This window comes from Dasypus novemcinctus, chromosome 30, assembly GCF_030445035.2.
Source record: "Dasypus novemcinctus isolate mDasNov1 chromosome 30, mDasNov1.1.hap2, whole genome shotgun sequence".
Taxonomy (NCBI): Eukaryota; Metazoa; Chordata; class Mammalia; order Cingulata; family Dasypodidae; genus Dasypus; species Dasypus novemcinctus.
In genome coordinates, this window is record NC_080702.1 from 43452932 (window position 1) to 43515905 (window position 62974).

At 59.1% G+C, this 62974-nt stretch overlaps 1 protein-coding gene across 1 annotated transcript; it reads right to left on the reverse strand.

Annotated features, from left to right (window-relative positions):
• Window positions 1-11780: 11780 nt before the first annotated feature.
• Window positions 11781-58923, reverse strand: NOTCH3 (notch receptor 3). The gene is given in 34 exon segments (XM_058290283.2): window positions 11781-13752; window positions 14515-14612; window positions 16679-16826; window positions 17229-17533; window positions 22126-22288; window positions 22666-22750; window positions 23529-23751; window positions 23859-24013; window positions 26273-26605; window positions 29677-30230; window positions 30600-30718; window positions 30811-31068; window positions 31157-31289; window positions 32011-32195; window positions 32315-32468; window positions 33888-34089; window positions 34322-34547; window positions 36831-36986; window positions 37293-37406; window positions 41358-41509; window positions 41588-41780; window positions 44281-44391; window positions 44499-44732; window positions 46466-46579; window positions 46808-46921; window positions 48954-49139; window positions 49225-49380; window positions 51299-51532; window positions 51627-51749; window positions 51831-51864; window positions 51866-52179; window positions 52258-52400; window positions 56064-56142; window positions 58825-58923. Coding segments are annotated over 34 exon segments (6912 nt in total). The 5' UTR covers window positions 58895-58923; the 3' UTR covers window positions 11781-12708.
• Window positions 58924-62974: the final 4051 nt, after the last annotated feature.

A 62974-nucleotide genomic window follows, 5' to 3' on the forward strand; every position in this document is an offset into this window, starting at 1 on the left:
CTATAACGTAAACTAAAAGCCACACTTAGTGTGCTTAAATATGTGATCAATTGTAACAAATGTACCACACTAAGGAAGGATATTGTTAATGTGGGAATTTTGTGGGAGGAGTAGGGAGTGGGGCATATGGGAATCCCCCACATTTTTTATGTAACATTTATGTAACCTAAGTATCTTTAAAAAAAAAAAAAAAGAATAAAAAAGAAAGCAATTTGGCAGAATATATCCAATGCTCCACTTTGATTCCAAAATTCCACTTCTGGGTTTCTCCTAAAGAAATCATTACATGTCTGGTTTACATGTAACGATGTTCATAGCAGAATTATTTAGAGCTTTTTAAAAAGTAGATTTTTGAGGTTGAAATAAAGTTATTTTTAAGAGCGGAAACAACCTAAATACAAAAAAGGAGTATGCCCTGATGAACCATTACGAAAAAATAAAAACCCTAACATAGGAGATGAAGAGGCGAAGGATCAAAATCATTACGGAGCCATCATTAAAATCACTTCTTTGAGGAAACTTACAGATATTTTTCTTCTTTATTGTATTTTAAATGTTAAATTAAAAAAATATGAGGTCCCCACATACCCCCCCGCCCGAGCCCACTCCTCCCACATCAACAGCCTCTTCCATCATCGTGGCACATTCATTGCATTTTGGAGATTACATTTTGGAGCACTGCTGCACCTCATGGATAATAGTTTACATTGTGGTTTACACTCTCCCGCAGTCCACCCAGTGGGCCATGGCAGGACACACAGTGTCCAGCATCTGTCCCTGCAGCACCACCCAGGACTACTCCAAATCCTGAAAATGCCCCCACATCGTATCTCTCCTTCCCTCTCCCTGCCCTCAGCAGCTACCGTGGCCACTCTCTCCACATCAATGCTGCAATTTCTTCCATTACTAATCCCAAGAGAAGATAAGCGCTATAAGAAAAAGAAAAAGCCGAGTCCTTAAAGGATGTGCGACAGGAGTTGCAATTTTAAATAGCCAAGGCCTTGGTAAGGTTTAACCCTCAGTCCATCTGGAATTTTTCATTTCCCTGCTCGTTTTCAGATCCCTGGGGCCACAGATGGGCCAGGGTGGCTTCTGCGCATGTCAAAGGTCCCAAATTCGCGACTAAAGGAGATGAGGAAACTAAGCAAGCAGACATATGCGGGAAGAGCATTCGAGGCAGAGGGAATAGCCAGTGCAAACGCCGTGAGGCTGGACAGGTGCTTGGGCTGTTCGATTATTATGTTGAAGGCCAGGGGGCTGGAGGAGAGCGAGTGAGGGGGAGATTTGGGGGAAGGGAGGGCAAAAGGAAGTGATGGGACAGGACCTGCAGGGCCTCGTGGGCTGCAGGGAGGAATTTGGCTTTTCCACCTTCCAGGGAGGTGGGAGCTACGGAGGGTTGTAAGCAGAGGAGGGACAGGACCTGGCTCCGTGCTCGCAGGCGCCCTCTGGAGGCTGCTGGAAAACTGCAGGGAGGGGACCAGGAGGCCAGGTGAGGAGGCCAGGTGAGGAGGCCAGGGCGCTCGCCTAGGTGGGAGTTGGGGGCGCGGAGCAGGTGGGCGTGGGAAAGGGTCCGTTCTAAGCGAAATCGCAAGGTGGAGCCCACGGCGTTTGCTGATGGTCAGACCTGGGCGCGAGACAAAGAGTGGAGGGGGCAGGAGGCCTCAGGAGTGCGTGGTGGGTTAGAGGAGGATGCGCCCCCTCAGGGGGTCCGGGGGGCCGAGGGGGGAGCCCCAAGCTTCGCTCTGGCCAGCCCAGGCCCTCTCCACCACCACCGCGGAAGCGGCATTCACTCCAGGTCTCTGGATCCAGCATCCAACCCAAAGAGAAGGAAGGAGAAAGGCAGTTTTATGAATCGAGACCCCCTCCAAAAAAAAAAAATATATATATATATATGGATATGGATATGGATATATATGTTGAGTATCTAACTACCCCGTACCTCGGAATGGGCGCTCGTTTGGAAAGAGTTAGGTTAAGATGAGATTATCCTGGGGAAAGTTTCTTTTTTTTTTTTTTCTTTTCTTTTATGTATTTTTTTTAATGGGTTTTTTTTCCTTCTTTACTTTTTTTTTAATGTTACATTCAAAAAATATGAGGTCCCCGTAGACCCCCCACCCCCCTCACCCCACTCCTCCCGCATCAACAACCTCTCTCATCATCGTGGCACTTTCGTTGCAAGGAGGTTTCTGGTCTAATATGCCTGGGTGACCTCAGAGAGCAGGACCAGCAGCTCTGCAGGGGAGAAGGACCAGGGATGTCCCCAGCCGAGCAGCCAGCAAGGAAGGCCAGTCCCCTCCAGGTGTGAGAGCCGGGGGAGTCCTGCCCTCGCCTCAAGGTCACATTTCTGGCACCCAGAACCGCCATCCGACACATTACTATGTTAATAAACAATAAATTGGGTTCTTTTTTTTATTTATTTATTTTAAAGAAATGAGATTTATTTTTAGTTCTTTCTCTCCCCTTCCCTTACCTCCCCCCCTGCCAGTTGTCTGCTCTCCCTGTCCATTCGCTGTGTGTCCTTCTGTGTCCGTGGCACCAGGAATCGGTGTCTCTTTTTGTCGTGTCATCTTGCTGCGTCAGCTCTCCGTGTGTGTGTGTGTGGCGCCACTCCTGGCCAGGCTGCGCTTTTTTCTCCTTACGGGGCGCACTCCTTGCTCATGGGGCTCCCCTACATGGGGGGACACCCCTGCGTGGCACGGCACTCCTTGCGCGCATCAGCACTGCGCATGGGCCAGCTCCACACGGGTCAAGGAGGCCCTGGGTTTGAACCCTGGACCTCCCATGTGGTAGGCAGACACCCTATCCATTGGACCAAATCTGCTTCCCTTAAAGTCACTTTCGATTTTGGCAATGCTATATAAAAAATATAGGGGACCCCGATATGCCCCACTCCCCACCCCGCCACACTGTCTCACATTAACATCCTCATCGGCGTGATACATTTGTTACGATGGACCAACACAGATTGAAGCATTGCCACTAAGCATGGGTTACAGTTGCCATTCCGTCCCACACAATTGCCTAGGTTATGACAAAATATATAATGGTCCATCATCACAACATCATGCAGGACAATTCCAGTGTCCACAAAATACCCCTGTATTTACACCCGTTTTCCCCTCTCCCTGCCCTCAAGACCTCCAGTGGCCACTGCCTCCACATGGATTACAAGTCCTTCCGTTGCTAGAATCCCAATAAGTCTATAGTAGAATAACATGGTATTTTGTGTCGGCAACTCTAGGGAGCTCAGACAGGGGGGGACCCCAAAGTTGGCTGAGAATTAACCCTGAGAATCCATGACTTCCTGTTTGCCTCCAAATGCCCAGATTCAGTTTTCTGGCTCCCACAGCTGAGCTGCAAGGTCAAAAGGCGGTCCAGGCATAGCACAAAAATGTTCTGGCTTTGCTTAGCCCGAACCGGTGAAAACTGTTCCCAATGGGGGGCCGAGTTCCGTGACCCATGGCCCCTCTCGAGACCTCTGGCCCGCCTGGGAGCAGCCGGGATCCCGGAGCGGGAGGAATTCGTGGGATTGGGGGGGGGGTCTAGAGTCAATGGTCCCACTTTCTCTTTCTTCTCACTGGGAAGCCCCCACCCCCCAAAAAAAGGAACCCCTTTCCTCTTCGGCTCTCAACGACTTTGTATGTGTGCCCCCTTGTCCCCAGAAAGCTCCAGGGTCCACGTGGGGGCGTACGGGTGCCTGTTGCTTGCAGGACACACGTGTGTGCAATTCGCACCCCCCCCAAAAAAAAAAATTTCTCAGGCTACAGATGAACATCTCACGCCACCGCCTCGTCTGCCCACGCACCCGTGCAGGCCGGGTTCAGTGTGTGGGTGAGGGGGGAGGGTGGCATCGGAGGGGGTCTTTTTGAGCTGCCCCCACAGCCCCCTCCCCCCTTTCCTGACCAATTCGCCTCTCCGCCTGCACCCCGTGTTCCACCATCTGCAAAACTAAAAGCAGAAATAAAAACCTTCCAGCGAAACTCAGAAGGCTCAGTCTGTCTGGAATTTCTCGCTTCCCACCTCATTTCCAGACCTCGCCCCCAGGGGTGGGGAGGGGCCAGGGTGGGCTCTCCAGAAGGGCCAAGGTTTCAAATTCAGGTTCACCATGGCAGAGGGAGGCTCCAGGGACCCTGAGACAGGTGAGGACGAGTCTGCTTGTCCCGGGGGGTCCCAGGGGCTCCTTAGCCCCCCAGGGTTCAGGCCGACAGTGTCGTGTGAGGGTTTTGCCCCTCTGGGGAGCACGAGACCCCCCGCCGGCTGCCCCAGCCCTCGAGCCACGGAGGCAAAGAGTGAGGGAAGGACCAATGATGAAGTTCTCTTTGTGGGTGGCAGTCACCAAGCAATGGTCCCCCCATCGGGCACCCCAGGGTCCATCCAGGACCACCCCTGCCGGGCAAGGCCACTGTCCCAAGGAGAATGCAGTGCCCCCTCCCCATCATCCTCCAGGGGCCTCCACTTGATGCTCTGCAAAGGTTGCTCAGGCTTGCCGCCTCTTGGCGACAACCACTTCCTCTCTCCCCACCCTCCCAGGTTTTTGGGTTATTTTAAAGATTTATTTGATTCGTTTATTTCTCTCCCCCCACCCCGCTGTCTGCTCTCTGTGTCCATTTGCTGTGTGTTCTTCTGTGTCTGTTTGCATTATCAGGTGGCACCGGGAAACCGCGTCTCTTTTGTGCTGCACCGTCTTGCTGCGTCAGCTCTCCTTGGGTGCGGCACCGCTCCTGCATGGGCTGCGCTTTTTTCACGTAGAGCGGCTCTCCTTGCAGGGTGCACTCCTTGCATGTGGGGCTCCCCTATGCAGGGGACACCCCTGCGTGGCACGGCACTCCTTGCACGCATCAGCACTGCGCATGGGCCAGCTCCACACGGGTCAGGAGGCCCTGGGTTTGAACCCTGGACCTCCCATGTGGTAGGCGGATGCTCTATCAGTTGAGCCACGCCCCTGGGTTTAATTAGTTGCCAAATCCTCTCCGCTCTTCTCTCCAGCTTCTTCCCGCCCCCTCAGCGCCACCCAACCTCCAGTCTCCTTGGGTCTCACCTGGTGTCCCTCCCTCCAGTCCATCCTCTACCACGGCTGCTCAAACAGCTTCCTGACCCTTCCTCAGGGACATTCTGTGGCTCCCCATTGCCCTCAGAGTCAAGTTTTAAAGCCCCTGTCTTCCCATTCAAGACCGTAACAATCTGGCCCCTGCCACCTTCCTAGTTTCAAGTCTGGCCACGGCCCACACACAGCTGACACCATTTGTTAAGCCAACGAGAAGAAAAGGAGGGGCAGAGCCAGTGGTCCCAGTGGCCCAATGACCGAAATGTCCAAGGTGTTTCACACCATTTTGCCTCTCCCCATGCTCTTTCCTAGGGTAGAAATTCCTTTTCCCCTCCTCCCATCCTCCTGGCGAACTCCTCTCTTTCTGAAAAGTACACCTCTAGCATCACCTCCTCCTGGAAGCCTTCCTGATTGCCCCCCAGGCTAGTCGCATGCCTCATCTGTGATCCCAGGGCTCCCTGGGTTTTACCTTCAATAGTCCTCATCCTAGTCCACCTTCCAGTATTAAACCCAGATGAAGATTTCCCTCCACGCAATGTTCTCCTCTCCTGTCTTCCATTGTACCTGGTTGTCCTCCTGTCTCTTTCTCCACTCTTTTTCAGTCTCCTTTTGCACCCCTAAAATTAGAAGACTTCAAGGCTCCCTCACTGAAGAGAACAGTCTCACAATGTTTCGTATCTACTCTACAAGCTGATGACGCCAGCCATAGCTTGGTTGCCACAGAAACAGACCCTGGGACAAGTATTTGAGTGCAAGTAAGTTTCTTTTGCAGGTGATCCCAGAAAACGCCAATACAGGGGTGGAGAAATGCAAAAGGAAGGGATATTTATCACCACGATAGTCAAAGACTCAGAAATGTAAAATGATGAGAGATAAATCCCTTTCCGCACCACAGGAATCAAAGATCATAAAGGGAAAAAACAATAGCAAGAAAGCAAAGCTAAAAAAATGTAACATGGGACTGTATAGCATAGCGAAACCTCTTGTGAAATGTGAGTATGGGTAATAATGCATATAAAAGGCTGTTTTTCTTTGAAATTGAGCAAGTGTATGTCAATGTTAGAAGATATTAATATCAGCCAAAAATACAATCAAAGCAAACTACAGACAGTAGTGTATAGCAATATATTAAAAATCTTTCATTAAGGGTGAAAAAGATACACCAAATGTGAAATACAGACTAGAGCTGGTAGTAGAGTACTTTGATGATGCTCTCTCATAGTCTCATAGTTTGTTACAAAAGTTTCACAACAATGCGACGTATTCGTGGTGGAGTGATGGATGGGAGCCCTGTACGATGATATGCATGTTTGTTTTGCAAGTTCACAACTTTCACTATAGACTTATTGCTTATATACGTTCATGCATGAATGAAAAACTTCAAGAAGTCATTTTAAAAATGAAGGGCGAAACAAGGCAAAACTCTAGTGACAGCCAACTAGCAGTTCCAAAGGAGGAAGTTGACTGTGGTGGGAGTTACATGACTATGCATTTGTCAAAACTCACCAAGCTGTGGCCTTTAAATTGATTTTATCATATGTTACTTATATCTCATAAAGCTGAATTTTAAAGTGCATGAAAGAATGGAAGCAGATTTGGCTCAATGGATAGAGCATTCACCCACCATATGGGAGGTCCAGGGTTCAAACCCAGGACCTCCTGACCCGTGTGATGAGCTGGCCCACGCGCAGTGCTGATGCGCGCAATGATGACACGCAGGGGTGTCCCCCGCGTAGGGGAGCCCGATGTGCAAGGAGCGTGCCCCTGCAAGGAGAGCCGCCATGCTTGAAAAAAGTGCAGCCCGCCCAGGAGTGGCACCGCACACACAGAGAGCTGATGCAGCAAGATGACGCAACAAAAAGAGACACAGATTCCCAGTGCCGCTGACAAGAATGCAAGTGGACACAGAAGAACACACAGCGAATGGACACAGAGAGCAGACAATGTGGGGGGAGAAAGGGAGAGAAATAAATAAAATAATTATAATAAATCTTTAAAAAATAATAAAATAAAGTGAATGAAAGAATGAATGGCTTAAGGAAGATAGATGATAGATATGGAAAGATAATTGGTAGATGGGGATAGATGATAGAGATAGATGTAGATGATGAATGATAGATGATGGATAGATAGGTGGATAGATTGATAGAAAGACAAATAAATGATAGATGTAGATAGGTAGAGATAAATAGATGATAGATGGGGAAGTGGGTGTGGCTCAACTGATAGAGCATCCGTCTACCATATAGGAGGTCCAGGGTTCAAACCCAGGGCCTCCTGGCCCACGTGGTGAGCTGGCCATGCGCAGTGCTGCTGTGCACAAGGAGTGCCGTGCCACCTAGGGGTGTCCCCCGCATAGGGGAGCCCCATGCGCAAGGAGTGTGCCCGCAAGGAGAGTCGCCCTGCGTGAAAAAAAGCACAGCCTGCCCAGGAGTGGCGCCGCACACACGGAGAGCTGACGCAGCAAGATGACGCAACGAAAAAGAAACACAGTTTCCCGGTGCCGCCTGATAATGCAAGCGGACACAGAAGAACACACAGCGAATGGACACAGAGAGCAGACAACGAGGGGGAAGGGGAAAGAAATAAATAAATCTTTAAAAAAAAATTACCATATAGAGTGCCACAGCTACCCTGCAGGCAGAGAGCCAGGAAAATAAAGCCATTCATGTCTCCAATCTCCCACCCGTGCCTCCGACGGGTCAAGCTCACGGAGAAGCCGAAGGGCCGGGAAGCCACTGATGCCATGTGCCTGCGTCACCCTACTAGAGCACAGAGCCTGGCGAAGTGGCGTGCGGGTGGGTCTGGAGGTGCAAGCAACAGATACGCCGCCGTTCCGTTCCTGTCGTCTCGAGCAAGAAGCTTGATGTCTGATACAACACAATGTCCCCAAACCTTCCCAATGTGAGGGGACTAGTGAAACCACCTTCCCACGAATCCTTGAGTTCCACCAGCTCATTTGCCCCAACTGCTGATGCACGCTTCCCGGCCCCCCACCTGCTACCCTCCCCCAGCCGTCCCAGGGAGCCCCCAGCAGTGCAAGGTCTCCCGTGTACTTAAATAAGTCGGTGCCACCAGCTACAAAAGGAATTTCCCACGATGGGGCAACCACTTCCGATACCCAGTTTCACAAAGCTGGCCTTTAATGAGAAAGCGGGCAATGCAGGCAGGGAGAATGGCCTTCTCCTCCTTCATGTAACACTCAGGAAGAAGCTTTCTTGAGCCCCATGTTTCAGAGTTCAGTGAAACATATTTTAGTTTATCCTCCTGTAGCAGTTTGATATGGCTATGAATTCCGAAAACAGTTATTGGATTATGTTTGTACTCTGGTCTGTGCTTGGGCGTGATTAAGTTATGGTTAGGGCTTTGACTGGGCCACGTCGTTAGGGCGTGGGGTGGGGACTCACAGATAAAAGGCGAAGGACAGAGTTGAGGGTTTTTGAGGTTGGAGTTTGATGCTGAAGCCTTAAGCTGGAGCCCCAGGAAGTAAGCTCACAGAGCAAACAGAAGCAAGACCCTAGAAGAGAGGAACCCAGGAAACCTGAACTCTTGCAGACATCGGCAGGCATCTTGCTCCAAGATGTGAAAATAGACTTTGGGAAGGGAGGTAACTTACGCTTTCAGGCTGGGTATCTGTAAGCTCCTACCCCAAATAAATAGCCTTTATGAAAACCAACTCATTTCTGGTATTTTGCATCAGTGCCCCTTTGGATGACCAATAAACTCCTAAGAGGCTACTCTTGCACCCGGTAGAGATGGATTTCTCTTGGACCGAGGATTCAAGCACAAGAGATTTATTTGGGAGATCATTCCAGAAAGTTCCAGCAGGACACCTTATCAAGCAGGTTGCTGCCCTGGAGAACTGGGGTTCACCCTGCTGGGCATCCTCTCAGAAACTGTGTGCAACACACCTCAGAACTGCCCCCCAGAGGGAGCTGGGGTCTTTATCTACCAACTCCCGTCCCTCATTTATTGAGGGTTGTTCTTGCCCCACACAAGGGGAGTTACAGATGGTTTTGGTCAGACACTGCTGGCACATACGGTTATGGTGAGTTCCAAGGGAATGTGGGGTATACCCCCTCAATAACCCTTAACTAGTAAGAAATTCCATAAAGGCACAGACTAGGCATTTATAATTCACCACTCTACTCCCAAGAATTTTCCCAAGACTTGACACACACGAGGTGCCCAATAAATGTGTGAGGGATAGATGAAGGGACATGTGCCAGCTGGGCCCTGGGCCTCAGCAGAGTTGCAGCTCCTACTCTCCGGTTTGTTGGGCTTACACAGGTCAGCTAACAAGGAGGTGAAGATGGTCAACCACCACACCAGGGAGCCAAGAGTGCCTACAACAGCAGGCAGGAGAATCCCATCCATCAACCATGTGGGATTTAAGTCCCCTCTCAATATAGAGGTGGGGTGGGCATCACCGTCCCAGGGTCCATAGGATGGAGGAATAAAATACGGATTAGAGTGGACTTACTGGTATTCTACTACAGAACTATTATGACTAGTAATGGAAGAAACTGCAGCATTGATCTGGAGAAATCACTTTCCCACGAATCCTTGAATTCCACCAGCTCATTTGCTGAGGGCAGGGACAGGGAAGAAGAGGTGTGATGTGGGGGCATTTTCGAGACTTGAAATTGTCCTAAATGATATTGCAGGGACAGATGCTGAACATTATATATCCTGCCATAACCCACTGAATGGACTGAGGGAGAGTGTCAACTACAATGTAAACTTTAATCCATGTGGTGCAGCAGTGCTCCAAAATGTATTCACTAAATGCAATGAATGTGCCACAATGATGAAAGAGGTTGTTGATGTGGGAGGAGTTGGGGGGGTATGGGGGAATATCTTATATTTTTTTAATATAACACTTTTTTGTGATCTACGTATCTTTTTTTAAAAAAGACAATAAAGAAAAAAAATTTTAATAAACTTGAAACAAACCTCAGAAACGTCAGGCTGAATGAAAGAAACCAAACACAAAAGGCCACATATTGTAGGACTCCACTTATAAGAAATGCCCCAAGTAGGCAAATCCATGGAGACAGAAAGATTAGTGGTTGCCCTGGGGTTTCAAGGAAGGGAGGATGGAAGCAACTGTTTAATGGGGATGGGGCTTTATTTTGGAACTAGACAAAGGTGATGGTTGCACAACATTGTGCCACTGAATTGTTTACCTTAAAAGGGTTCATTTCATGTTATGTGAATTTCACCTCAAGAAAATCCATACATAAACTTGGAACGAACAAGAATAACTGCCCCATCTCCCAAGACTTAGCTAAAGGAGAAGTGGGTGTAGTAAATATTCAGTAGTTGCTTCTGCAGCTTTCAGGCTTCTGCCAACCTGGTTGCCTTAAAATCTATCCCCCCAGTTCCAGAACAGATGGATTGGTTTAAGAAATCAGCACATCCCATATCTCATGACCAGAGGGATTGGTTGGCAGGGAACCTCGACTGTTTTGTCTCCCAGGGGATACTTAGTGGTATTTGGAGACATTTTTTGATTGTCAAAACTGGGGGAGAGTCCTGCTGGTGCCTAGTGGGTAAAGGCAAAGGATGCTGCACCACACCCTACAATGCACAGGATGGCCCCACACTGCAGAGAATGCTTTGGTCCCAAATGTTAATAGAGCTGAGATGGAGAAACTCTGGGTTAGAGGATGGATGCATGGCCCAATTCAAATCAATAGAAAGTCATCTCCCAGACTCATGCAAGAGCTGCTGGAAGCTTCCTATTCCCTAGGAGGTGCAGTGTGATCTTGTACGGTCTACAACCTTTGCACAAGTTTTCTAACACAGAGTGAGAGCTGGGATGTATGGGTGGAAAAGAAGTTGGATTGGGTTCCACATGGAGCTTGACAATGAAAACAATGCCCAGAAATAAATCTATAGAGATAAAGAGAAATTTGGTCCTTGCTGACCTAATTTGAACCACTACATCAAATCTCCCCTAAAGCTGGTCATCTTTCGCCATGTGCACTAACCCACAAATTCCTTTTCTGTTTAAGCCAGTTCTGTAGATGTTTTTGTCACTTGTGAGCAAGAGCACCCCAGCTGCTAGGGGGAAACAGTGGACATTAATTAAATCCTACCTTCCTTTTCTGGAAGGCTGCAGTGTAAAGACAACCTTGTCTTAGGGCAGAATTGGTTGCAAGAAATCAATAATGAAAAGGAGTATTTATTGGGTGCCAGGTTATCTCCAGAACCCAAGGGACGTGAATTAAAGGTGAAATTCATACATAACTAGCATCAGGCATTTAGAAGGCAACCAATAAATACCTGTTGATATCACTGGAATGAATGTTCAATGAACTGGAAATGATACTTCACCACAAACTGACAAACTCCATCCACCTCTCATTTCTGATTCTCCATCCGTATTACCTCCACTCTCCTGCTTTCTGTTTGTGAATCAGGACCCACAACCCCAAAATGGCCAAACCCGTGTTAATCTGCCCGTGGCCTTAAAAGCTCCACTAACAGTGACCATTCTTAAGGCTCTTGATTAAAGAAAAGTTCTCTAGTGAGGGAATCTGATTGACTCACCTTAAATCAGGGGACCACCCCTAATCCAATGCTACCAAAAGAGGAAGCATGAGGGGGCGGGCAAGCCAAATGGGTTTCTTCCAAGATGGGAGCTCAAGTCAGTCCTGATGGTTGGGAAAGGCAGAAGAGACCATGCCACCACCACTCCCCAACTTACCTAGACACAGACCAATGACACTCCGTGTTAACTATTCCTTTATTAGGCCATGAGGGGAGTGGGGCTGTACAGTGCAAGGGCTGAGATTCAGCTACATGGGGGCTGTGACCAGAAGAAGCCATATTATAAAAATAGCCTAAAAATACTTCTATTCTGTCATGGGCTTGGGCCAGGGGAATAGTTCAATATTTACAGGGAAGCAAAGTGGAATGCACAAACTCCCCTGGCCTCCACGTCCCCTCCAGTCACTCCCACCAAAGGGAGGTAGCCTAGGGGGCAACAAGGCTTGGGGGCATCTTGGGATGGGCACTCTGGGCCAGAAGAGGCCTTCCCCCAACAAGGCTACAAAGCATATCAACATCTGGAATGCAGTGAAGTGAGGGAAGCAGGGTGGGGGAGGAGGCCCCCAAGTCTTGCCCAACCCCCGACCCCAGGGGGTGTACCCAAGGGTTTCTACTAGGTACACACACAGGGCTGCGTACTCAGTACACAGGATCCAGCTTGGCCAAATGGGCCCACAGACTCAGCCCCACGGGGGCACTCGGGGGGTTTGCAGCAAGGAGGGAGCAGTCTCCATATATATATTTTGTAAAAAATAATAATAATAATAAGTTTGTTTAAATGAATTTGTTTCTATACAAAATGTAAAAAAAGAAAAAAGAATCCACTCATGTCAGAGGATGGGGGGGTGAGAGGGCAGAGGAGACAAAAGGAAGGAGATGGGAAAGAATGGGGGAGCAGGGAGGGGGGTACAGGAGGTCCCAGACTTAGAATGAGTCGGCCCCCACCTGATATAAATAAAGGGAGACTGAGGCCCTGGGCTTGGCGACCTGCCTCGGTCCCACTGCAAGGCAAAGAGAGAAGGAAAGACTAAAAAGAAAAGAGGGAGAGGAAGATAAGAGTGGGGGGACTCTCAGCCCCCACCGAAGTCCAGGCACTGAGGAGCATCTCAGGCCAACACCTGCCTCTTGGGGGCAACGTCGGGATGGGGTCCCAGCTGAGACTGGGTCTGAGTGAGGGGGCCAGGGACGGACAGGGGACGCGGCTGGGCAGGCAGTGCCCCAGCGGCCGTGGCGCCGACACCGGTGATGGTGGCCGGGCTGGGCGTGGAGTCGGACCAGTCTGAGAGCGAGGGAGGCGACGGGCTGGCCCACTGTTCGGGGGACTCGGGGGATGGGGTCAGGTAAGGGTGCTCACTGGGGACCCGCAGGAAGCGGGCTTTAGGGGGGCTGCTGTGGGCCCCAGCTGCCGGGTACTCCTCGCCACGTCCCGTGGCCGCCAGGTAGGTGGGGGGTCGCTCCTGGGGGGACACGGGGGTCCCGGCGCTCAGCAACTGGGGGCCAGGGGCCAGCGGCAGCAGGAAAGAGGGGCCCGGCGGGGCAGGCGGGGGCAGCCGGGCCCAGTCAAGGGGCACGGCCACCGGATTCAACAGACCCAGGCTCAGCACGCAGCCCCCCGGGGGCTGGCGCCCGAGACCCGCCCGCCCCGCCCCGGCAAGCTGCGCGAAAGACACCGCAGCGGCCGTGTAGGGCCCCTCGAGCGGGAAGCCCCCGGGGGAAGCGGGGTTCCCACCAAAGGGTCTCGGGGAGTCCAGCGAGTCCACGGGCGAGAGAGTGACCGAGCTCTCCGCCAAAGGGCCCGGGCAGGCCAGCGTCAGCCTCTTGCCCCGACCCCGGGAGCCCTGCGGCCCCGGCCCCACCTTCCCAGCGGGCCTCCGGCTCTTCTTGCCCCCCGCCTGGGCCGCCTTGAGGCCGGGCAGGAACGCGCCGGGGGCGCAGAGCAGGGGCCCGAGGCCGTGGGGGCCGGGGGAGCCGCGGGGCCCACTGGGCTGGTCCAGCAGCCGCACGATGTCCTGGTGCAGCCGCTCGTGGGCCACGTCCCGGGGCAGCCTGTCCAGGTGGTCCGTGATCTCGCGGTTGGCGAAGTGGTCCAGCAGCAGCTTGGCGGCCTCGTAGCTGCCCTCACGGGCAGCCAGGAACAGCGGGGTCTCCTCCTGGGGAGCGGGGAGGCCAGAACCCACCGCGTCAGGTCACGGGGGCCGCGACCGAACCCCCACCGGAGCTCGGCTTCTTGGACCCTGAGGGACCTGGGAGGGATTCCCAGCCCTTGTGGGAGACCCCGGGCGAGTTTGCACCTTTATACCACATTCGTGGAACACCTGCTAAGCAGTGGGCCCCTGGGCCCAGGACGAGGGTGAGGCAAGCGAGGCACTCGCCTTGTGTCCAAAATTCAAGGGGGTGCCCCAAACCTTTTTTTTTTTCTCTATTTTTTATTTAAATACAGTTTTAATTCAGTGTTTAAAAAACGGAAGACTAATGAAAAAAACGATCCAAAATTTCAAATAAGGACAGGCTCCAGCCCTGCAGTCCTCTGAGCCTCCCCTTCCCACCTGTAAAATACAGAGTGCAGTACCACCTGACGGGTCCTTAAATAAGGGGCATAAGGGTGGACTATTTTTAAGGCACATTGCGAATGCCTAAGCACGCTGAATTCTCCCCAAGATGCAATGAGATGGGTATTTTTGCTCGCCCACGGCACAGAAGAGGAGACAGAGGTTCCGAGTGGTGAGTCACCTTGCCCAAGGTCACCCAGCCACTGCGACGTACTTCCCTCCCTGCTCCACTGTCGTACCCTCTCGGTCCCCGAGGGCTGGCGGAGGCCGTTGAATGCCCCTGCTCCCTGCCGCGCCCTGCCCCCTGCCCCCTGGAGGGGCCGTGCGGGGACCGGCGGCCGGGCGGGCGCGGGCTGGACTCACCTTGCTGTCCTGCATGTCCTTGTTGGCTCCGTTCTTGAGCAGGGCCAAGGTGGCCTCCACGTTGTTGACGGCCGCCGCCCAGTGCAAGGCGGATTTCCCTGGGGGTGGAGAGGTCAGGGGTCAGACCCGGCTCGGGGCAGTGGACCTAGGGCAGGGGGACAGGAGAGGCCCAGGATGGGCCCAGGGGGAGTCTGGGGGGGCCTGACTCTGAGTCCACGTGGGCGTGTGCATCCTCATGTGAGGGACTCTGCTACATGGTTTCCGTGTGTGCATTTGTGCCCCCGTGCAAGGGAGACTGGGTACACGGGGTCTGTGTGTGCATTTGTGCCCCCATGCAAGGGACTCTGTACACGGCACCCGTGTGTGCATTTATGCCCCTGTGTGAGGGACTCTGTACACGGGGTCCGTGTGCGCATTTGTGTCCCCGTGCAAGGGACTCTGGGTACAAGGGGTCCGTGTGCGCATTTGTGCCCCCGTGCGAGGGACTCTACACATGGGGTCCATGTGTGCATTTGTGCCCCTGTGTGAGGGACTCTGAGTACACGAGGTCCATGTGTGCACGTGCACCCCCGTGCGAGGGAGTCTGTACGTGGGGTCCGTGCGTGCACTTGTGCCCCCGTGTGAGGGACTCTGCACATGGGGTCCATGTGTGCACTTGTGCCCCCATGTGAGAGACTCTGCACACAGGGTCCGTGTGTGCACTTGTGCCCCCGTGTGAGGGACTCTGTACACGGGGTCCATGCGTGCACTTGTGCCCCCATGTGAGGGAGTCTGTACGTGGGGTCCGTGCGTGCACTTGTGCCCCCATGTGAGGGACTCTGTACACGGGGTCCGTGTGTGCACTTGTGCCCCCGTGCGAGGGACTCTGTACACGGGGTCCGTGTGTGCACTTGTGCCCCCATGTGAGGGACTCTGTACACGGGGTCCGTGTGTGCATGTACACCTTGTGCAAAGGACGTTGTGTACGGGCCTGCGTGGGTCCCTCTTGGGTGCTCCGATAGTATGCCCCCCAACCCAGTGCCAGCAATTGTGTGCACTCCTTTACATGCAGATTAAATAAAATGAAATAAAATAGAAAATTTTGTTCTTCAGTCCCCCTTGCCACATTTCCAGGGCCTAACAGGCTCCACCTGTGGCCAGGGGCCGGCACAGTGGATGGACTGGGCAGAGAACACCCTGTTCATGGAAGCGTCCACTGGGCAGACCTGCTCTGGACCCTGGGTCCCCCCTGGGAAAGAAATGGCCCTTGGGAGCACTTGGTGATGTCTGGGGACATTTTCGATCATCACAACTTGGAACGGGTGCTTCTGGCATCCAATGGGCGGAGGTCAGGCACTGCTCAACATTCTGCAATGCCCGGGGTAGCCCCCACCCCAGAGAACTCCCAGCCTCAAATACCAATAGAGGGTTGGGAAATCCTGCTTGAGGGAAAGTGTGTGTTAACATGTGAGCATGCCTACGGCCATGCATTACTCTCTGGACATACGGGCAGGTGGCAGCCGGGCTGCAAAAGGCAGGCTCTGTGCCAGCAAGCTGCCCGCAGGGCGCTGCCAGTCCCCTCTGCAAATCTGGCAGCCCCAATACAACAGCTGTCCAGCAGGGGGCAGGCAGTAGAGTGCATTCTAACAAAACAGATGTTAACAAAATATCTTGGGGAAGGTGGCCCTTTTCCAAATTAGAGAGGGAAGTAGAGATGTGATGTGGGGGCATTTTCAGGACTTGGAGTTGTCCTGAATGATATTGCAGGGAGAAATGCTGGACATTATATATCCTGCCATAACCCACTGAATGGAGTAGGGGAGAGTGTCAACTACATTGAAAACTATAATCCACGTGGTGCAGCAGTGCTCCAAAATGTAGCCACCAAATGCAATGAATGTGCCTCAATGATAAAAGAGGTTGTTGATGTGGGAGGAGTGGGGGGGGTTATATGGGAACCTCATGTTTTTAAATGTAACATTTTTTGTGATCTATGTATCTTCCAAAAAATATAATAAAAAAAAAAAAAATTGGGGAAGCACCCTACCAGAGCGGGGACCACGTTGTAGGCAGGTTGCACATGCAAGGGCTCCAGTACACGTGGGTGTGAGTTTACACTCCCAGGACAGGCGGGTCCCAGGTGGCACCCTCTCTGCCTCCACCCCTGCTACCCCCACCAGCCTACCAAGCTCATCCACAGCGTTGACATCGGCGTGGCTGGCAATGAGCTCTTCCACCATGCCCTCCACCGCCAGGCGGGCCGCCAGGATGAGTGCCGTTGAGCCATCCGCCATGCGGGCATCCAGGTCTGTGGAGCGGCTCCGGATCAGGATCTGGGTGGTGGGGACAGCAGGGGGAGTCAGGGCAGGAACAGGCAGGAAGCTTGGGGGCACCCCGAAATTTCTGAGGTCCCCAACACCCACACACCCCGGATCAAAGATGCCCGGGAAGCCACCACTCACACGCCACTGTATTCCCATATATCCCCATTTAACAAATGAGCACTTCCCATATATTCCCATTTCACAAATGAGCACTTCCCGTATATCCCCGTTTCACAAATGAGCACTTCCCGTATATCCCCGTTTCACAAACGAGCGCTTCCCGTATATCCCCATTTCACAAATGAGCGCTTCCCGTATATCCCCGTTTCACAAACGAGCGCTTCCCGTATATCCCCGTTTCACAAATGAGCGCTTCCCGTATATCCCCGTTTTGCGAACGAGTGTGAGCACCTGGAAGACGCCCTGTGCGTCGGCAGTGACGGCCGTGTGCAGCGGCGTGCGGCCCGAGTGGTCCTGGGCGTTGGTGTCGGCCCCGGCATCCAGCAGCCGCTTGGCGGCGTCGGCCCGGGCATAGCGGGCGGCCAGGTGTAGGGCCGTCTCGCCGGTGCGGTCGGTCCGCGCCCCGAGCTGGGCCCCCTGGCAGATGAGGTCGGAGATGATGCTCGCTGACGTGTCGTCGGCCTCATCCTCCTCGGTCGGCATCGGCTCCAGGGCTCCCCCGCAGAAGGAGGCCAGCATCAGTGGGGTGAAGCCATCTGTGGGGACCCAGGGTGCGTCACGAGGGAGGCGGGAGTGGGGGTCTTCCCGGGGGGACAAGGCTGGGGACTGCACATCCGTGGGGGCATGCGAGAGGTAGGACGGGGATGGGAGGGCATCCTAGAGGCCACGTGGGCATTGCAATTTGTTAAAGAAGGACTCGTATATGGGATCAAAGACCCCTCTCAATTAGAGGTGGAGTGGGCACCATCATCCCAGAATCCTCAGGACTGGGGAATAAAATAAGAACTACAGTAGACTGATGGGTATTCTTTTATAGACTTATCATGATTCTAGTGATGGAAGAAATTATATCATTGATGTGGAGACAGTGGCCACTGGAAGTGCTGAGAGCAGGGAGAGGGAAAAAGAGGTGTAATATGGGGCATTTTCAGGACTTGGAATTGACCTGAATATCATTGCAAGAACAGATACAGGCCATTATACATCCTGCTGTAACCTACAGAACTGAGTGGGAGAGAGTGTAAACTACAATGTAAACTGTAATCCATGCTTAGTGGCAATGCTCCAAAATGTGTTCATCAATTGCAATGAATATACCACACTAATGAAAGAAGTTGTCAATGTGGGAAAAGTTGGAGGTGTGGGGAGTGGGGCATATGGCAGTCCCTTATAATTTTTTCTATAACATTTTATGTACTCTAAGTATCTTTAAGAATAAATCAGAAGGGAAGCAGATTTGGCTCAATGGATAGGGTGTCTGCCTACCACATGGGAGGTCCAGGGTTCAAACCTAGGGCCTCCTTGACCCATGTGGTGAGCTGGCCCACGCACAGTGCTGATGCATGCAAGGAGTGCCATGCCACACAGGGGTGTCCCCCGCATAGGGGAGCTCCATACTCAAGGATTGCGCCCTGTAAGGAGAGCTGCCCAGCGCGAAAAAAGTGCAGACTGCCCAGGGTGGCACCGCACACACGGAGAGCTGACGCAGCAAGATGACGCAGCAAAAAGAGATGCAGGTTCCGGGTGCCGCTGACAAGAATATAAGTGGACACAGAATAACACACAGCAAATGGACACAGAGAGCAGACAACTGGGGTGGGGGGAGATGGCGTGGGGAAGGGGAGAAAAATTAATAAAAAATAAATCTTTAAAAAAATATATTTTTTTAAAAAGAAAGTAACCAAAAAAAGAAAAAAAAGAAGAAGAAGGGTTGCTAGGGAGGGGTACACAGGACAAGGGAGGGAGAAAGCAAGTGCTCCAGGTTGAAAAGCCTCTGCCCAAAACTCACATCCACCCACGACCTTATTTGGAAATAGGGTCTTTGCAGACGGACTCAACTGAAGATGGGTTCCCACTGGATGTAGCAGTTTGATATTATTTGTGAATTCCAGGAACAGATATCTGATTATGTTTGCAACCTGGTCTGTTCCTCTGGGCATATTCGATTCTATTGGATTCAGAGGTTTCACTTTTACTTGGCTAAATTATGATTAAAGCTTTGATTTGACCACGTCACTAGGACAGCAAGTTCCCACCCCTTGGTGGGTGGGGGCTCACAGAGAATACCACACGGCAGAGGAGAGAGTCGGAGTTTTGATGCTGGAGCCCCGGGAAGTAAACACGTACGGGAAGAACACAGAGGAACAGAGATGGCTCCATAGACACAACAGAGACCCCGGGAAGAGAGAGAGCCTGAGAGTTTACAGCTGACCTTGTGGAGAGAGCAGAGCAGCTGAGTCCAAAGAGAAACAAGCCCCGGGAGAGAGATGAGACTTATCCCAGCCTACAGCTGAGATTGGAAGAAACTGGGACCACCGAGCCTTAAGAGGAAGAGGAAGGCTGGATGTCGGCAGCCATCTTGCTCCAACACATGGCAACAGACTTCGGTGAGGGAAGTAACTTACACCTTATGGCCTGGAAACTGTGACCTTCTACCCCAATAAATACCTTTTATAAAGACCAAGGGAGTTCTGGTCCTTTGCATCAGCACCCCCTCTGGCTGACTAGTACACTGGATTAGGTGGATCCTGATCCAATATCCTTAAAAGAGGGTCTAGCAGTTTGATATGGTTATGAATTCCAAAAATAGATATTGGATTATGTTTGTAATCTGGTCTGTACCTGGGCATGATTGAGTTATGATGAGAGTTTTGATTGGGCCATGTCATTAGGGTGTGGGGGTAGGGTGGAGACTCTCAGACAAAAGGCAAAGGACAGGGTTGAGGGCTTTCAATGTTGGAGTTTTGATGTTGGAGTTTGACACTTGTCTTAAGCTGGAGCCTCAGGGAAAGAGGCAGAGCCGTTCACCTGATAGTCTACAGCTGACCTTGTGGAGAGAGGCAAAGCCTAGAGAGCCTCATAGTCTACAGCTGACCTTGTGGAGAAAACAGAGGAGCTGAGCCCAGAGGAACCCAGGAAGCCTGAACCTTCACAGACATTGGCCGCCATCTTTCTTCAACAGTGAAAACAGACTTTGGTGAGGGAAGTAACTTCTGCTTTATAGCCTGGTATCTGTAAGCTCCTACCCCAAATAAATACCCTTTATAAAACCCAACTAATTTCTGGCATTTTGCATCAGCAGCCCTTTGGCTGACAAATACAAAGGGAAATTTGGACACAGATGGCCACGAGAAGAGAGACAGAAATTGGAGTGCTCCATCTATGAGCCAAGGAATGCCACGGAGAGCTGGCAACTCCCAGAAGCTAAGAAAGAGGCACGGGACAGGGCGCCCCCAAAAGGAACCAAAGTGCTGACACCTTAATTTCATACTTCTGGTCTGTGAGCAAACAAATCCACATTACTGTAAGCCCCCAGTTTGGAAGCCCCGCAAAAACAAAGAACACCAGGCAAAGGTGGAACTTCAGGTAAACTCCCAGAGGATTATTTCAGCCTGACTCCACCGGGGAACTCGGAAGAGGGAGCTGGATCTCAGGGTTCGAGGGAAAGCAGCTGTGTCTTATAGGTTCCTCACACACAGGTTAAGAGCCACTTTCCAGGACATAAAATCCCAGCCACTTCAGGCTCCAGCATCCCAAGGGGGCTTCAAAAAAAGAACGCTACAACAGCATCATTCACGACCGCCAAAATGAGGAAACGGGGAAGCGGATGTGGCTCAACTGATAGAGCGTCCGCCTACTACACAGGAGGTTCCAACCCAGGGTCTCCTGGCCCATGTGATGAGCTGGCCCATGTGCAGTGCTGATGTGCGCAAGGAGTGCCATGCCACGCAGGGGTGTCCCCCGCATAGGGGAGCCCCATGCACAAGGGGTGCGCCCAGCAAGGAGAGCTGCCCCACGCGAAGAAAGCACAGCCCATCCAGGAGTGGCGCCGCACACACGGAGAGCTGACACAGCTAGATGACGCCACAAAAAGAGATACAGATTCCTGGTGCCGCCAAGAATGCAAGTGGATGCAGAAGAACACACAGCAAATGGACACAGGAAAGCAGACAATGGTGGGGGAGGGGGAGAGAAATAAATAAAAAATAAATCTTTAACAAATAAATAAATAAAAGGTGGAAACAACCCAAATGTCCATTGAGAGTCAAAAAGAGAAGAAGAATGCAGTACATGAACACAATGGAATATTATTCGGCCATGAAAAACAATGACATTCTGACCCACACAGCAAACATGGGCGACCCTCAGAAACATAATGCTGTGTGCAAGAAGCCACAAAAGGGACAAAGATTGGTGATTCCACTTGTATCAGGTATCTAAAATAAGCAAATTCATAGAGACAGAAAGTCAATGAGAGGCTGCCAGGGAGAAGGAGAGGTATGAGAGGTTCCTGCTGACTGGGTGCAGAATTTCCATTTGGGGTGATGGAAAATTCTGGAAATAGCAGTGATAGTAGTTAATGCCACTGAATCGTTCCTTTAAAAATGGTTAAAATGGAAACTTTTATGAGATCTATGTATAGCTTACCACAATTTTAAAAAGCAAAAGAAGGAAAACCACAAACACGGGCCATTAAGAGCAAAAGCAAAATAAATCTGGGGGGACAGGGGGATACCCTAAGATATGGTAAAGACAGATCCGAGAGGACACAGCATGCTCTCCTAAACTCTGCACAAGTGTCTGCCGTGGTTTCCCTTAGGGACTCACCAGCACCCAACTCTCCCTCAAGTCTGGGGGACTGTTAAGCCCCTTCCCCTCAGCTCAAGGCATGTGGGCCAAGCCCAGTCAATCTGCCTATCCCAGCCCTCTGGCCACACTGATTGGCTCAGGGATAAGCATGTGACCTGAGTCTACCCAATCAGAACTTATCCTGGGACTTTTGCAGGAAGAAAGTTTTCTGAAAGGCTGGCACAGCCGGTGACCATTTGCCGCCCCCAGAAGACAAGATTGCTTCCCCAGGCTGGAGCCTCCGCAGCCAAGAGCAAAGCCGAAAGGTGAGGCAGAGAGAAGAGAAATGAGTCCTGATTCAAATGTGCGCCTGACATGTCTAGTTACATGAGCCAGGAAAGCCCTGTCTTAAGCTAGTGTGAGTCAAGCTCTTATCACTCGCAACCAACAGTCCTAACGTGAATACCCAGAGAAGGCTGGACACTGCCCAGTTCTCCCCTGAACTCAGACCCAGTCGGATGGGGACGGGGCATCCTGGGGGAGGGGCACCATCACTGACCCGGGCCTCGCACATTGACATCCATGCCATCAGCCTCTGTGTCACCCTGGGGCGGTGTCAGCGCCATGGCCGGTGCCACGCGGATGTCGGCCGCAGCCAGGTGGTGCTGAGTCCACTGACGGCAGTCCACAGCGTCCTCGGCCCCCACGCCGGGCTCCTCAACCTGGCGGCACAAGGACCCTGTGTTCTCAGAGCCCACCCTCGGGAGGTGACGCTGGCAGGAGCTGGCGGGGACGCGCCCACGGGGCTTCTCGTATCGAGATGCCCGCGCGGTGCCCGGTTTTTAGGGACAATAGAGGCCCTGGGTGTGGCCCCAGGGCAGGGGATGCACTCAGTTGGGGGTCACTGGGAGAAAGCGGGGTCTCCGAGGAGCCTGCTTGGGGAGGGGCAGGCAGGGGCAGTCCACCCACCCGGGGAGCCCCTGGGGGCCAAGCCCCACCATCCCCACGAGGGGTACGTGTGCCCCCAAGGAGCCGTGACCGTCCCCGGGCGCTGGGGAGGTGGGAGAGCCGATGCAGCTGGGCCAAGAGGGGGCAGTACCTTCAGCCTCTTGGCCTCGGGGCACTCGGCGTCCGTCCAGTCCGCGGCCACCTCTCCCAGCAGACTCTCCCCTTTGGCCATGTTCCTGGGGGGTGCGAAGGGGAGGGGGTCTGAGAGGGGATCCCCACGGGCTTTGGGGGTCACAGGGGCAAGGCACGAGGTGGGGTTGGGGGGTCTCGGGCCAGTCGGGGCGGAGGCGGGGGGTCCGAGGAGCAGGGGGGATCCCGGCGGGGGTTATTATGGAGGGGACAGCCAGGGTCCCCAGGGGGAATGGAGGAAGGGGCAGGAGTGGGGTGAGGGGTCAGAGCAGGGGATTGTGGGATAGGTGAGGCTCACGGGGACTCCCTTGGAGGCCGGGTGGGAGGTGCAGGCAGGATGGGGGAGCCTGAGAGGGGGCCCTCCGTGGCTGAGGGGTCAGAAGTCAAGGGGTCGATTTGGGGTCAGGGTGGAGGTGGGCTTGGTTGGGGGTCTCGGAATCAGGAGGTCAGAGGTGAGGTCCAGGGTCAAGGCTGGGAGAATCAGGGGGGTAAGGACGATATGGTTGAGGAGGGAGATAGGGGGTCAAAGGTCAGGGGAGCCAGGGCCAGAGGAGGGAATTGGAGGTCAGGAGCCAGGGAGGTGGCGGCTGCCGATAGGGGTCCCCAAGTGAGCCACATGAGTCTCGGGGTGAAGTCACAAAAGCCGGGGTCTGGGTGGGGTCAGAGGACATGGGAACATGGGAAATAGGCTCTGGGGGGGGGGGGGCGCGGTGGCGAGACCTAGGACCCAGGGGTCAAGCTGATGGGACACTGGGGTCCAAGGCGGGAGCGCAAGGTCGGGGCCGGGTTGGGGTCAGGGGTCAGAGGTCAGGGCCGGGCGCTCACTTCATGCCCAGCGCGTCCTGGCCCACGGGCTCGCGCCGGCCCTTGTGCGCGGCGGCCGCGTCCTTGTGCAGCGCGAAGCCCTCGGGGAACCAGAGCGTGCTGTGCTCGCGCTTGCGCCGCGCCACCATGACGCCCAGGACCAGCACGACCAGCAGGAAGACGGCGCCGGCCGCCAGCAGTGGCAGCAGCGACGCGCTCGGCTCCGGCGCCTCCAGCGGCTCCCCTGCCCGAGGACAGCGGGGCGGCCCGTGAGCTGGGGCCACCCCGGCCCTACACCCCCTCCCCAGGGCACCCACCTCTCCCCTCCCCACTGCCCCCGGGGCACCTCACCCCGCACGGCCCGCAGCGGGTAGGGGAAGTCGAGGCGCTCCACGGCCGACAGGGCACCCAGGTAGTCGGCCGCGCTCTGGGCGTCGGGGAAGCAGTGGTCATCCTCGGGCAGCTGCCGGCACAGCCGGTTGTCGATCTCCAGCATCACCACGGAGCTGCGGGACGGACGGACAGGCGGGGGACAAGCCTGGGCTCGGAAGAGCCCTCTCCACTCCCCAGCCCCCCCCACCCCGGCCTGCACCCGCGCCCCAAAAACCTGTGGCCACCGGCGTCCCCCAAGCCACAGAATCTAAGAGCTGCTTTTTCACGTGGACATCTCAGCGGTTCTCCTCATTTAGCACAGCCAGGTGCCCTCGATGGGGCAGGACCACCCACCGCCAGGCTGCTACAGCTTCTACCAGGGTGCCCTGCCTCCAAGGGGCCGTCCCCGGCAAGATGAGGGCCACCTTCCCCAGTAGGACGCACCCCCCAGTATAGCCAGCAGCCAGGGACTGGCTGACACCGAGACCTCTTGCCTCAAGGTGGGACCAGCTGAGGGTCCAGAGCCCCCCACCCCCGTGGGCTCGGCTAAGCTGGACCCCAGCTAACATTACCTTCTTGGGTAGTTTTCCCAGCCTCACCCTGCTCGCCTCACTCCCTCTTCCCCCGCAAGTTCAGCCCCTGCATCTGAACCCATCTCAGGCTCTGCACCCAAGAACTGACATTGACTTTCTCCAAACTCTCTCCTTTCTGGAGACCCCGGGTCCGTCCCCCACCCTCCCCGCTCTCCTCTCTCTCCACCTGCAACTTTCTCTTTCTGAACCCATTGCCCTCAACCCTCAGTGGCTTCCGGGCTAACCGAGCTCCCGGTTGCTTCTCCCCACTCGAGCCCCTCCCGCCGCGTCAGTGATCCCCGATACCCTTTTTCTCTTGCTCGCCCCCAGTCAATCCTGGGGGTCTCCCCCGACACCCCCGGACCCCGCAAGCCCCCAAGTCACCTTGGGGCTCCATCTCAAGCCCTCCAGCCCCCTGCCCCTACCTGGTCCTCCCATCTCTAAAGTCTAGCCAGCCTCTCTGTCCCCACCCCACCCCCACCCCCTTGGGCCACACCAGCAGGAGAGCTGCACGTCTTCCACTTCTAGAAAAAAAAACCTGCGCAGGCCCCTCATGTCTATCCTCCCCAGAACAAGGTAGCTCCAGGGAGGGACCATCTGCCTGTCCAGGAGATGCTGGCAATGTCTTAAGGCATTCTGGGGTGTCGCACCTGCAAAGGGGGTGCTCCTGGGATCTAGTGGGTGGAGGCCAGGGGTGCTGCACCAGACTCGTCCCCCACCACAGAAAGAACTGATCGATCAAAGATAGTCATTCTCAGTAAGTCCACTCTAATCCATACTCTATTCCTCCATCCTGTGGACCTTGGAATGGTTGTGTCCACTCCACATCTATGTCAAGAGGGGCTTAGATTCCACATGGATACTGGATGCAATCCTCCTGCTTTCAGTTGTAGGCATTCTTGGCCCCCTGGTGTGGTGGTTGACCTTGTGGGCTATGGTGTGGACCATTGACCATGAGGTGCAGCGGTGCTCAGAGATGTATTCACCAAGTGCAATGAATGTCTCATGATGATGGAGGAGGTTGTTGTTATGGGGGGAGGAGTAGGGTGAGAGGAGTGGGGGGTATATGGGGACCTCATATTTTTTGAATGTAACATTAACAAAATAAATACAGACCAAAAAAAAAAGAAAAAAAAGATAGTCATTCTCAACCAGGCGGAGTTGGTGCCCCAGGGGCCACTGGCCAGGTCAATACATGTTTAGTCTTCTCTAGGAGAGGCCCAGAAAGCGGTTCAAAACCCTGCAATGGGGCGGCGGACTTGGCCCAGTGGTTAGGGCGTCCGTCTACCACATGGGAGGTCCGCGGTTCAAACCCCAGGCCTCCTTGACCCGTGTGGAGCTGGCCCACGCGCAGTGCTGATGCGTGCAAGGAGTGCCCTGCCACGCAGGGGTGTCCCCCGCGTAGGGGAGCCCCACGTGCAAGGAGTGCGCCCCGTAAGGAGAGCCGCCCAGTGTGAAAGAAAGTGCAGCCTGCCCAGGAATGGCGCCGCCCACACGGAGAGCTGATGCAACAAAGAGAGACACAGATTCCCGTGCCACTGACAACTACAGAAGCGGACAAAGAAGATGCAGCAAATAGAGAGCAGGCAACCGGGGTGGGGGGAGAAGGGGAGAGAAATAAATTAATTAATTTTTTTAAAAAAGACCCTACAGTGCACAGGACACCCCACCACCGGGAATCTCCAGCACCCAAACCTCAGCAGCGCTGAGGCCTGAGCGCGCCGAGCCTGGCGTCTTTCCGGGGGGAGAGCGCTCCAAGCTGGGACATGGCGCCAACCTCAGGGGCGCCCCTCCTGCTCGGCGCCGCCCGGGGACACTCACCCGATCACCTCGGGGGCCAGCTCCCGCCGCGCCCGCGGCTCGGGGCCGGGGCCGGGCCGGTGGTAGGGGAAGACCATGGCCTGGCCGCGCGCGTCCAGGCGGAAGCGCAGCGAGGTGCGCAGGATGGCGCTGAGGCGCTGCAGGAAGTCGGCGCTGGAGCGCAGCAGCTGCTCCGGGGGCAGCAGCACGGTGAGCACCAGCACGCCGCGCGCCAGCAGCGCCGGCACCTCGCTGGCGCAGTCCAGCCCGTCCCAGCCGCACTCCTCTGTGTTGCAGCCCTGGTCGCACTGGCCGTCGGCGAAGTGGTCCGCGCAGTACTTCTCGTACACGGGGCTGCCGGAGCAGAGGGGGGTGGAGATCAGCCCCTGCCCACCTCTCCGAGTGCGCGCACACCCCCAAGACCGTGGAGAGAGAGGATGGCGCAGGGCAGCAGGAGGTACAGGCGGGCAACGGGCTGTCAGTAAACCCAGCCGTTCCCTCCGTAGCTATTAACCCACGGATAGCCCCTGGCTGGTCGCCTGCTGGACACTGTGTGGGCACTGGGGACAAGGTACAGCCATCACCCCTTGTCCCCGTGGAGGTGACAGTCCAGTGAGTGAAGGCTGACATCGAAAGGACGAAAGGACAAGTAAGCAAAACATACATTTCAGTTACATGTCAATAAAATGAGCAATGGGCACACCCAGAATGTGCTGGAAAGGTCTTGCTGCTTAGGAGAACAAAAGCAGGAGGAGGGCCATTTGAGCAGGTGTATGACCTGCTCTCAAATGTTCAGAAGATGGATGGATGGAAAGATAGATGATGGATGGGTGGGTGGGTAGATGGATGATAATGGGAGGATGGATAACTAGATATAGATAATGGGTGGACAGATGGATATATATGGATGGCTTTAGATAGATGATGGGTAGCTAAGTGGATGGATGGATAGATGATGGATGATGGATGGAGGGATAGATTAATGGGTAGATGGATAGATAGATATAGATGACAGATGGACAGAGGAATGATAGATGATGGGTGGATGGAGAGATAGGTATAGATGATGGGTGATGGATGTAGACAGATGATGGGTGGATAGGTGGATGGATGAATAGATGATGGGTGATGGATAGATGGATGGATTGAAGGATGGATGGATGGGTGGATGGATGATAATGGGAGGATGGAAAATTAGGTATAGATAATGGATGGACAGATGGATATATATGGATGGATATAGATAGATGATGGGTAGCTAGGTGGATGGATGGATGATGGATGATGCATAGATGGATAGATTAATGGGTAGATGGATAGTTATAGATGACAGACGGATAGAGGAATGATAGATGATGGGTGGATGGATGGATATAGACAGATGATGGGTAGATAGGTGGATGGATGGATAGATGATGGGTGATGGATGGATGGATGGATTGATGGATGGATGGACAGACAGAGAGAGGGGCACATGGATGAGCAGAAGGGGGGCACTGGTAGATGAGAGCACTTAGATGGAGAGGTGAGACAAATGGATGGGCAGCCCAAAAGACAAGGCACCGGGATGGACTGACAGACAAACCAGGCAAACGGGAGGGCATCCAAGGGAAAGCCCTAGGGTGATCAGATAACACACAGGGACAGACAGGTAGAGCAAATGGATGGACAGACAGACAAGCACGCAAGGCAAGTGGACAGACAGACTGAGGCGCACGGAGGGACAGGCAGGCGGTCAGAGAGGGGGGCACGTGGATGGTCAGACGTGGCACAGGGATAGATAGGTGGGGCCAATGGATGGACGGACAGACAGACAAGCATGCAAGGCAAGCGGACAGACAGACCAAGGCGAACCGACAGGCAGGCAGACGGTCAGAGAGGGGGACACGTGGATGGTCAGATGTGGCACAGGGATAGACAGGTGGGGCCAATGGATGGACGGACAGACAGACAAGCACGCAAGGCAAGTGGACAGACAGACCGAGGCGCACGGAGGGACAGGCAGGCGGTCAGAGAGGGGGGCACGTGGACGGTCAGACGTGGCCCAGGGATGGACAGGTGGGGCCAATGGATGGATGGATGGACAGACAGACAAGCACACAAGGCAAGCGGACAGGCAGACGGTCCGAGAGGGGGGCGCGTGGACGGTCAGACGTGGCCCAGGGATGGACAGGTGGGGGCCAATGGATGGATGGATGGACAGACAGACAAGCACGCAAGGCAAGCGGACAGGCAGACGGTCCGGGAGGGGGGCGCGTGGACGGTCAGACGTGGCCCAGGGATGGACAGGTGGGGCCAATGGATGGATGGACAGACAGACAAGCACTCAAGGCAAGTGGACAGACAGACCGAGGCGCACGGAGGGACAGGCAGACGGTCCGGGAGGGGGGCGCGTGGACGGTCAGACGTGGCCCAGGGATGGACAGGTGGGGCCAATGGATGGATGGACAGACAGACAAGCACTCAAGGCAAGTGGACAGACAGACCGAGGCGCACGGAGGGACAGGCAGACGGTCCGGGAGGGGGGCGAGTGGACGGTCAGACGCGGCCCAGGGATGGACAGGTGGGGCCAATGGATGGACGGACAGACAGACAAGCACGCAAGGCAAGCGGACAGGCAGACGGTCCGAGAGGGGGGCGCGTGGACGGTCAGACGTGGCCCAGGGATGGACAGGTGGGGCCAATGGATGGACGGACAGACAGACAAGCACGCAAGGCAAGCGGACAGGCAGACGGTCCGGGAGGGGGGCGCGTGGACGGTCAGACGCGGCCCGGGGACGGACAGGTGGGGCCAATGGATGGATGGATGGACAGACAGACAAGCACGCAAGGCAAGCGGACAGGCAGACGGTCCGGGAGGGGGGCGCGTGGACGGTCAGACGCGGCCCAGGGATGGACAGGTGGGGCCAATGGATGGACGGACAGACAGACAAGCACGCAAGGCAAGCGGACAGGCAGACGGTCCGAGAGGGGGGCGCGTGGACGGTCAGACGCGGCCCAGGGACGGACAGGTGGGGCCAATGGATGGACGGACAGACAGACAAGCACGCAAGGCAAGCGGACAGGCAGACGGTCCGGGAGGGGGGCGCGTGGACGGTCAGACGCGGCCCGGGGACGGACAGGTGGGGCCAATGGATGGATGGACGGACAGACAGACAAGCACGCAAGGCAAGCGGACAGGCAGACGGTCCGGGAGGGGGGCGCGTGGACGGTCAGACGCGGCCCAGGGATGGACAGGTGGGGCCAATGGATGGACGGACAGACAGACAAGCACGCAAGGCAAGCGGACAGGCAGACGGTCCGGGAGGGGGGCGCGGGGACGGGCAGAGCGGGGAGCAGGGCAGCTGCGGCCGGCCGCGGGGCAGAGGGGCGGGGCGGCGGGCCGACGCACGCACGCACGCACGCACGCACGCACGCTCGCTCACTTGCAGGCGCGCTCGGCGCCGCGGCAGTCGAAGTTGTCGTAGAGGCAGGCGGGCGAGCGGCAGGCCGGGTCGCAGCGGCTGTTGTTGAAGAGGCGCCAGCACTGCAGCGCCGCGCACTGCCGCCAGGGGTCGCCCACGCTCAGCGAGCAGTCGCCGCCGTCCCAGCCGCAGCCCGGGCTGTTGCAGTCGCGGTCGCAGCGCCGGTCGCCGCGCTTGGCCAGGCAGGCGGCGCGCGCGCACCGCGGCTCCTCGGGCGTCTCGGGCGTCTCGGGCGCCGCCGCCTCGCAGCGCGGCCCGGCCCAGCCCGGCGCGCACGCGCAGCGGAAGAAGGGCGCGAGCGGCGCGGGCCGGCAGGAGCCCCCGTGCAGGCAGGGGGCGGCCGCGCAGCTGGCGTTGGCGACCCCCCGCGGGGAGCCCCGGCACGCGGGCTCCGACAGCCCCGGGGGACAGGCGCAGCGCGGGCCGCGGGCCGTCTGCTGGCACGGGACGCCCGCCGGGCACGGCAGCTCCCGGCAGGAGCGCGCCACGCGCTCGCAAAGCGGACCCCAGAAAGGCTGGCGAGTATGGGGGGGGGGGGGCGGCGTAGAGAGCCAAAGAGGGGGTCCAGGAGGGAGATGAAAGGCAGGGAGGGAGAGAAATGGGAAGGAGAAAAGAGAGGGGAGGGAATGTCAGGACTTGGGAGAGGTTGAACCCCCAAAGCCCCTGGCGGACGCCCCCACCCCTCCTGGGGACCCCATTTTGCAGGTAAGCTCCGCCTTCACCAGGAGGCCGCGCCCCAACCCCCAGCCTTACTCAGCCTTTTCCCAGGAAGCTCCGCCCCTTCCAGCTCCCCCCCCAGGCCACGCCCCGTCACCCTGACCCCCCCCCCCCCGTCACCCCCCGTCACCCTGACCCCCCCCCACCGCCGCCACCACCGCACTTACCGGCACACAGAGGCAGGAGAAGGTCAACGCGTCCCCAGGGCCCGGGCTCGGGCGGCACTGGCCCCCGTGCTTGCAAGGCTGGGACTCGCAGGGCGACAGGACAATCTCACAGCGAGCACCTGGGTAACGCGTGGAGGTGGGTGGGTCAGCCCCCGGGGCAGGGAGGGCAGGCAGGGTCCCCCCGCGCAGCGCCCTCGCGCCCCCTGCTCACCTGTGAAGCCGGCTCGGCACAGGCAGCGGAAGTGCCCCCCTGGGTCCTGCAGGCAGTCCCACGTGTGAGCCACGTGGCAGGCCCCCGGGCGACATTCATTGATGTCCGCCTCGCAGCGCAGGCCGGTGTACCCCGGGGGGCAGGCGCAACGAAAGCCCCCCACCAGGTCCACGCAGGTGCCATTGTGTAGACACGGGGGACCGGGCTCCTGGAGTGGGCCGGCGCCACAGTCGTCTTCATTGATCTCACAGAGCACGCCTGGGGGAGGGGGGAGCAGTTAGGGGTGGGGGGAGCGCGCAGTCCCAGCTTCCCACCCTGGCCCCCCTCAACCCCGGAGCTGACGTACCCAGCGTTCCCGGGGGGCAGGAGCACAGGTAGCCGGCCACCAGGTCAACACAGGAGCCCCCGTTCTGGCAGGGCTGGGAGGCGCACTCATCCACGTCTTCCTCGCAGTCTCCGCCAGTGTAGCCCGGGGGACACTGGCGAGGGGGACAAAAGGGACGCCCTGAATCCCGAGGGACACAGGCGCGCCCAGACAGCTCCCACAAAGACACGAAGAACGGCAAACACAGGACACCCAAGCGCCAACGTCTAAAGGAACGGCGGCTCCAGAAATATGTGGCCACGTGGTCCCATCCCTACAGTGGAATTTTTCTTAAGCCATAAAAAGGAATGACGTTCTGCCACCCGCTGTGACATGGTTGCACGGCCAAAAAGGAAAAGCCAGGCCTCAAAGGTCACCTGGTCGCCACTTACAGGAAATAGCCATTGGTGGGGACAGAGGGTGGAATGATTCTCGCTATAGGGTGGGGGAAAGGGGAGTTATGCTGCGTGGGTGCTGAGTTTCTGTTTGGGGTGATGAAAACGTGTGGGTGACGGGCGGCGTGGGTGGAGCCCAACGTTTCCAATCAATGCCCCAGCCTGTGACCCCTGAACGCAGCTAAAATGGCAAGTTGTATGACTATATGGTACCATCATTTTTTAAATGAATATTTTTTAAAGACTCAAGGCGGGTCACCCACAGAGACACGCCCGCACACAGAGGTGCAGCCAAAAAGAAGGATGCCAGGCCCAGAGCCACCCCAGATCCTCGCCAAGAGCTTCGCCCAAAAAGACTTTCCCAGAGTCACGAAAGCTGGGCACATATACACAAGGCCACGGGCGCACGGCTGCCTCGCCCCCTCCCGGGGCGCCCCTTACCTCGCACAGGTAGCCCCCCACGTAGCTGCGGCAGGTGCCCCCGTGCTGGCAGGGCTGCGCCGAGCAGGCGTCCACGCCCTGCTCGCAGTGGCTGCCCGTGCGGCCCTCAGGGCACACGCAGTAGTGGGAGCCGCCGTCGTCCACGCAGCGCCCGCCCGCCTGGCACAGTTGCTGCGGCCGCACCCCTGGACAGAGGAGGGCGGCGGGGTCAGGGCGCCCCCCTGCACGCCCTCAAGGCTGTCTCGCCGCCCGTCCCCCTCCCGGCACCCCGAGCACCCCCACCCCAGCTGCCCGCTCTCCGCACCCATTTGGGCCGCGGCCTCCTTGCAGGGCAGGCTCCGGACGTCACAGAGGCGGCCGCTCCATGCCGGGGGGCACAGGCAGTAGAAGGAGGACCCCGTCTGGGCACAGCGACCCCGGTTCTGGCACGGCGAGCGGCTGCACCAGTCTACCAGCGTCTGGAGCGGGGCCCCCAGCGTCAGCACTCGGGGGACCCCAGAGGAACCAAGCCTCCTATCCTCCCCCAAAATCCCCCAGGCCCCTCCCCCAGGGTCCCGGGCAGGCCCCTCCCCCAGAACAAGCTTCCAGCCTCCACCCCCGGGCCTGAACGAGCCCCCCACCCCTGAGAAACCAAACCTCATCTCCCCAGACCCCACAGGCCCCTCCCCCAGAACAAGCTTCCAGGCTCCACCCCGGGCCTGAACGAGCCCCCCCACCCCTGAGAAACCAAACCTCATCTCCCCAAGACCCCACAGGCCCCTTCCCCAGAACAACCTTCCAGCCTCCACCCCCAGGCCTGAACAAGCCCCTCCCCTAGACCCCAGCAGGCCGCCCCCCACCCCTGAGAAACCAAATCTCATCTCCCCAGACCCCACAGGCCCCTCCCCCAGAACAACCTTCCAGGCTCCACCCCCGGGCCTGAACAGGCCCCTCCCCCAGGCCCCAGCACGACCCCCCCACCCCTGAGAAACCAAACCTCATCTCCCCAAGACCCCACAGGCCCCTCCCACAAGCCCCAGCAGGCTCCTCCCCCAGGGTCCCAGGCAGGCCCCTTCCCCAGAACAACCTTCCAGCCTCCACCCCCGGGCCTGAACAAGCCCCTCCCCCAGACCCCAGCAGGCCGCCCCCCACCCCTGAGAAACCAAATCTCATCTCCCCAGACCCCACAGGCCCCTCCCCCAGAACAACCTTCCAGGCTCCACCCCCGGGCCTGAACAGGCCCCTCCCCTGGGCAGGCCCCTCCCCCGACCACTGAGAAACCAAACCTCATCTCCCCAAGACCCCACAGGCTCCTCCCCCAGGGTCTGGGCAGGCCCCTCCCACAAGCCCCAGCAGGCTCCTCCCCCAGGGTCTGGGCAGGCCCCTCCCACAAGCCCCAGCAGGCTCCTCCCCCAGGGTCTGGGCAGGCCCCTCCCACAAGCCCCAGCAGGCTCCTCCCCCAGGGTCCGGGACAGGCTCCTCCCTCAGGATCCCGGGCAGGCCCCTCCCACAAGCCCCAGCAGGCTCCTCCCCCAGGGTCTGGGCAGGCCCCTCCCACAAGCCCCAGCAGGCTCCTCCCCCAGGGTCTGGGCAGGCCCCTCCCACAAGCCCCAGCAGGCTCCTCCCCCAGGGTCCTGGGACAGGCTCCTCCCACAAGCCCCAGCAGGCTCCTCCCCCAGGGTCTGGGCCCTCCCACAAGCCCCAGCAGGCTCCTCCCCCAGGGTCCTGGGACAGGCTCCTCCCTCAGGATCCCGGGCAGGCCCCTCCCACAAGCCCCAGCAGGCTCCTCCCCCAGGGTCCGGGCAGGCCCCTCCCACAAGCCCCAGCAGGCTCCTCCCCCAGGGTCCTGTCCAGGGCAGCCCTCCCCAGACCCCTCCCCACCCGACGACCCTGCCCACCTGGCACTGGGGCCCTGTGAAGCCGTCGGGGCAGGCGCAGCGGAAGCCGGGGTGGGCCGGGCTGCAGACGCCCCCGTGCAGGCAGGGCCGCGAGAGGCAGGGGTCGGCCTCGTGCTGGCAGTGGGCGCCCGTGTAGCCGGGGCGGCACAGGCAGCTGAACGCGTTCACGCCGTCCACGCAGGTGCCTCCGTTGAAACAGGAGCTGGGGGCGGGAAGGTGGGGTGGGGGGGGTGTCAAGGCCCGCCCTCCCAGGCCCCGCCCCTGGCAGCCCCCTCTTGGACCTGCTCCCCCTCCCCCCCCCCAGGGACCTGCAGCCCGGCCCTTACCCCAGCTCATCAGGTCTTCCAGCGCTAAGGTGGGAGCCACATGGCAGCCCCTGCACCCCCCCCCCAGGGTGACCCCTGCCCCTACCCCATCCAGAGGAGGGGGCCCACCTGGGGCTGCAGTCGGGCAGGTCCCGCTGGCACTGGAAGCCTCCGTAGCCCGGCGGGCAGGTACAGGTGAAGGAGGCCACGTGGTCGCCGCAGGTACCCGGGCCGCAGGGGCTGCTCAGACACTCGTCCACGTCGTGGGCGCAGCGCGGGCCGGCGAAGCCCGGGAGGCAGGAGCAGGAGAAGGAGCCCAGCGCGTCCCGGCAGGAGCCCCCGTTCAGGCAAGGGTCTGTGCAGGAGGGGCCAGGTCTGGTCACTCCCCTGGCCGCCCCCCACCAGCCCAGCCTGACGTGCAGAGAGGGCAATCTGGGAGTGTGACCGGAGGGATCAAATTGTGTTCCCTTCTGGGCCCCTCACTGATCTGGAAACCTTGATTATATGGAAAGGGGAAGAATGGGTGGAGGGAGCCAAAAAAAAGTTCTCTTTGACCTGCCAAGCAAATGCTCTCCTTATACCTGGTGGAATTCCAGAGCTAAGCATGCGTGTGGCTATTGACCTATTTTTTCCCAAAAAAATGGCGGATTCAGACGGAAATATGCCATCAAGTATACAGTACAGGGAAGCGGACTTGGCCCAGTGGTTAGGGCATCGTCTACCACACGGGAGGTCTGCGGTTCAAACCCCAGGCCTCCTTGACCCGTGTGGAGCTGGCCCATGCGCAGTGCTGATGCGCGCAAGGAGTGCCGTGCCACGCAGGGGTGTCGCCCAGTGAAGGGGAGCCCCACGCGCAAGGAGTGTGCCCCGTAAGGAGAGCCGCCCAGCGCGAAAGAAAGTGCAGCCTGCCCAAGAATGGTGCCACACACGGAGAGCTGACACAAGATGACCCAACAACAAGAAACACAGATTCCCGTGCCGCTGACAAAACAGAAGCGGACAAAGAAGACGATGCAGCAAACAGACACAGAGAACAGACAACCGGGGGCGGGGGGAGGAGAGAGAAATAAATAAATAAATCTTTTAAAAAAGAAAAGTACACAGTATGCACTGGATTTTCAAGACTTCATACCAAAAAAATAAAACATCTCATTAACGATTTCTTATATTGATTGGATGTGGAAATGATGATACTTACATATATTGTCCTAAATAAAATATACAGTGGCTCTCATCTGCCGTAGATATGATTTAGAAAGTCATCACACTCAATTAGTGAATAGTACACCACTGCCCCCAGGGGAATTGCAGGATTGAGTGCCTGCCAGCCTCTGGTTCCATATCAGGTAACCGATCAATAAAAGCTTTGTTTTACGTGTGCTTCTGATTAAAGAACCCTCATTTAGGGAAGCGGACGTGGCTCGACTGATAGAGCGGCCGTCTACCATATGGAGGGGCCAGGGTTCGATCCCCAGGGCCTCCTGACCCATGTGGTGAGCGGGCCCACGTGCAGAGCTGCCGCACGCAAAGAGTGCCTTGCCACGCAGGGGTGTCCCCACGTAGGGGAGCCCCACGTGCAAGGCGTGTGCCCCACAAGGAGAGCCACCCCACGTGAAAAAAGCGCAGCCTGCCCAGGAATGGCGCCGCACACACGGAGAGCTGACACAGCAAGGGGACGCAACAAAAAAGAGACGGTTTCCCGGTGCCACCTGACAATGCAAGAGGATGCAGAAGAACACACAGCGAGTGGACACAGAGAGCAGCAGGCAACGGCAGGGGAGGGGGGGATAATAAATAAAATAAATCTTTAAAACAAATAAAAAACTAAAGCCACCTCATTTAATTCAGATTGCTAATTGGTTTACACTGAGCTCCTGGCAGCAGTGTTTTTACCCAAGCCTACTAAGACCCGTATCTTCTTCGGCAGCCTCTGGAACTTGCTCCCGACAGCTCTTTAGCACTTGGGGGCCATTTTAACAAGCGACATCACCAGCAAACAGCACGGAAATGTGAGCGACGCGGCGCTAAAGTGGACCGTGGAAAGGACGCTCGCTCACAGCCTGAGAGCTGAAACGAGAGGGCAGGGCCTCGCCTTGTTTCGCCTAAGCTGGGGACAGCGCGCCCCGGCCACTCCGATTTTGCCCGTGTCTGCGAGTGACGAGAAAGCCCGGCGATGATTGGCTTAAAGATTACAAATAAATTCTAGTGAGGAAGCCAACCCACAAACGCGGAGTCTGCCAACAACGAGGATCGACCACCGTGTTATGAAAATTCTCTCCCCCTGCTTTCCTTTTTCAACGGGGCTCTGGGATATGCTGAAAGCACACTCCGTCTTATTGGACGGTTCTGCTCGAGAATTCTCTAGGGGCCGAGGATCTCCACGCAACACTGACGTGCCTGCTACCGGCATGCAGGCTTCAGAGTCAGACAGCCTGCGCTCCAATCCCAGGTTAGTGCTGTGTGAGCTTGGGCAAGTGGCTCAACCTCTCTGAGTCCCCTTATATCCGTAAAACGGAGAAAAGGAGAGGATTTGAGGATGACACGAAAGCACGGCGTGGGGCACACCAGACGGGCTCGGTGCACGAGCTCCCCGGAACACGACTGAGCCCCCTACCCCCAAGAGCCGCTGTGCACTCACTGGGCTTGCAGTCGTCGATATCCTGATCACAGGAAGGGCCGCCGTAACCCCCGTGGCAGGTGCAGCTGAAACTCCCCGCCAGGTTGGTGCAGGTTCCATGGGGGCCACAGGGCGAGGGCCCTTCACACTCGTCCACGTCCTGCTGGCACCGTGGACCTGGGGGAGGGGGGTTAGAGGGTGCAGGCTCGGCCGCTGGGGCTCAGGGAGAAGCTGAAGCCTGGGTGCTCTGGGATTTTGCACAGGCTCTTCTAGAACTTCCTTCTCCCAGGCTCGGTGCCTGGAACCCAGCCCCCTTCCTCTTCTCCAGAGCCCACCCCACTGGGCTGCATCCCACCTTTCCCAGAAGGAAGCACCCCCCACCTCCAGGGCAGAGTTGGGGTGAGACCCCTCCAGCCTGCTCCACCCCCGACATCACCCAGGTCCAGGCAAGGTGCAGAGAGAAGGAAGCGGCCGCTGGCGTACCTTGCCACCCGGGGGGGCAGAAGCACATGGCTGGCTGCCCGGGGGCAGACTCGCAGCGCCCCCCGTGTTCGCAGGGATTGGGGGTACAGGGGGTCAGCAGCTCACACTGGCGACCTGTGGGAGGGAGAGGCAGAATGAGATCCTCTTCTCCTCAGGTTCCCCACCCTCCTCCCCAATTCCTAGGAGGGGAGAGGAAAAGGAAAAAGAGAGAGGAACATAGAAAGGAAGAGAGCTGTAGCAGTTGGATATAGCTATGAATTCCCAAAATAGATCTTGGATTATGTTTGTGATCTGGTCTATCACTGGGCGTGATTGAGTTATGATTAGGATTTTGATTGGGCCATGTCATTAGGGCATAGGTAAAAGACAAGGCAAAGGACAGAGTTGGAGATTTTGATGTTGGAGGTTTGAGGTTGGAGTTTGATGCTGAAGCCTTAAGCTGGAGCCCTGGGAAGTCAGCTCCCAGAGGAGAGAGAAGCCAGACCCTGGAAGGGAGGGACCCTGAGCCCAGAGAGAAGCCAGACCCTGGAAGGAGGGACCCTGAGCCCAGAGAGAAGCCAGACCCTGGAAGAGAGGAACTCTGAGCCCAGAGAGAAGCCAGACCCTGGAAGAGAGGAACTCTGAGCCCAGAGAGAAGCCAGACCCTGGAAGGGAGGGACCCTGAGCCCAGAGAGAAGCCAGACCCTGGAAGGAGGGACCCTGAGCCCAGAGAGAAGCAGACCTTGGAAGGAGGGACCCTGAGCCCAGAGAGAAGCCGGACCCTGGAAGGAGGGACCCTGAGCCCAGACAGAAGCCAGACCCTGGAAGGGAGGGAACCTGAGCCCAAAGAGAAGCCAGACACGGGGAAGGGAGGGACCCTGAGCCCAGAGAGAAGCCAGACCCTGGAAGGGAGGGACCCTGAGCCCAGAGAGAAGCCAGACCCTGGAAGGGAGGGATCCTGAGCCCAGAGAGAAGCCAGACCTTGGAAGCCAGACCCTGGAAGGGAAAGACCCTGAGCCCAGAGAGAAGCCAGACCTTGGAAGGAGGGACCCTGAGCCCAGAGAGAAGCCGGACCCTGGAAGGAGGGACCCTGAGCCCAGACAGAAGCCAGACCCTGGAAGGGAGGGAACCTGAGCCCAAAGAGAAGCCAGACCCGGGAAGGGAGGGACCCTGAGCCCAGAGAGAAGCCAGACCCGGGAAGGGAACGACCCTGAGCCCAGAGAGAAGCCAGACCCTGGAGGGAGGGACCCTGAGCCCAGAGAGAAGCCAGACCTTGGAAGCCAGACCCTGGAAGGGAGAGACCCTGAGCCCAGAGAGAAGCCAGACCCTGGAAGGGAGGGACCCTGAGCCCAGAGAGAAGCCAGACCTTGGAAGCCAGACCCTGGAAGGGAGAGACCCTGAGCCCAGAGAGAAGCCAGACCCTGGAAGAGAGGAACCCTGACCCCAGAGAGAAGCCAGACCCTGGAAGGGAGAGACCCTGAGCCCAGAGAGAAGCCAGACCCTGGAAGAGAGGAACCCTGAGCCCAGAGAGAAGCCAGACCCTGGAAGGGGGGACCCTGAGCCCAGAGAGAAGCCAGACCCTGGAAGAGAGGAACCCTGAGCCCAGAGAGAAGCCAGACCCTGGAAGGGAGGGACCCTGAGCCCAGGAAGAAGCAAGACCCTGGAAGGGCTGGACCCTGAGCCCAGAGAGAAGCCAGACCCTGGAAGGGAGGGACCGTGAGCCCAGAGAGAAGCCAGACCTTGGAAGCCAGACCCTGGAAGGGAGGGACCCTGAGCCCAGAGAGAAGCCAGACCTTGGAAGGAGGGACCCTGAGCCCAGAGAGAAGCCAGACCCTGGAAGGGGGGACCCTGAGCCCAGAGAGAAGCCAGACCCTGGAAGAGAGGAACTCTGAGCCCAGAGAGAAGCCAGACCCTGGAAGGGAGGGACCCTGAGCCCAGAGAGAAGCCAGACCCTGGAAGGGAGGGACCCTGAGCCCAGAGAGAAGCCAGACCTTGGAAGGAGGGACCCTGAGCCCAGAGAGAAGCCAGACGCTGGAAGGGAGGGACCCTGAGCCCAGAGAGAAGCCAGACCTTGGAAGCCAGACCCTGGAAGGGAGGGACCCTGAGCCCAGAGAGAAGCCTGACCCTGGAAGGGAGGGACCCTGAGCCCAGGAAGAAGCCAGACCCTGGAAGGGGGGACCCTGAGCCCAGAGAGAAGCCAGACCCTGGAAGAGAGGAACTCTGAGCCCAGAGAGAAGCCAGACCCTGGAAGGGAGGGACCCTGAGCCCAGAGAGAAGCCAGACCCTGGAAGGGAGGGACCCTGAGCCCAGAGAGAAGCCAGACCTTGGAAGGAGGGACCCTGAGCCCAGAGAGAAGCCAGACGCTGGAAGGGAGGGACCCTGAGCCCAGACAGAAGCCAGACCCTGGAAGGGAGGGAACCTGAGCCCAAAGAGAAGCCAGACACGGGGAAGGGAGGGACCCTGAGCCCAGAGAGAAGCCAGACCCTGGAAGGGAGGGACCCTGAGCCCAGAGAGAAGCCAGACCCTGGAAGGGAGGGATCCTGAGCCCAGAGAGAAGCCAGACCTTGGAAGCCAGACCCTGGAAGGGAAAGACCCTGAGCCCAGAGAGAAGCCAGACCTTGGAAGGAGGGACCCTGAGCCCAGAGAGAAGCCGGACCCTGGAAGGAGGGACCCTGAGCCCAGACAGAAGCCAGACCCTGGAAGGGAGGGAACCTGAGCCCAAAGAGAAGCCAGACCCGGGAAGGGAACGACCCTGAGCCCAGAGAGAAGCCAGACCCTGGAGGGAGGGACCCTGAGCCCAGAGAGAAGCCAGACCTTGGAAGCCAGACCCTGGAAGGGAGAGACCCTGAGCCCAGAGAGAAGCCAGACCCTGGAAGGGAGGGACCCTGAGCCCAGAGAGAAGCCAGACCTTGGAAGCCAGACCCTGGAAGGGAGAGACCCTGAGCCCAGAGAGAAGCCAGACCCTGGAAGAGAGGAACCCTGACCCCAGAGAGAAGCCAGACCCTGGAAGGGAGAGACCCTGAGCCCAGAGAGAAGCCAGACCCTGGAAGAGAGGAACCCTGAGCCCAGAGAGAAGCCAGACCCTGGAAGGGGGGACCCTGAGCCCAGAGAGAAGCCAGACCCTGGAAGAGAGGAACCCTGAGCCCAGAGAGAAGCCAGACCCTGGAAGGGAGGGACCCTGAGCCCAGGAAGAAGCAAGACCCTGGAAGGGCTGGACCCTGAGCCCAGAGAGAAGCCAGACCCTGGAAGGGAGGGACCGTGAGCCCAGAGAGAAGCCAGACCTTGGAAGCCAGACCCTGGAAGGGAGGGACCCTGAGCCCAGAGAGAAGCCAGACCTTGGAAGGAGGGACCCTGAGCCCAGAGAGAAGCCAGACCCTGGAAGGGGGGACCCTGAGCCCAGAGAGAAGCCAGACCCTGGAAGAGAGGAACTCTGAGCCCAGAGAGAAGCCAGACCCTGGAAGAGAGGAACTCTGAGCCCAGAGAGAAGCCAGACCCTGGAAGGGAGGGACCCTGAGCCCAGAGAGAAGCCAGACGCTGGAAGGGAGGGACCCTGAGCCCAGAGAGAAGCCAGACCTTGGAAGCCAGACCCTGGAAGGGAGGGACCCTGAGCCCAGAGAGAAGCCAGACCCTGGAAGGGAGGGACCCTGAGCCCAGGAAGAAGCAAGACCCTGGAAGGGGGTCCCTGAGCCCAGAGAGAAGCCAGACCCTGGAAGGAGGGACCCTGAGCCCAGAGAGAAGCCGGACCCTGGAAGGGGGGACCCTGAGCTCAGAGAGAAGCCAGACCCTGGAAGGAGGGACCCTGAGCCCAGGAAGAAGCAAGACCCTGGAAGGAGGAGCCCAGGAAGCCTAAGCCCGCGCAGACGTCGGCCACCATCTTGTTGCAACACGTGACAATAGCCTTGGTGAGGGAAGTAACTTACGCTTTATGGCCTGGTATCTTTAAGCTCCTACCCCAAATAAATACCCTTTATAAAAACCACAGACGTCTGGTATTTTGCATCAGCGCCCCTTTGGCTGACTAATACAAGAGTGAAAGAGAAAAAAGGAAGAGAAAGGGGCGGCGGGGGAGGGCAGGGGGACGCTCACCCTGGGTGCCAGGAGGACAGGTGCAGCGGAAGCTGGCTCCATCGCTGGCGCAGGTGCCGCCCGCCCGGCAGGGCTGCGATTCGCACGCATCTCGGGCGAGACTCTGTCCGCACCGGGGGCCGCTCCAGCCGGGCTCACAGACACAGCGGAACCTGGCGGGGGAGGTGGTCAGGCCCAGCGAGTGGACCAGGGTGGGGGCGACAGGGGAGAAGGGGGGGGCGCAGCCTCACCCTCCGGGGGCGTCGTGGCAGGTGCCATGGGCACAGGGGTCCTGGGCGCAGGGGTGGCCGGGCGGGAGGCAGCGCGGGGGCAGGGAGCCCGGTGGGCAGAGGCAGCGGAAGCCGTTGTCGGCGTCCTCGCAGGTGCCACCCTCGCCGCACGGGCTGGACGCGCACTCGTTGATCTCCACGTTGCAAAGGGGCCCTGGGGAGCAGGCACGGGATGTCGGCCACCACCTCCTGGAGAGGGACAACCCGGTGCCGTGCGGCCCGGCCACGCCTCGAGGACAGTTTCACCGGCTGAGCAAAGGCGCTCCTGTTCTCAGCCGCCTCCCACGTCAGCCTCGCCCTGCGTCCTCATCCCCCCACCTGCTCAACATCACTTTGATTCCCACAAAGAAATCGCCTTGCTCCCACTCAGAGACACCCGGTCCCCGAGTCTTATCTACACTCCAGGCTAGGCTCCAGCCCACCCGGGGACCACCTCGCGCCTAAAGGAAGCACGGCCTCGGCGCAAAAGCAGACAGTGTCATCGGGCGAGCCTCCCTCGGACACTGCCACCGAGAGAAAGGCAGGCTCAGAAGGTCGCGTGGAGCCTGACGCCGTTTATGTGGAATGTCCAGAACAGGCAAATCCAGAGACCCCAGAAGCCACGGGCCAGGGCAGGGGAGGGGGGCAGCACCTGCTAAAATGAGTATGGGGGAAGGAAAGCGGATTTGGCTCAACGGATGGAGAGTCCGCCTACCACACGGGAGGTCCAGGGTTCAAACCCCGGGCGCCCTTGACCCGTGTGCAGCTGGCCCATGCGCAGTGCTGATGCGCGCAAGGAGTGCCCTGCCATGCAGGGGTGTCCCCCGTGTAGGGGAGCCCCACGCGCAAGGAGTGCGTCCCGCAAGGAGAGCCGCCCCGTGCGAAAAAAGTGCAGCCCGCCCAGGAGTGGTGCCGCACACACGGAGAGCTGACGCAGCAAGATGACACAATGAAAAGAGACACAGGGGAAGCGGACTTGGCCCAGTGGTTAGGGCGTCCGTCTACCACATGGGAGGTCCGTGGTTCAAACCCCCGGCCTCCTTGACCCATGTGGAGCTGGCCCATGCGCAGTGCTGATGCGCGCAAGGAGTGCCTGGGTACATAGGGGTGTCCCCGCGTAGGGGAGCCCCACGCACAAGGAGTGCACCCCATAAGGAGAGCCGCCCAGCGCGAAAGAAAGTGCAGACTGCCCAGGAATGGTGCCACCCACACAGCGAGCTGACACAACAAGATGACGCAACAAAAAGAAACACAGATTCCCGTGCCGCTGACAACAGCAGAAGCGGACAAAGAAGGAGACGCAGCAAATAGACACAGAGAACAGACAACCGTGGTGGGGGGAGGGGAGAGAAATAAATAAATATATCTTTTTAAATAAATAAATAAATAAAAGAGACACAGATTCCCAGTGCCACTGACAAGAATGCAAGCGGACACAGAGACAGACAACTGGCGGGGGAAGAGAAGGAGAGAGAAATAAATATAACTAAATAAATAAAATAAAATAAAATGAGTATGCGGTTTCCTCTCCCGGGTGACGAGAACATTTGGAACTAGACAGAGGTGGCGCTGCACAATGTCAAGAATGTACTAAATGCCGCTGGATTGTCCACTTTTAAAGATTGGTTTGATATTATGTGAATTTGACCTCAAAAAAAAAAAATACAAATGACAAGGCATCATCTCATGTTATGGATTGAATTATGCTCCCCCCCCCCTCAAAAAAAAAAAGATACAGTGACACCCTGACTCCCACGACCTCAGAAAGGGGCCTTCTTTGGAAATAGGGTCATTACAAGAAGGTACTATAGCAATGCTAAAAGACAAAAAATACATTATATGAGGTTTAGTTTTCTGAGGTATGAAAACGATTAAACATTTTCTCCTTTCTTTTCTTCATTGACAAGAAGACCTTGGTTAGGTTATTTAACCAATCTGTGCTCATTTATGTGTATTTCTGAAATCTGGAGAAACAACTGAGTTTGTTCTTAGGATTAAATGAGATAAATGTGCCCGGAAAGATGATGTTAGAGTAACGCTTCCACGCTTTGTTACGCTGCCCTTTGCTATTTTATTTTTTGAAGTTCTGGGGGAGAGTGTAAACTACAATGTAAACTATAATCCATGCAGGGCAGCAGTGCTCCAAAATGTATTCACCAAATGCAATGCACGTGCCATAATGATGAAAGAGGTTGTTGATATGGGCAGAGTGGGGTGAGGAGGGGTGGCGGTATAAGGGAACCACTTATATTTTTTGAATGTAACATTTTTTTTTAATTAAGAGATTGTAGGAAAAAAAGAAAGGTGTTTACTTATTTTTAAAAAATAGCGTCCTTACAGACGGAATTAGGAACTAAAACGAGGTCCTTCTCTACTAGGTGGGTCTCTAATTGAGTAGAATTGGTGTCCTTACAAGAAGAAACCTAAAAATAGGGAAAATACCAAGTCACACCTGGGGCAGAGAATATCATGAATGGCCAGCAACCAGGAGACGTGCCAGGGGACAAATTTTCCTCTGCAGTTTTCAGAGAGGCCGCTGGCTGCTGACCTTGATTTCGGAGGACACAATAAATGTCAGGTGCTCTAAGCCCGCCAGACGCCCTGGCAGTAGGCCCAGATGACTTCCTTCTCACCCTCTAGGGACCCCTCCCCTTCACAGGTAGCCGTCGGCGCACCTGTGAAGCCAGGTTGGCAGACACAGTCGTAGCGGTTGATGCCGTCGCGGCAGACTCCGAAGGTGCAGGGCTGGCTGGCACAGTCGTCGATGTTCACTTCACAGTTCACACCTGCGGGGCAGAGGGAAATCCTGCCGGAGCTGCCACCTGGGGGCACGGGTCCCCAAGCCCTCTCTGTGCTCTTCCCAGCCCAGCTCGTGGGGGGGCAGGGGACCCACCTGTGGTGCCGGGAGGGCAGCGGCACAGGTACTTGTCCACCAGGTCGAGGCACTTGCCCCCGTGGCGGCAGGGCTGGCTGCGACACTCGTCCACCTGGCTCTCACAGCGCGTGCCGGTGTAGCCCGGGGCACAGGCGCACGAGAAGCTGGCGATGCGGTCCACGCAGTGCCCGTGGTGGCACGGGTCCGGGGAGCAGTCGTCGATGTTGTGCTCACACAGCACGCCCTCAAAGCCTGCGGGGGGTGGGGGGGGGACACAGAGGCCTGGCCATCAGCTTCAAAACCTGCCCATCATCTAAGCCCCCCCCCCCCCCCGTCGATTTAGAGCTGGGGTGGGCATCCCCATCCCAGGCGCCGCAGGATGGAGGAATAAAATATGGATTAGAGTGGACTCGCTGGTATCCTCCTGTAGAACTATCGTGACTGGTAATGGAAGAAACGGCAGCACTGATCTGGAGACAGTGGCCACTGTAGTTGCTGGGGGCAGAGAGAGGGAAGAAGAGGTGTGAGGTGGGGGCACTTTCTGGACGTGGAGTTGCCCTGAATGACATTGCAGGGACAGATGCAGGACATTATATACCCTGCCATAGCCCACTGGGTGGACTGGGGGAGAGTGTCAGCTACAATGTAAACTCTTATCCATGCGGGGCAGCAGTGCTCCAAAATGTATTCACCAAATGCCACGACAATGGAAGAGGTTGTTGATGTGGGAGGAGTGGGGGCGGGTGGCAGGTGGGGTATCTGGAAACCTCTTATATTTTTTAATGTAACATTTTACGTGATCTATGTATCTTTAAAAAAAAAAAGAACTATGGGGGGCAGGGGGGTATATGGGGACCTCGTATTTTTTGAATGTAATATTAAAACATTAAGGGAAACGGACTTTGGCCCAGTGGTTAGGGCGTCCGTCTACCATATGGGAGGTCCGCGGTTCAAACCCCGGGCCTCCTTGACCCGTGTGGAGCTGGCCATGTGCAGTGCTGATGCGCGCAAGGAGTGCCGTGCCACGCAAGGGTGTCCCCCGCGTGGGGGAGCCCCACGCGCAAGGAGTGCGCCCGTGAGGAAAGCTGCCCAGTGTGAAAAGAAAGTGCAGCCTGCCCAGGAATGGCGCTGCCCACACTTCCTGTAAGGGAAACGGACTTTGGCCCAGTGGTTAGGGCGTCCGTCTACCATATGGGAGGTCCGCGGTTCAAACCCTGGGCCTCCTTGACCCGTGTGGAGCTGGCCATGCGCAGTGCTGATGCGCGCAAGGAGTGCCCTGCCACGCAAGGATGTCCCCCGCGTGGGGGAGCCCTACGTGCAAGGAGTGCGCCCGTGAGAAGAGCCGCCCAGCGTGAAAAGAAAGTGCAGCCTGCCCAGGAATGGCGCCGCCCACACTTCCCGTGCCGCTGACGACAACAGAAGCGGACAAAGAAACAAGACGCAGCAAATAGACACCAAGAACAGACAACCAGGGGAGGGGGGGAAATTAAATAAATAAATAAATCTTTAAAAAAAAAAAAAAAAAAAAAACATTACAGACCAAAAAATTAAATTAAATTTTAAAAAGATCTTGGTGGGCAGAAGGAGCCCTCAAAGCTGGCAGGGGCGGGGCTCCATTCAGGCCCCGCCCCCACATCTGCCTCCACTGCATCTAGGCACTTCCAACTCACCTGGGCTAAGACCCCCAGCCATGGCCCCGCCTCCAGATCGCATCCTGGCTACCCTGTCGCACCCCATCCAAGACTAGAGGTGGGGGCGCAGGGGAAACCCCGGGGGGGAGGGGTCGATAGAGGGGGTTGGAGGCACCCCCTGTAGTTACGCACACAGCGCGCCCTACCTGTCCTAGTCTTACCTGCGCCTCTGTCTGCCATCGGCTCTACCCCAGGCTCTGTCACTGCCCCCACCCACGTCTGGCCCCAGCATTCTCTCTCCGAGCCTGTTATTGGCACCCCCAGCCCACCCCCAGGCGCGCCTCCTGCCCTCACCCTCGGCGCAGCGGCACTCGTAACCGTCGGGCTGGTCCACGCACTTGGCACCGTTCCTGCAAGGCGTGCTCGCACACTCGTCCACATCCAGCTGGCACGTGGCGCCGCTGAAGCCTGGGGCGGGGTGTGCGTGAGGGGGTGGGGACCGGGCAGGGGGGCAGGGGACCCCGCCGGCCCAGCCCTGTTTGGGTGGGAAACCCCGGTAACTTGGTTGCACATTGATTTCCATGTCCGCCCCTAACGTGGTTTCTCGGGCGCCATCCCGGCTAAGGGAAGTCCCCCCTCCAGCCTCTGCCCCTGCGGGGACCCACTTGGGCCGGGGTCCTAGCCCAGGTGCCTCACCTGAGGGGCAGGTGCAGCTGAAGCCGTTGACTCGGTCCTTGCAGATGCCGCCGTTGACGCACGGGCTGCTCTGACATTCATCAATGTCTATCTCGCAGAAGGTGCCCGTGAAACCTGGAGGAGGGGGCTCCTTTTCGGTCTCGGGTGGGCCCAAGACCCTTCCCCAGTCTCCCTCCAGTTTGGGAGACAGCTGTCCAGGTCCCGGCCCCGGGCCCCACCCTAACCTGGCATGCCCACCTCCAAGTACCACGCCTGGCCCCACCCCAGGGCCCCCTCCCGCCCTCGAGGGGGTCCAGAGCCCAGAGTCCTTTCCCAGCGCTTCTGGAGAACTGGCTCCCACTGTCCCCGCCCACAGCCTCGCACTCATTCTGCTCTGGCCCCGCCTCCTCCTGATCCCGGGCTCTCAGGGTCCCAGCCAGGTCACCCCCTCCCCATCCTTGCACGGGCTTGGCCTGGCCCCGCCCCTGGCCTAAAGCCCCACCCCCAGAACCACCTGCCTCAGGCCCCGCCCCTGGCCTAAAGCCCCACCCTCAGAACCACCTGCCTCAGGCCCCGCCCCTGGCCTGAAGCCCCACCCTCAGAACCACCTGCCTCAGGCCCCGCCCCTGGCCTAAAGCCCCACCCTCAGAACCACCTGCCTCAGGCCCCGCCCCTGGCCTGAAGCCCCACCCTCAGAACCACCTGCCTCAGGCCCCACTCCTGGCCTGAAGCCCCACCCTCAGAACCACCTGCCTCAGGCCCCGCCCCTCGCCTCAGGCCCCGCCCCTGGCCTAAAGCCCCACCCCCAGAACCACCTGTCTCAGGCCCCACCCCTGGCCTAAAGCCCCACCCTCAGAACCACCTGTCTCAGGCCCCGCCCCTGGCCTAAAGCCCCACCCTCAGAACCACCTGCCTCAGGCCCCACTCCTGGCCTGAAGCCCCACCCTCAGAACCACCTGTCCCAGGCCCCGCCCCTCGCCCCGGGCCCCGCCCACTCCTCAGGCTCCGCCCCTGGCCTAAAGCCCCACCCTCAGAACCACCTGCCTCAGGCCCCGCCCCTCGCCTCAGGCCCCGCCCCTGGCCTAAAGCCCCACCCCCAGAACCACCTGTCTCAGGCCCCGCCCCTCACCTCAGGCCCCGCCCCTGGCCTAAAGCCCCACCCTCAGAACCACCTGCCTCAGGCCCCACTCCTGGCCTGAAGCCCCACACTCAGAACTACCTGCCTCAGGCCCCGCCCCTCGCCTCAGGCCCCGCCCCTGGCCTAAAGCCCCACCCCCAGAACCACCTGCCTCAGGCCCCGCCCCTGGCCTAAAGCCCCACCCTCAGAACCACCTGCCTCAGGCCCCGCCCCTCGCCTCAGGCCCCGCCCCTGGCCTAAAGCCCCACCCCCAGAACCACCTGCCTCAGGCCCCGACCCTGGCCTAAAGCCCCACCCTCAGAACCACCTGCCTCAGGCCCCGCCCCTGGCCTAAAGCCCCGCCCTCAGAACCACCTGCCTCAGGCCCCACCCCTCGCCTCTGGCCCCGCCCCTGGCCTAAAGCCCCACCCTCAGAACTACCTGTCTCAGGCCCCGCCCCTCGCCCCGGGCCCCGCCCACTCCTCAGGCTCCGCCCCTGGCCTAAAGCCCCACCCTCAGAACCACCTGTCCCAGGCCCCGCCCCTCGCCTCAGGCCCCGCCCCTGGTCTCGGGCCCCGCCCACTCCTCAGGCTCCGCCCCTGGCCTAAAGCCCCACCCTCAGAACTACCTGTCTCGGGCCCCGCCCCTCGCCCCGGGCCCCGCCCACTCCTCAGGCTCCGCCCCTGGCCTAAAGCCCCACCCTCAGAACCACCTGTCTCAGGTCCCGCCCCTCGCCCCGGGCCCCGCCCACTCCTCAGGCTCCGCCCCTGGCCTAAAGCCCCACCCTCAGAACCACCTGTCTCTGGCCCCTCCCCTCGCCCCGGGCCCCTCCCACTCCTCAGGCTCCGCCCCTGGCCTAAAGCCCCACCCTCAGAACCACCTGTCTCTGGCCCCCGCCCCTCGCCCCGGGCCCCGCCCACTCCTCAGGCTCCGCCCCTGGCCTAAAGCCCCACCCTCAGAGCCACCTGTCTCAGGCCCCCGCCCCTGGCCTCGGGCCCCGCCCCTGGCCTCCGGCCCCGCCCACCCCTCGGGCCCCGCCCCTCCGCCCACCTGCCATGCAGATGCAGGTGAACTGGCCGATGCGGTCGAGGCACGTGGCCTGGTTGCGGCAGGGCCCGGACAGGCACTCGTTGACGTCCGTCTCGCAGCGCGGGCCGGTGTAGCCGCGGCCGCACTGGCACAGGAAAGAGCCCTGCGTGTTCACGCAGCGGCCCAGGTGCTCGCAAGGGTTGGCGCCTGCGCGGGGGGGCGGGGCGAGCCGGTGTGGGCGGGGCCGGCCGAGGCCCCGCCCCGCCTCCCCGCGCAGGCGCCAACCCCTCACCGATGGAGCACTCGTCCACGTCCTGGTCGCACGCGCCGCCCGTGAAGCCAAGCGGGCAGGTGCAGATGGCGCGGCCGTTGACCGGGTTGGTGTCGCAGATGGCGTCCTCGTGGCAGGGGTTGCTGACGCAGGCGTCGTCCAGGTGACACAGAAGCCCTGGGCCGGGGGCGCGCAGAGTCAGGGGCGCACGCCCCAGCTCGGCGCAAGGGTCCCAAACCCACGCGCTGGCTTTTGCTCTGTTTTAGTTACTATGCCTCTGCAGGATATTTAGTAGCTGTTCACCTTTTTTTTTTTTTTTTTTCATTTTTTCCAAGCATTTGATTATGAAAAATTTCAAACTGAAAGAAAAAGTCATCATTCATATACCCGACCACTAGCTTCAACTGTTAATAACTTTATGTATCTTCTATCTATCCATCCTCTAGCGTCTGGGCTCTAACATCTATCACCAATTTATCTATTTTTTTTTTTCCTAAACCGTTTGTAAATATGTTGCAAATATCAACGCATTGTTTTTTTAAGAGATTTATTTATTGATTGATTTCCCCCTTCCCCTCCTCCCGCCCTGCTGTTTTTGCTGTCTGTGTTGTCTTCTTTTCTCATTTTTTTTCTCCTCTAGGATTCACCGGGACTCATTCCTGGGGACCTCTGATGGGGAGAGAGGTTCCCTGTCAATTGTGCCACCTCAGTTCTTGGTTTGCGCTGCTCTTCACCTTGACTCTCCCCTTGTCTCTCTCTTTTTTTTTTTTTTTTAAGATTTATTTATTTATTTAATTCCCCCCCCTCCCCTGGTTGTCTGCTCTTGGTGTCCATTTGCTGCGTCTTGTTTCTTTGTCCACTTCTGTTGTCGTCAGCGGCACGGGAAGTGTGGGCGGTGCCATTCCTGGGCAGGCTGCTCTTTCTTTTCACGCTGGGCGGCTCTCCTCACGGGCGCACTCCTTGCGCGTGGGGCTCCCCCACGCAGGGGACACCCCTACGTGGCAGGGCACTCCTTGCGCGCATCAGCGCTGCACAACATGGCCAGCTCCACACGGGTCAAGGAGGCCCGGGGTTTGAACCGCGGACCTCCCATATGGTAGACGGACGCCCTAACCACTGGGCCAAAGTCCGTTTCCCCCTTGTCTCTCTTTTGATGCGTCGTCATCTTGCTGCGTGACTCACTTGTCCGGGCACTGGGTCACCACATGGGCACACTTTCTCTTCTTCTTTTTCACCAGGAGGCCCCAGAAATCGAACCCAGGTCCTCCCATATGGTAGGTGGAAGCTCCATCACTTGAACCACATCCCCTTCCTCACACATTGTTTTTATTTTTTTTTAAGATTTGTTTTCCTTTTATTTATTTCTCTCTCCTTCCACCTCCCCCCCGCCCACAGCTGTCTGCTCTCTGTGTACATTCACTGTGTTCTTCTGTGTCCGCTTGTATTCTTGTTAGCTGCACCAAGAATCTATGTCTTTTTTTTTGTTGTTGCATCATCTTGTTGTGTCAGCTCTCCATGTGTGCCTCTCCTGGGCAGGCTGCACTTTTTTCACACTGGGCGGCTCTCCTTATGGGGTACACTTCTTGCATGTGGGGCTCCCCTACGTGGGGGACACCCCTGCGTGCCACAGCACTCCTTGGGAAAATCAGCCCTGTGCATGGGCCAGCTCACCACACGGGTCAGAAGGCCCTGGGTTTGAACCCTGGACCTCCCATGTGGTAGGCAGAGGCTCTATCGGTTGAGCCACATCCACTTCTCTGTATTGTTTTTAAATCAGTTGTTTTTTCTGGTTATAAAGAGTCCTGCCCTCCAGCCTCTGCTTCCATAGACTCTTCTGCCTGGCTTGGACTTCAATTCTATCTCCAAGGACCCCTCCCACCGCTGATTCTTGCTGCTTCCGAAGGCCCCTTCGCCAGGATGCATTCTCTGGACCGTGCACCAGCCTCTTCCCAGGCCTCCCCCCACTTGCCCTTCACCCCCAAATCCAGCCTCCATCACCATCTTTCTACCACTCAAGTCACAGACACCACCCTGGCACTGCTCAAGAACCATCGGTGGCTCCCCCACCGTCCCCGGGGGAAAATCGGCCGCTCACCGGTCTTGCCCATGGGGCAGGCGCAGTAGAAGGAGGCCACGCGGTCGTGGCAGGTGGCGCCGTGGAAGCACACGGCCGTGGCGCAGTCGTCGATGTTCTGGCTGCAGCTCTCGCCCGTCCAGCCGTTGACGCACACGCAGCTGTGGCCGCCGAGCGTGTTGAAGCAGGTGCCTCCGTTGTGGCAGGCGTTGGGCTGCAGCTGGCACTCGTCCACATCCTCCGTGCAGAACTGGCCTGCGGCACAAGAGACGCCCCCTCTCCAGCCGCCTGGCGTGTGCCCGCCCGGGCTCGGCTGCCCAGCTGCCCTCGGCCCGGGGCGCCCACCCACCTGTCCACTCCGGAGGGCACTGGCAGTTGTAGGTGTTGACGCCGTCAACGCAGGTGGCCCCGTTTAGGCATCGGTGTCCCGGGCAGTCGTCCACGTTCACGTCACAGTTCTGGCCCTCAAAGCCTGGCAGAGTGAGGGGCGGACGGTCACCACCGAGGCGGCCGCTCGCCCTCCCCGTCCCCTGTCTGGCCTCGGCTCGCTCACCGGGAAGGCAGGTGCACTCGTAGGTGAGCTCCCCCGCTCTGCCTGCAGGTGCCCCCGTTGCGGCACGGCGAGGGGGCACAGGGCACGGCGGGAACGTCACACAGGGACCCCGCGTAGCCGGCGGGGCACTGGCAGTGGAAGGAGCCGGGCGTGTTGAGGCAGGTGCCGCCGTGGCGGCAGGGCCCGGGCAGCCCGCCCGCGCGGCACTCGTCCACGTCGCCGCGGCAGCTGCGGCCCTGGTAGCCGGGCGGGCAGGAGCAGACGTAGCGGCCGTCGCTGCCCACCGAGCAGCGGGCGCCGTGGGCACAGGGGCTGCTGAGGCAGGGGTCCGGCAGGGAGCAGTCGGGACCTGGAGGAACCAGGGCAGCGTGAGACTGGAGCCAACCACACCCTCACCTGCCCCACGCTCCCCCCACCGTGGACCCACCTCGGAAGCCCCGGGGACAGCGGCAGGAGAACTGGGCAGAGCCGGCCACCACGGAGCTCTGGCAGACGCCTCGGCCGGCGCAGGGGCCCGAATGGCAGGGGTCTTCCAGCTGGCACCGGTCACCCACCCAACCTGGCGGGCACCTGGGGACAGAGACAGGCTCGCTGGGGGCAGCCGGGGCAAGATAGCACCAGACACGGAAACTCCCACAGGACAGGCAAGAAATCCACAAACAGCCCAACAAACACACGCATGCAACAAATACCTACCGTACACCTACTAGAGCGTGGGGGGGGGGACCCCAGCAGCAAACCAATAAAAGGGCACAGTGCCCCCCCATCTTATCCCTTCACTGCACAACTACTTACCTCCACTGTATCATAGATTTCACCCATGGAGGTTTCAGCTCACAACCTTCCTCTCCCACCCCCCAATTTCCTGTAAGCACTGAATGGACAGGGGGGAGAGTGTAAACTACAATGTGAACTATAATCCATGGGGTGCAGCAGTGCTCCAAAATGCATTCACCAAATGCAATGAATGTGCCACAACGAGGAGAGAGGTGGTTGATGTGGGAGGAGTGGGGTGAGGGGGGCATATGGGAACCGCTTATATTTTTTAATGGAACATTTTGTGGGATCTATGTGTCTCTTTGAAAAAGGACAACTAAAAAAAAATGTTGCTAAAATTTAAAAAAACGGTCACAGTGGCCAAAAGGGGAGGCACCCAGGTGTCCATCTGCGGGTGGACGGGTCAACACAACGGGCTGCTCAGCGCCATGGAATACCACGCTGGCAGAAAAAAGGAATGAAATTCTGATCCACTGCTAGGACGTGGGCGAACCCCGAAATCATGACGCCGCGTGAAAGAAGCGAGATGCAAAAAGACAAATAGGGTACGATTGCGGGGACAGGAAATCTCTAGAACGAGCAAATTCACAGAGAATGCAGAGTAGGGATTACCAGGGACTGGGGGGGGGGGGGTGGGGAGTGGTGGGGGAGGGGTGCTCTTGCTTAATGGGTACAGAGTTTCTATTTTGGATAATAAGAAAGTTCTGAAACTCGATGGCGATGGTTACGCAACGTTTTGAAGGTATCTCATGCCACGGAATTGTACCCTTAGGAACGATTGAAGTGATTCATTTTAGGCTATTGTAGGTTTCGCCAAAATAAAAAAATAATGGGAAGAAATGACATCAAAGGGGCGCCTCCCCTCTTGAGGCGCAGAGAGCCCCGCGGGGGAGAAGAGAGCACACATATAGGAGTAATGAATTAATATCTAAGCGGTGGCAGGCCGTGTCGAGGGCCTTGGGGGGGGGGGGCCACGGTGCGGGGGGGGGGGCCAGGGTCAGAGAAAGCCTTTCTGATAATGGGGCATCTGAGCAGAGACTGACTGGGAAGGGAAGAGCCAACGCCAAGTCTCAGACTCCAGGAGACGACCACAGGCAGAGAGACGGACTGACAGACACAGAGGCGCACGGGGGCCACCCGAAGCGCTGGACTGCGGGGGGGCAGTCCCACGTGTGGACGCTTTTCCCTGCGGCATTCGCACCGCTTCCTCTCGTGGGGGTGGGGCACCTACGCCGGTGCCCTCCGGGGGGCCCCCCCCAAGTTGGGGAGGGGTCCTTCAGCCCGGAGGCCCCCTCCCCAAGCCCACCCAGACAGCCTGGAGTTGGGAGGAAGGGCAGGGAATGGGGGGGGGGGGGCATGATCGCAAGTCTGGGAACCGTCGAGGGGGGGGGCCAGGCAGGCTCCCCGCTGCCACCCCCCAGCTGGCCCCTCCCTCCAGAGTGGCAGGCGCCCCGGGGCTGCGCTCCAGCTGACTCAAGCCCTCAACGTCACCTCCAAGCTTCCCCCACCCCGGCCCCCAGCGGAGCAGGTCCGGGCAAGGCCGGGCGGGGGCACGGGTGGCGCTGGGGCGGGAGAGGCGGGGGGAGCGGCAGTTCCCAGGCCCCCTCCCCACAGGGCCGCAGGGCGCCGGCCGCGCCGGGAGGGGGCGCGCTGCTCCCGGGCGCCGAGGGCGGCGGGTCCCCCTCCGCCAGGCAGGGCGCGGCCCCGCCGCCCCACTCCCGCCGCCCGGGGCGGGTTCCCACGCTCTGCGCCCCGCGCCCCCCCCCCCCCCCCCGCGCCGACCGGTCGGGCCGGTTCCAGCCCCCGCCCGCGCCCCGCCCCGCGGCCCGGGCTTTGGGAGAAACCCAGGTGGGGGCAGCGCTGACTTAGGGGGGGGAGGGTGGCCTGGGGTGGGGGGGGGGTGGGGGGCGGGGACTAAGAGATGGGGGCGAGAGCTTTGGGGGTGGGGGGGGGATTGAGGGCTTCATCTTGAAGCGTCCCCCTAAGGACGCGAGGGCTGGGGGCCCTCCAGATCTGGGTGGGGGGCGCTCCTTGGGGAGTGGTTCCCAGGGCGCAGCTCTGGGGGCCCGGCCCCGCTCCGCTCCGGGAGATCCGGGCTCCGGGCGGCCGCGCGCGCCGGTGATTCACCTGTCGGGGGGGGGCGGGGCAGCCGCGGGCGCATTCACCTGTCGGCGGTCTTCCAGGCGCGGAGCCCCCCTGCGCGGGCGCCCGGGGCCCCGCCGCCCCGCCTCCCAGGTAGAGCGGCTCCAGGTAAGACCGCACTTCACCCCCCACACACCACCACCACCGCAGCCCCTCCCCTCCAGCCCCAGGAACCCTCTCGGCCAGGCTCAGCGCCCCCCCCCCCCACGCAGGTGAGACCAGGTGAGGCTCAGGTCAAAAGAAGGGGCTCCCTGGGTCACCCGTTCAGACTGCCTGGGTCCAAACCTATTTGCTGTTGAATAAATTAATACACGAATGAATCTGTTCATGATTCCTGGGTGAAATGCTTCTGTTAATAACACTTTTGATAATATGATCAACGCAGCCAAGGGCTTCCCCCAAAACCTTCAATTAAACACCTATTTCCTCAAAGCTCCTACTTCCTCGGTATCTTTTTTTTTTTTTAAGATTTATTTATTTTCATTTATTTATTCCCCCTCCCCTTGTTTGCGCCCGCTGTCTGCCATCAGCTCTCCACGAGCCAGCTCGCCTTCCCCAGGAGGCCCCAGGAATCGAACCCGAGACCTCCCAGTCACCTGAGCCACCTCCGCCTCCCCGTTATTAAAGACTTACTCTCTACCTAGTGCTAAGCTGAGCACATCAGATCCAGGACCTCTTAACCCTTACAAACAGCTTCTCCAAGGAGAATTGCCCCATTTTCCAGATGCAACACACGAGGCTCAGAAAGCTCAAAGCACTTGCCCAGGTTTTCCCAGGATCGAGAAAATTCCACCTGAGCTGCCTCCGCTCAGTTCTTTCCCAGTCCCCTCTCCCAGCCGTTCCTTGTTTCATCCAACCTTGGGTCCCTCCCACAAAGCTGGGAGAAGCACCCCTCTTTCACAGAAGGGGGGAGGTTCCAAGAGGGGATGGGACCCAAAGTCACAAATCAAACGTCCCCCCACACACACACATCGCCAATTCCTGAGAAACAGGAGGGTTTGTGGATTGGAAAACCTGACCTCAGGCGTCACCCTTCAACTCTGTGAGGGCGGGACTGCGGGGCTCACGTTCCAGAGCAGGACGTGGAGGCTGAAGGGGTTTAAGTTCCGGCCAGTTGGAGGGAAATTTGAACCCGGGCCAGGCAGACTCCCGTGGGGGAAAGAGAGCTTGCATAACTATCACCCGCGGCCACACACACACAAACGGAAGAGGCGCCCACGGAGTGGGGGGGACATGGGGGGCAGAGGAAGAAAGTGGAAGCGCGTTCCCCGTTTGGGGGCCCGGCCCACTGGTGGCCCCGAGTCAGATACTCACAAGCAGGCAGCCCCCCGGGAGGGCAGCTGAGTGCAGCGACCTCCATTGACGCATGGGTTTCCGTCCAGGCAGGCAGGGGCTGTGGGAGGGGGCGAGAGAGGGTGGGGGGGTCAGCCAGGCACCCGGGAGCCACAGACCCCCGCCTTCCCCGCTCTGGGCAACAGCTGCACGGGGCGGGGGGTGTCTCTGCGGGTGCGGGGAGTCCCCCCCACCCACGGTTCCCACGCACCCCCTCCCCCCGCCCCCGTCTCCAGCCCCAGCTGTTCGGGCTGCAGCTGTCCCTGCCAGCTCGGGGCCCTGGGAACCCACAAGGCAGGGGCAAGACAGGAGGTGGGGCCGACTCGTGCCAGATGTGGGGGCTCAGGAAGCTGCCAGAGCTGGGTTGTGCAGAATGGGGGGGGTGTGTGCTGAGGCAGGAAGTGGGGGCACCCTGGGAAAGCTGGGGCTGCTGGCCTGTGTCTTGGGGTCCTGGAGGGAGGAGCTGGGGCAGGGGGTGGGGGGCACACTTGGGGGCGCGCACTGGCTTCAGTTCCCCCAAACTCAGGCACCTGGTCCCAGCCGGGAGAGCGGGCGCGGCTGGGAAGGGGCGTGCGCTGAAGGGCCGGGCACCTGGCACAGGTGTGTGCTGCCCTGTCCAGCGTCCCCAGCCCCGAGGGCTGGGTCCCTTGTGGGGTGTGGCAGAGTCTAACTGTCCCTGACAGGCGGGTCAGGGTGGGGCTGGGTGTGAAGGAGAGGGGTACTGAGTTCAGGCAGGTGTGAGCCACGGCGCCTGTGTGTGTCAGAGAGAGAGGGAGAGATAAAGAAAAAAGGGCCCCGGAGACTGTTGTGCAGCTGGGATTACTGCCTGCCCACTTTCCAGATGAGGACACTGAGGTTTTAAAGGGCTCGCGTCCCAGCCAGTCGGTGTGGGACTTGGCAGGCATGACGTGGGAACTAAAAGCAGGAAACTAGAAGCAGACAGAGAGAGAGAGAAAGAGAGAGAGAGAGACGGGGAGAGGCAGAGTGAGCTAGGCTGGCCATGAGAATGGGCCACGGTGATATGTGTGTCCCCTTCACCAAGAGACAAGCTGGCAGGAGACTGTACCCCAGACAGACAGTGTCAACACGGGGGACCCCGACACACAGGCTGTGGGGGGGGGTATGAGCCACGTGTGTTTGTGCACACAGCCTCGTGCGCAGCCGTGTCTGGACTTGGGCGTGCAGCTGTGGCATGGAGGAGCGGCGACACGTGGATTTCGTACCTGTCCGCCTGCCTCTGTGTACCTGGGCATGTGAGAAAGGCACATCCACCCGTGGATGTATGGACACGAGTGTGCCTTGAGTACCGCCTGGGCCTGTGCGTGACCCGCGGATCTGGGTGTGTCTGCGTGTGTGAGCTGGGCGTGCACGAGTGTGGCTGAGAGTGGGGCGGATGTACCTGCAGCTCGGCCAGTGCGCGCTGGGTGTGGGCATGTCCTTACACAAGCGTCCGTGTGTACCTGAGTGTGTGCCGGGTGGCGTGTGCGAGAGGCCCTGCGCCGATGACACACGCTATGTGTGCACACGTGTGACAGCCAGTGTGCTTGCGTGTGCACAGAGGTCCGCGTGTGAGCTGGGCGTGCCTGGGTGTGCGCGCGCATGCCCGGGCACGCACGTCTGCGGGTGTGCACGTTTGCATTTGTGTGTCTGTGTGTGACCCGGGGCTGCCTGTGACAGGCCATGTGCGCGCTCGGCCCGCGTGGGCGGCCGCTCTCGCCTGGTCGGGGCCCCAGGGGCCTGGGCTGGGAAGGCCCCCCTTCCCTCCCGCACCTCGCCGCCCACCCCAGCCCGCCCAGCGCGGAGCCCCGCAGCGGCGCCCGGGGACCCCCGTTCGGTCCGCGCCCCTCCCCTGCCGACCAGGCCTTCGGCGAGGGGGGGGGGTCACCCCCGCAGCCCCGTTCCCGGCCCCGCCGCTGGTCCAGCTTTGTCTGGCAAAGAAAAGCGCGAGGCCGGCCGGGGGGAGGGGGTGTCTAGACGGCGCGGCCATTGTCCCGGGCGGAGGAGGGGGAGCGCGGGGCGGGGGAGGGGCGGGGGACCCCGGCCGGCGAGGGAGAGGCTTGGGCCGCGGGGAGGGGGCGCCGGAGCCCGAGGGGAGCACGTGGGCCCGCGCCCCCTCCCCGCGCGGGGGGGCGGGGTCCCAGGGCCGCCGGGTCCCCGCGGCCGGGGGGGGGGGGGGGGGGGGGGCGGGAGCGCCGCGGTGGGTGAGGGAGGGGGCGCGGGCGCCGCGGCGGCTCCGGCTCCTGCTCCGGCTCCGGGTCTTGCGGCGCTCCGGCCTGGGAAGTTTTCGGCGAGTTCGCAGCGGGGAGAACTTCGCGCCCCCTCCCCACCCCCCGCCCGGCCCGGCCCGCCTTGTGTGGGGGGGGAGAGGAGTGCCCCTGTGCGGGGTTGGGGCCGGCCTGGGGGGGGGGGGGGGATCGGTGACCTTTCCAGGACGCCGGGCGTGGGCGGGTTGGGATGAGCCCGGACTCTGGCCCCCCCCATCCCGAGGGCCCCCTCAATCTGGAGTCCCCGTTCCCCCTCCCCGCCAACCCTTTTACCCCCCCACCCCAGTCTCCCCTGCGCCCCCGGATCTCTGGAAGCCACCCCCTCCCGCAGCCCCTGCGACCTCCGGGACTGGCTCGCAGCCCCCAGGCCCCTGCGCCCCCAGGCCCGGCTCTGGGACCCCCCCCCCAGGCCCGCGCTCGGGGGTCCTCGCACCTCGCCCCCCCCCCCCCCGCCGCGATCTGCTCGCCCGGCCCCTCACCTGCAGCCCGCGCGGGTTGCGCCAGCAGCAGCAGCAGCGGCAGCGCCCGCACCGGCGGCGGCGGCGACATCGGGCCCCGGGCCCCCGGCCCCACGGCGGCCGCGACCCCCCCTCCCCCCTCCTGCCCTGGGCTGCGGGCGCGTCCCGGGCCAGCCTCCGCGCCGCCAACTTCGCCCGAGTGAGGCGGCCGGGCCGCCCCGCCCCCAGCCCTCGGCCGCTCGCCCCGCCCCGGGGCCGGCCCTGCGCGCCCCCGCCCCGCGGCCGGGGCCTCCCGGGGTCCCTGCCCGCCCCCCTCCATCCCCACCCGCGCAGCCCGGGGAACCCCCGCCCCCCCCCCCCAGGCCCTCGCGAACCCCGGAATGCGCGCGCGGGCCGCGTGGCCAACGCCGTGGCCCGTGGACATGCCCGGACAGACCCGCAGAGCCGGGGACCTTCGCAAGGCCCCCCCAGAAAACCGGAACGGAGGCCAGCCTCGTCCTCAGGGGTCGCCGTCACGCCGACGCAGACCCACGCCTGGAGTTTCGGGGGGGGGGGGGGCTCCAAACTCGGAAACCACAGCCCCAAAACTCGGGGCCCAGCCGAGGACTTCAGACACAGGCTCGGCAGGCACCCCCTCTTCACCACCCTGCCTGAAACCCAAAGTTCCTCCCAGCCACCACCCACCCCATACCCCAGACGCCTCTGCTGCCCCCCAGCCCTGCTCCTTCTGGTCAACCGCCTTTTGCCTGCTCCGGGCCTGGGACCGAGGATGGGGGTGTCCCTGAAACACCCCCAAAGCCCTGGGAAGCCCCCAGTCCGGGGATTAAAGGGAAGGACACAGACAGCCCCCAGGTTTTAAGGGGTCAGGACTGAGCCGGAGAAAGAGGGATGGGTAAATACGGGAACCCACAGAGAGGGGTTGGGGAGCCTCCTGGCTGGGTTTATTTGTTCATTGAGTTGACAAGTACGCATGAAGCATTTCTAAAGCTCCACCTCCATGTCCAGCTCTGTCCCGGGGGCTGGGGGCGTACCTGTCTGCCCCCTGCAATGGGAAACGCTTCCCAGAGGAGGGTCCCCTGGGGCTTGACACTGTAGAACTTGTGCCAGATGCTTCTGCAGGCCCTTTGCCTGGATTCGCCCTCTGCGCCCACTTGCCACGTTTGCTTTATAGTTGCTTACATATATGCACTCTTTTTTTTGGCCGGGAGTGGCAGGCACGCTACCCTTTTGCCCCCAAATATACTTCACTGCACGTGTTTTCTGTGCGAAGGCATTCTCTGCCATAAACATAGTACGGTTTTTTACCCTCCGTCCGTATTTAGCAAGTTACCCCACAAAGTATCCTCTACAGGTTGTTTCTCTGCTGGTCCAGGAGGATCTAATCCCCGACACTGCGTGGGATTTCTCTGGGACCGTTCTTGGGACTCAGGTCCTCGGCCTCTCTGTGTCTTTCGTGGCATGGATGCTTCCAAGGGTCCAGGTGGCTTTTTCCCACCTGCCTCCAGGGCCATTCTGCGATTTCCTGGTGACAGGTTCAGGCCATCGGAACCAAGGACAGGAGCCACGGAAGTGACACGGCCTCATCCCGGCGCACCGGATCGGCTGGAACCACGGACAGGAGCCACGGAAGTGACACAGCCTCATCCCGGCACACCGGATCGGCTGGAACCACGGACAGGAGCCACGGAAGTGACACGGACTCATCCCGGCACACCGGATCGGCTGGAACCACGGACAGGAGCCACGGAAGTGACACGGCCTCATCCCGGTGCACCGGATCGGCTGGAACCACGGACAGGAGCCACGGAAGTGGCACGGCCTCATCCCGGTGCACCGGATCGGCTGGAACCACGGACAGGAGCCACGGAAGTGGCACGGCCTCATCCCGGTGCACCGGATCGGCTGGAACCACGGACAGGAGCCACGGAAGTGGCACGGCCTCATCCCGGTGCACCGGATCGGCTGGAACCACGGACAGGAGCCACGGAAGTGACACGGCCTCATCCTGGTGCACCGGATTGTCTGGAACCACGGACAGGAGCCATGGAAGTGACACGGCCTCATCCAGGTACACCGGCTCATTTGGCACCTGGCGTGGGTTCCCCGTCCCGGCGCGGCTGACGTTGGTTTCTGGGGCGCAAAGCTGCCGTTTCCTCTCCCCTCCCCCCACCTTGTCATTCGTGACTTTCTGGCGGGGAGATGCTTTGCCACCCTTCCTGCCCTCACATTTTACCCCTTGGTCCGGCCCTTTATTGGCGATTTCCTGGGGTGGTTTCCGAGGGCTGGAAGAGGAAGGGGCAGACGAGGCCCAGGAGTGTGGGAGAGAAAGGAGAAGGGTGATGAGCCGAGGGTGGAAGTTGAATGACCGGAGAGGGCAGGAGCTGGGGGTGGGGGTGCTCGACCACGCCCACTTCTGGACCCTCACCAGCCCAGCGAGAGGGGGGGTGTCCACCCATCTTACAGGTGCAGCCCCATCTGGGGTCGGTCTGCTCATTCACCTGGAGGGTGCAGATTTGGGGGGGCTACTCGTCCGTCTGGAGGTGCAGCCCCATCTGGGGAGGGCTACTGTCCGCCTTGAGGGTGTGGCTCCATTTGGGGGGGGCTCCTCATCCACCTTGACGGTGCAGCCCCATCTGGAGACTGTCTGCTCATCTGGGGGGCTATTCGTCCCCCTTGAGGGTACAGCCCCATCTGTGAGGGGCTACTCATCCGTCTTGAGGGTGCAGCCCCATTTCGGGGCTCCTCATCTGATTCGAGGGTGCAGCCCCATCCGGGGGACCACCCGTCCGCCCTGAGGATGCAGCCCCACCATCAGGGAGGCGCGGTGACTGGCAGAGGCCGCCCAGTGGGAGAGCGGGAATTGGAATCAGGCCCCAGCGGCGGGGAGGGAGGGGGGCAGGGAAAGGACCCGAGCGGCGCAAGCGGGGCCACAGCCTGACGCAGGGCGAGGACCCTGAGTCAGCAGGCCCCGAGGGGCGGGCATGGCTCAAGTCCTCCGCTGGAGGAAACGCAAGCACGCACGCACTCCCTGCCGGCTTCACCCCCTCTTGCCCTCCCCGCCTCACCCCGCTGTGGGAGGCTCCCTCTCCAGCCTTGCCCTCTCCCAGGGCCAAGCTTTGCCTCGGCGCTTCCCTCTGCCTCGGTGGTGCCCAGCTGGACAGGAAAGAATGCTCTGCTTCTTCCTCCCTCCCCGAGCAGAGCACTCACCACAAATATATTTTCTTCTAGCTATAGAGAATGCTCTGTGGTTCCCCCACAGACACCCCGTGTTCACCCACACTGGTTCCTCTTTCTGGCATGCCTTCCCTCCCCCTGCCGAGTCCTATAACTGGTGAACTCCTATTCATCCTTCAAGGGTCCCACTCGGAATGCCCTCGCTGCCCCTCCTCCCCCCAGGCCGTGCACACTGGCCTGGCTCTGCCATGTACACATGTATCTCTGTCCTTCTCGGGGGCCCCAGCGTCGATCACCCTCAGAGCAGGGGACCTGGGAGGCTTTGGCGACTCCCAAAGTGGCCGAGCAAATCGAGCTGCCAAAAGAACTGCCACAGGGGGGCTCGAACCACTCTCTTCAGGACTATCCTGAGGGCCCAGGGGTCCAGGGACCCCAGGGAAGGCCAGCTACTCCCCTGGCCCACCTGAGCAAGACTTTCTTCTAGAATGGATGGCCTTGGGGGTACTGAGCTCTCCATCACAAGGAGCAACCAAGGGCTCTGGACACACATCTCACTTGGCAAGGAGATCAGGGTCCCCTGACACCAAAGCCAGGGGCAGGGAGAGGGGACGGAAGGAAGCGCCCCCCCCCCCGCCCGGTGCCAGCTGCTTTCCGATGCCCCCGCATCTCCGGGCACCCCCTGTGAGGATCTGGTGTCCCGGCCCCACGTGCCCGCTGTTCCCCTCCAGGCCCGGTGGCAGGGCTGGCCTTAGGTGTCCCAGCGCACATTCCCACGGCCTTGGAGCCACAGCAGCCGCACAGTTCCCAACCCCGCGGGGGTGGGGACAGGCCGCAGCCCCCTCCCCTGCCGGCCGCCCCAGCCCGGGCCCGCATTGCTCCTCAATGAGCTCAGCCCCCCGGGGACCCAGGATCTGGGGCCCGGCCAAGACACAGCTGCTGGGACCGCTGACCGACCCGGAACCTGAGACGGTGCCTGTGGCCTTTCCTCTTGGGACCA